Here is a 72,089-nt window from a genome sequence, read left to right as displayed (position 1 = left end):
AGCCATTTCTTTGTAAAAGTTTTTTAAAAATTTTTTTCAAGGTGAACGAGGAAGTAGTTTCTAATGTATATATCAGGCAAGTGTCTGAATCAGGATTTGAACTTGTCTCCCTGACTTCACATCCAGCATTCTGTCCATTGAGCCACCTTCTTGCTTCTTCTTAGAACTACCTTTCCTATTACGCACTTTCCCAGGGCCCTATTGGCTGAGTATTCTGTGACAGCAGCCTTGCTAAACGCATTAAGGTGTTAATGGATAGAAATGGTTGGATGTCTTAGAAAGACAGATTTGGGGCTGGGAGGGATCTGTCAGGTTGCTCAGCCCAACGTCCTCATATTTATGCTAGAAACGAGAGCACACATTTCCAAAGCTCTCTGGCCAGATGGCCTGGAGCTCGGCGGACACTCGATTGAGCAATGGCAAACAGCATTTCTGGAATGCCTGGCCTTCGTCCTCCTCTGGGTACTGTTTGGACCCGGGACAAGGCGTTGGGGTGAGTGAGTTCCAGGGGGTTTGTTTAGAAACATCAGTCCTTACAGCCCCACCTCCTCCAGCACCTCCCCGGGCCCTCTTGCAATGATTCTCTTTCCAATCAGAAAGGAGGGATTTTTCCTCAACCTGATCTGCCCCTGGATGCTGGAAACGGACATAAAGGGCACTTTGAAATGAGCACACAATGGATGCCTTGACTAGTCTCGGCTGGCTTTCCTTGCAGTTTTCCAGCCTGACCTCTAACATAATTTCTTCTGTAAAGGCCTTCACCTCTCCTTTCTTCCTAATTTTGAAAAATACATTTAGACCAAATAATACCCGGCTCTCCAACAGACAAAAAGTCCTTTTTCCTATAGCATACAATCTCTTAGAAATAGCGCTCTATCATGGGGCATATGGACCTCAAAACTATCTTTTCATTTATCTGTCCATCTACTTATCTGTCTAGCTAATTATATATGTCTATCAGTCTAATTATGTATCTGTCAGTCTGTCTGATATATCTATCTGTATATGTCTATCTGTCTGTCTGTCTATATATCCATGTCTGTTTAATTGTGTATGTCTATCTATGTATCTTTGTATCTATGTGTGTATCTATTTTTCTGTCTTTCCATCTATCTATGTATCTGTAAATATATCTGTCTATCTATCTATCTATCCATCCACATTCTATCTGTGTGTCTATTTATCTATCCATCTATCACTTTATTCATCCATCCAGTTATCTATCTATCTATCTATCTATCCATCCACATATCTATCTGTGTGTCTATTTATCTATCCATCTATCACTCTATCCATCCATCCAGTTATCTATCTATCTATCTATCTATCTATCCATCCACATATCTATCTGTGTGTCTATTTATCTATCCATCTATCACTCTATCCATCCATCCATTTATCCATCTAGCCATCGATCTCTCTTTCTATCTATCTCTCTATCCATTCATCTATCATCTTTCTACATATCTAGATCTATCTATCTGGGCAATTAGATGGGGCTCAGTCGATAGAGTTCCTGATTGAGAGTTAGGAACCCTGAAATTCCAATCTAGCCTTGGACATTTCCTAGTTGTGTGACCCCGTGCAAGTCACATAATCCTGTTTGCTTCAGTTTCCTCTTCTGTAAAATAAACTGGAGAAGGAAATGGCAAACCCCCTGTAATATCTTTGTCCAAAAAACCTAGATAAGGTCACCAAGAATTGGACACAACTAAAATCACTAAACAGCATTTATTTACTTGTCCACTTGTCTTGTCTATCAACTTATCTATACACACACACACATATACACACACATATACACACATCTGATTATGTAGTATATATGATTATGTAGAACTAAACACATACATATATGAAATATTATTTGTTCTCATTCCCTTGACCCCTTGGTCACTGAGTCACTTTTCTGGGCCCTGATTTCCTTACCCACAGAATGCTTAATTTAGAATCAGAGGTCCTGGATTGAATTCTGGGATCTGCTATGAGTGCCTTGATTAAAGTCAGATCTAGACTAAAATCTCAGCTCTGCCCCTCATTCTGTGGGTGAATCTGGGCAAGCCATGTCACCTCATGAGCCTCCGTTGCCTCATCTGTTAAACAAGAGAGTGAGGGGACTAGACCACACATCTGAAGTCCCTTCTGGTCTATATACTGTGACCTTTGTATGTTTTGGGGCAAAACTTTTCCAGGCCTCAACTCCCCTATTTGTAAAATATACATGCAAAATGTAAGGAAGTCAGTGATAGAGAGGGAGGAACTTTGTATATTGTTTAAAAAAAAAAAAACTATAACACTTTCCGAAGTAACAAAGAACTGGAAACAAAGCAGATGGCCACGGTCTGTGAAGTGGAGAAAAGAAATCATCATGTTTGGATCATAGCATTTGTACGTGTACGTAGAAAGCTGACATTTTCCAACACTGACATTTTCCTCAGATTTCAAAGTTTGGACACTGGCTAAGGACTTGCTTGTTTGTTTCTCAGTCCCATCTGACTCTTTGTGACCCCTTTGGAATTTTCTTGGCAAAGATATTGAGATGGTTTGCTATTTCTTGCTCCAGCTCATGATGAGGAAACTGAGGCAAACAGGGTTAAATAACTCGCCGAGGGTGACACAGCTAGTAAGACTCTAAGTTGGATTTGAACACAGTCTTCCTGACTCTAACTGCATGATAACACCTGGCTGCCCCAAGGACTTATATTTCAATGAATTCTAATAAATTCACTGAACATCTACAAAATTACTAGCATGATGTAGGACACAAAAGAGTAATAGCATTACAGAAACTTGAAACTGAATTGAAGAAACCAAACTAATTAATTTACATGTACCTGATAGATAAAACTATACCATCCATCATTACTGAACTATGACTACTTGTATCACAGGAATCCAAACAAAGGGGAAAGCGGTGGGGGCTAAAGAAGAACTGGCCCATGTGGGGTTTCTCTTCCCCAAGGTCAGCCCCTCGTGATCCTATCCACTTCTGGCTCTTCCATCAGACTGTCCCTACACTCTTCCGGCTAGGTGACATAGCAGATAGAGCACCAAACCTGGTGCTCTAAAAAACCTTAATTCAAGTATGGCTTCGGACACTGGACAAGTCATTTAATCCAGTTTCCTCATCTGTAAAAGGAAGCTAATACTAGTACCTACTTCTAGGTCGTGCTGATCGTGAGATAATAATTATAAAGGTCTTAATTCAGCACATAGTAAGTGCTTTATAAATGTTAGCTATTATTATTAAACAACCTCAGATCTCCATTCTTCACCCTACTATCCTAGCTATCATCCCATAGCTCTGCTCCCTTCATAACTACAGAGTCCAAGTGTATTCTTTGTGCTTCAATTTTCTCTCCTCTTAGCCTCTTAAAATCTGGCTTCCAACCTCATGAGCCAACAGAAATGGCTCTCTCCAAAGTTTCCAGTGATCTCTTAGGAGCCAGGTCCTATGAGCTCTTCTCAGGACTCCTCCTTCCGGACCTCTGAGCACTCAGAGCAGGTGAGCCTGTTACCTGCCCTCTCTTCTCTGGCTTTTCCTTACATTTGCTCTTCCCTCCTTCCTGTCTGGCCATCCCTTGACAGTCTCCATCATCTTCCATGTCCTATCCCTAATTCTGGATGTGCCCTAAGGCCCTGCCCCTTCTCTCTACTGTTTCTCTTTCATAAAGGGGGATCTTAATATTCCTATATGTCAGCTTACCCATTAGTTTTTTTTTTTTTTAAGCTGTGGGCAGATTATCACATTATATAAGCAACCATGAAGACAGAACAAACATGACCAAGTTGTAATTTAAAGCACAAATAGCAGAGCTCCTCTAAGTATCTAATGATATGCATAATCATCTCATCTAATCAGCTCCCATGGGTTTAATTATCATTTCTATGCAGATGATTCCCAGATCTCTCAGCCTCTTACAGAGCTCCGGCTTCTCTTCTGACCTCTAGTCCCACATCACCAACTAACTACCTAATAGACTCTCACACTCAATGTCCCAGAGGCCTCTCCATCTCCATCCAAACCCACTCCTCTTCTCACTGTCCCATTTTCAGTTGGGGACCTTACCAACTCGGTCATCCCCAGTCTCATAACCTTGGAGTTATCGGCAGTTCCTCTTCATAATAACAATAATGGTTAGCATTTAATAGATCACTTTACTTTGTAAAGTGCTTTACAATATTATCTCATTTAAGAGAATCTTTGTAATAATCTTTGATACTTGTAATCTCTTTACAAATATTATCTTATTTAAGAGAATCTTTGTAATAATCTTTGATATTTGTAATCTCTTTACAAATATGATCTTATTTAATCTTCAAAACAACCCTAGGAGGAAGGTATCATTATTATAATATTCATTTTACAGATGAGGAAACTGAAGCAGAAACTAAGGTTAAGGGGTTTGCTCAAGTCACATATAGCCAGGAAGTGTCCGAGACAGGATTTGAACTCACATTTTCCCAATTGCAAGTCAAATGCTCTACCTGCTGTGCCCCCAAGCTGCTCCCTCACAGGCTTTCACCTCCCCATATCCGATCAGTTGGCAAGTGTTGTCAAGTCTAGCTCCATTTCTCCCTTATCTGTCCCTTTGTCTCTTCTCATGGGTCCACCATTCTAACTCAGGTCCTTATCATTTCTTGCCAGGACTGTTGCAATAACTTCCCAATTAGCTTTCTTAACTCAGATCTCTCTTTTCTCTCTAATCTCCCTCCTTCCCACTGACTAAAGGAATATTCTTAAAGCAAAGTCAGATCCCGTCACTTCTTAACTCAACAAACTTCACTGGCTCATTATTATACACATGTGTTTGAACTTCTAAGCATATCAACTTATCAAGCAGTGTCTGCCAAGTGATAGCAAATCGGGACCAGGTCTCCTCAGCTTGGCCTGAATACAGGAGGAGACAGATTTTTATGCATTAAAAGAAAACAATGAACAGAATATAAAGCAGGATACAAGATTAGGTAATCTGATTCCTAAGTGAAGGAAGGATTAGGGGCTTTCTGGGTCAGGATGGGAAGGATAAAACTGGTGCAATTCCCTGAAATCAGAAAAAGAAGGTTCCCATTTTCCTCAATTGTCTGTATTCAATCAAAGGAACATGGAAAACTAACAGACTGACCACTGTGGAGCCAGTTTTCAGTTAAGACCTATGAGTTGCTTGAGATGTATAACTGTTTTTTTCTTTTAAAAATTATTTCATTATTTCCCTAATTACATGAAAGGGGAAAAATTAACAATTTTTTTAATTTAAGTTCCAAACTTTGAGATGTATAATTGTGAAAAAACTCCTTGCATCAATATTTGTACCTGACTAGATTTCTGGTCAGCATAATCTAGGTTTTTAGTTAAGAATCTCTAAGCAGGTAGAGGTGATCCAGCTTCCCAGCCATTTAGGGCTAGGTTCAAACAGTGCAACAAAATTTTCTCATCATTCCCATAATTGAATAAACTTTTCTTACAAGACAGAAATTGGACTAACCTCATAACTTATTAGAAAGGGACCTGAATGAGATCCAGAATTGAGTCACAGAATGGAGTCAGGGTGGTCCACTCAATTCCTCCAGGCATCAGTGAAGCCCATTTGCAAGCATTGGGGGGTTTGGGGCCCAAAATAAGATGTGAGGACTTTGAATGTTCCTATTTTTTTCTTGTTTTTTGGCATACAGAATGGATTTTAAAAATTGTTTGTAGATGACAATGTTACATGAGCAGCAGACATGGCCAGGTTCTTATTTCAAATATAAACAACAGTGGTACTTTAAGTATGTAATCATGTGCATAATCAGTTTGTTGTAATTAGCCATAAATGGAAAGGCATTCAATTAAATTAGACTCCTAAGTAGGGCATTTAAAAACACAGCCAAACTAAGTATTTTAAGGGTATGAGAGTATCCTAAAAAGAGCTTCTAGCACTCTTCCCCTATGTCCAGAAGAGCTGATCATTGCTCTTCTCACATCCCGGTGTGGAAGGGCAAATCTTGATCTTGTCTTCAATTAGTTGTAGGGTTATGGGGAATTTCATGGGAAAAGGCAACGTCTTTCTAACAGCCCCGAGTGCTTTCTCTTTTGGAAGATCCACCTACAGATGTGTATCCTAAGTCTGGGAGACTACATAGGACCTCAGAAAAAGTAAAGCTCACCAAAAGGACTCCTTTGGCTATCTAGCAACCTTGGAGGCCTGGTATGGGAAGAGGAAAACTATCTTGACTATTCATGGACTATTTCATTTTGTGTCCATTGGATGGAGGAGAGGAGTTTGTCCTTTATATGATTACGACTATGAGGTGAATTCACTGGTTCCAAAGGAAGACTCAGGGTAGGAACATGAGCAGAAAATAATTGTCTGAATAAGTCATAATTCTCCATCTGTAAATGAGCTCCAGTATCTTTGCCATAAAAACCCAAATGGGGTCACCAAGAGGTGGACATGATGGAAAAACAACAAAAGTCCTTCACCATTAAACCTGAACCTTTGGTGCTAGCCCATGAGTTTGAGAACTACAAACGCCCTGGGGGAGTGGAATTCTGGAATTTTAGTATTCTTTGGGAGACTGAAGTGAGGAGGAAGCTTTTCCTTCCTCTGATAAAAACAAGTGACAAGAGAAAAGCTGGATTTTTCACACTCAAAAATTGTAATTGCAGCTGGAAAAGGACCAAAAAAGCAGGGTGGCCAAGAGCAGGAGGAGCTTAAGCAGTGCAGTAGAAGAGTAGTCTTTTGGAGCTCAGTTTGTCAGATTGCTTATCTAATATCTAACCTGGAAGCAAGGGGAATTGGGGTGGGGAAATGGGGCAAAATGGGAGTGTAGGGTGGGACAAAGGACACGAACTCAAGGATTCTGGATAACCACAGGGCAGCAATCTTCCATCATTCAGATGTCTTCCCTCACTCTCTCCCTCAGTCAGAGAAGTAGCCCTTCTCCTAGGCAAGGCAAACTCCTCTCTACACATACTCTTGATCCTATTCTCTCTCCTTCCCTCCCTCTTCTTGATTATTTCTCTCTCTCTCTCCCTTCTTCCTTCCTTCCTTGTGCCTCTCTCTCTCTCTGTCTCTCTGTCTCTGTCTCTCTGTCTTTCTCTCTGTCACTCTCTCTGTCTCTCTGTCTCTCTCTCTCTCTGTGTCTCTTTCTCTCTCTGTCTCTGTCTTTCTGTCTCTCTCTCTGTCTCTTTCTCTCTCTGTCTCTCTCTCTCTGTCTCTGTCTTTGTCTCTCTCTCCCTCCTCTCTCTCCCTCTCTCTCTCTCCCTGTCTCTCTCTCTCTCTCTCCCTCCCTCCCCCCCCCCCCTCATTCTCTCTCTCTCTCTCTGTCTCGTTCTGAACTGTCTGACCACTTCTCCATCTCCTTTGCTGGTATTTCCCCACGTCACTCCTCCTAAGTGTGAGTGTTCCCCAAGACTTTCCTGGATCTTCTCTGTTTCCTTTCTACTATCTCCTTTGGGGAACTCATCAACTCCCATGAGTTCAATGATCATCTTTAAGCTAATAATTCTCAAATTATGACTAATCTCTTTCTTGACTTCCAGTCCTGCATCAGTAACTGCCTATAGACATGAACTGGGTTTTCCACACATACTTAAACCACATATGACCAAAATAGAGCTATCTGATTATCTCCTCTTTGTACCCCCAAACTAACTTCAAGTCATTCAGGCTTTATTTTCTCTCATTTTTGATGCCTCATTTTCCCTCACCTCACATATCTAATTTGTAACTAAATCTTATTCCCATCTTGACATCTCCTTTGTCTCTCTGTCTCTTTGTCTCTGTCTCTGTCTGTCTGTCTGTCTGTCTCTGTTTCTCTCTCTCTCTCTCTCTTTTTCTCTCTCTCCACATAGTCAACACTTCATGGCCAGACTACTGCAATTAGTTTCCTAGGTGGTCTCTCCAACTCAAGTTTCTTCCCACTCCAGTCCATCCTTCATTCATTTGCCAAACAGATCTTCCCAAAGCATAGATCTGACTCATGTCATCAACTATTGATTATCCCTCCCATGATCAAATGTAAAATCCTCTGTTTGGTTTTTAGAGCCCTTCATAATCTGGTCCCTTCCCTCCTTACCAGTCTTCTGGCACCTTATACCCCTCTATATAATCTTTAATTTAGGGACACTTCCACAAGACATTCCATTTCCTGATTTTCAGCACTTTCATTGGCTGAGCCTCCTTCCTGGAAAGTTCTCTCTCCTTATATCTCACTCTTGCCTTTCCCAAATTCCTTTGGGTCCCAGCTAAAATCCCATTTTCTACAAAAAAGCTTTTCTGATCTCCCTTAAGACCAGTGCCTTCCCTCTGAAGTTTCCTTAATTTTTTCCTGTCTATATCTTGTTTGTACATAGCTGTCCACTTGTTGGGTCCCCCACTGGACTGGGGTCTCCTTGGACTCAGGGACTGTTGTTTTGCTTTTCTTTATATCCTCCGGGACTCAGTATAATGCTGGATATATAGAGTAGGTGCTTAATAAATGCTCATTGACTTGAAACCTCTTCTGAAGAAATGACAAATTCTTACCATTCTACTTTCCTTTTCCAACATTTTAAGGAGCACTGACAGCCTCTGGAAGGGAGGAACCTCTTTCAATCTAGCTCTGTTAGTGAGAGACATCCTAATTGTCCCCAAACCCATACTTTTCAGTTTGGGGAGACCTGCCAGAACTTACTCCACTGATGAAGCCTTCACAAATTCACAGTCATACCCCATACCACAATGAGGCACTACAAGGGAATTTTAATACTTGTTCCAGGAGAAAAAAATCTGTTTATTGATTAAACTGACTTCAAAGGTGGTTGATCAGGATACCAATAATGAGAACTCCCAGTGTTCTTTTTTAGTGGATTATGCTTTTCAGTGATTCACAAACATGATCTCATTTGATCCTTCCGACCTGATCCATGAGATTAACAGGGATGATAGTGTCATATCTATTTTACAGGCGAGGAATAGAGAGATGGAAATGATTTGTCCAAGAGGTGCCATAGATAGTAAGAAGTACAGTTGATTTTAGAATCCAGATCTTCTGCCCTTAAATTTTGCCATTTTGTATGTGTATGTATGAGCACACAGACACACACACACACACACACACACACACACACACACACACACACCTTGTTATGCTTGAAAGACTCAGTGCTGAATTTACAGTAAATACTATATTTGGTAACAGCACCTTTTGAAAGGTTGCAGGTTACTGCACATTGTGGTTGCAAGATGACTGAGTCATTTTCCATTGTCATGAAGCATTACCATCTGTATAAGGAGGGGTAGTGGAGGCAGTGTAGTGTGGAGGAAAGGGACTGGAACACTTCTTACGCCTTTCCTAATTCACATCGCCTTACCCAGAACTGTTACTTTTATACCAGCTCATATTTTGAGGAAGTGAAAATCTCAAGGGTCAGGGAGGGAGGCAAGGGGCAACAGGGCACTAGGAGAAAAGGGAAGAGAGAAATATTTTTTTAAATTGCCAACAGTCAACTGAGACGCTTTTCTCTCTTCCTCCCACCCTTCCTTCACCCCCTTGTCTATAATGTCTAGTTTCGACCATTTTCTAGAGGCGAATCGGTGATCTTTCTCCTATAAATGAATTTATTCTTATCTATGTCCATGTTACACTTCTGGTCACACCTCAGGGTGGTATAGATGGTGTTTGCTTGGTACTTATATTTTTAATTTCCCATCTGACTAGCCGCGAGGCGGCTGGCCGTCTGCACAGAACTTTGGGCTGAAAGAACGTGGGTTGAGAAGGACTTGAGGATCAAAGTGATACCACCAGAGATTAATGTAACACTTTTCTCCGAAACCTCAAGTCTTTATCTGATTTGTCTTCCAAATATTCCCAACAGACCAGTCTGCGAAGGTGTTATTGCCTTTCCTAGAATAAGAGCAGCCCCTGAGAAGATGATTGGTCCAACTGCTACCAGCCAGCTGAATGACTGGGAAAAATTACCCCAAATCACCAAGCTCTGCGGTTTCTTCATAATAACAGTTGACATTTACTTAAATACCCTAAGTGTTCATAAAGCACAGTATACCTTATCTCACTGAACCCACACAACAACACACTCTCCCCCTCACATCCAACTACAGCTTTTATTATATTTATATTTTATCAGATGAGAAAGCTGAGGCAAAGTATTTTTGCTGGGAGTATTTGCCTGGAGTATATTAGCCTGGAAGCTAATAAGTGTCTGGCAGGATTTGAACTGGCCATTTCTGACTCCATGTCTGGTGTTTTTTCCAATATATTCAGTTTCTTTCCCATCTACCGTTTGTCCTTTGTTCTTGAAGACCATGACATCAACAAGGTGATATCACAACAGGCAGTGAGCTGGATTTAAGCGAGGAAGGGCTAAGTCCCCAGAGCCATTTGTAGATCAGGATGACTGGAGATAGCCCTCCTCTGCTCTACAAAGGAGAGATAAAACTAGAGAATGCAATGCAATTCAAGCATTGACAATAGTTGACATAGTGGGAGGAGGGGCAGAGTGATATATATTTGTAAATTTAGAAATCTATTTACAAACTACATCATGTACATACTTATAAGAGGTAATTTCTGAAGGGAGGACGCCATAGGTCTGCCATGAAGCCGGTATATTAAGAGTAGAATAGAGGTCCCAGAGGATAGGAAAGGAGAAAGACTCTGGAAACAGAACTGACACAGATGGGAATGCAGGAATAAAGGGAGGAGGTCAGGGAAAGAAAGTGTTTCCCTGGGCAGACTACAAATTAGAGGCACTGGGATTCTGAGTGAGTCAGGTGGTAGTTTGTTGGGATTTTAGAGCCACAAAGGTAACCATGATTTCATCATCAACCCCTGAGCAACTCAGTCAATAACCATTTATTAAGTACCTACTGTGTTAAATTCTTGGGCTACAGAAAAAGCTAAAAGTCAGTTGCCGCTCTCAAGGAGTTCATCTTTTTTTTTTTTTTTTTTTTTGTTTTTTTTAATTATAGCTTTTTATTTACAAGTTATATGCATGGGTAATTTTACAGCATTGACAATTGCCAAACTTTTTGTTCCAATTTTTCCTCTCCTTCCCCCCATCCCCTCCCCTAGATGGCAGGATGATCAATACATGTTAAATAAATTAAAGTATAAATTAAATACAATATAAGTATACATGTCCAAACCATTATTTTGCTGTACAAAAAGAATCAGACTCTGAAATATTGTACAATTAGCCTGTGAAGGAAATCAGAAATGCAGGCGGGCAAAAATATAGGGATTGGGAATTCAATGTAATGGTTCTTAGTCATCTCCCAGAGTTCTTTCACTGGTGTAGCTGCTCTATTGGAACTGATATGGTTTATCTCATTGTTGAAGATGGCCAGGTCCATCAGAATTGATCATCATATAATATTGTTGTTGAAGTATAAATGATCAAGAAGCTCACCTTTTAATGGGGGAGATAATAAGCAAAAATGAAGTACCAATAAACTCTTTATAGAATACATTGGAAAGAACACAAGTGAGAGGGAGGAGACCTTGAAACTTAGAAGAACTGGGTTCCAGTTCTCCTGTCTCGGTCCTGTATCGGCTGTGTGGCCCTGGCAGCCTCTTTTAAATTTTTCCGTGCCTCAGGCAGATCTCATTAGCTAGAAGATACATGGACAGAGGGAACTTCCTCCTGTGGGAATTCCCCAGACCAGTGAAATCACAAGCCTAAGTCTCTGTCCTTTCAGTGAACAAGGTGTGGATGGAGGCATGGTGAAGGTGTGTTGCTCATGTAGCAGCTGGACAGGCTGGACCTTTCTGATGGTCAACACGGGCTGGTGGAGCTTGAGAGAGGAGAGTTGTTCCTTTTCCTTCACATTGTCTGTGGGTCTATAACAACTTGAAAAATGGGGCAAAAAAAAGAGAGGTCTTGGCTTTCCACTACTAACAAATTCTTCTCTTATACTTGTCAAATCTTTATCACATAACAGATGGGAACTAGACCTGGACTCGTGATATCACAGGGAAATTACAGTGCAAAGCAGCACCAAAGTCTCTCCTGGGGCATCTCAGAGGATACCAAGATCCCAGATCTAGATTGGGAAGGGATCCCTAGCCAAGCCCCTTCATTTTATGGAAGAAGAAAGTGAATCCCAGAGAGGTGGACTGACTTTTGTAAGGTCACAGAGGCAATCAGTATTGAGGTGGGATTTGGCTCCAGCTCCCTGACCCCAGAGTCAATATTCTTTCTGCAGCACCATGCTAATAGGATTCTTCATTCCATTTGTAGGCTGCTCTAACTCTCTGAGGATTAGATCCAGTTTTCAATAGCCCAGATGAGCCATTGATTTTATTTCCTCACGTAAATAAAATCTTATCCAGTAGCTATTTGTGAGTACTTGATTGAATCATTTTGTTTCCACTGGGCAGGCTGTATTCACATGTTCTGGACAGATTTGCCCCACTCTTCCCCAAAGGTCTATCACATGGCACCTTGATCAAAAAATGAGCTTTCTATGAGCTGGCAGACAGAGCTCTGTTCCTTTCTGCTCTCAACTCCTCTGACTCCATGATTTAATTGCCTTTCTAATAGACTCTTACACAAAAGCCAGTCAGTATACTGAAGTGTTGACAGGAACCTGGAAAATCTAACTCTCATAGTGCTTTGCTGAACACCTGTACCCTTTTTTGGAAGGGGTCTACAACAATATGGTGGAGTGAATAAAAGTCAGAGGAACTGATTTCTAGTTATTTCTCTGCACTAGCTGGGTGACTTTCAGCAAATCACTTTATGCCTCCAGATCTTGATTTCTTTTTTCTTTCTTTCTTTCTTTCTTTCTTTCTTTCTTTCTTTCTTTCTTTCTTTCTTTCTTTCTTTCTTTCTTTCTTTCTTTCTTTCTTTCTTTCTTTCTTTCTTTCTTTCTTTCTTTTCTTTCTTTCTTTCTTCCTTCCTTCCTTCCTTCCTTCCTTCCTTCCTTCCTTTCTTCTTTCTTCTTTTCTTTTTTCCTTCCTTCCTTCCTTTCTCTCTATCCCTCTTCCTTCCTTCCTTCCTTCCTTTCTTTTCTTTTCTTTTTTTTTTTTTTGATTTGTTTATCTATAAAATAGGGAATTGGATCAGATCAGTGATTCATAACCTGGGATTTATGAACTTGGTTTTATTCATATTCTGATAACTATATTCCACTATAATTGATTTCCTTTGTATTTTATTCATATAAAAACACAGTTTTGAAAATGAGTCCATGGACTTCACCAGATCACCAAAGGTGTCCATTATACAAACAAGGGGAAGATTCCTAAGATGAAGTGACCTCTAAGGTCACATAAGGGCTCAAAGGGATTCTAAGGAATGAGGCTTTGGGTAACTCCAAGTAGCCATCTTTGCTGCCAGAAGGGAAAAAAGCAATGAGAGCAAAGGGAATAAGACCAAAGAGAGATCATTTGCATTTTTATCTGTCCTTACTTCAGAATGATTATTCTCTATCCTGGGTTAAAGTTAAGCCTCTGATACTTGAGGAACGTCAACATCTGGGGAAATAGGCAAGAATGACTGAGAATTTATTTTTCTGACTCCCAGGCTAAGCTCCTCTTTCCCTTTAACATCATATCTGTTCCACCTGATAAACTTGTCAAGAATTGTGCTGCCACATAATACATACATATATACAGACATACACACACATACACATACTTTTCCCTTTATTTCCTCATCCATAAAATTGGGACTCGAACTATGTGATCTTTGTGGTTTTCTTTAAATCCTTTGGTTCTATAGCAAGATGTCTGAACTTCCTGGGTTAATTTCCAATGCATTTGAGCAAGATTACCGAAGTGAAGAACTCCCCAATCGTCCCAACCCTAGAGCTTGCAGAAAAAATCTAGAGGGAAAACAATATTCTTGGGCATCCACCAAAAACTTTTCTCCCTAATGTGGAAAAGGATTGTCAGATTTCACAGTATGAATATCTGGCTCCCTGTTTCCCACTGTGGAAGAACTTCCTCGGGCTACAATAGCAGCCCTCCTTTCCTTGCTAACAGAGAAGCACGGAGAATGACTAGATAGCATTTCTCTCCTTCCCTTGAGAGCCCTCCGAAAGAGCATATATAGACTTTCACTATAAGCAGCGTGAGGGACCCAGTGACATAAGATGCAATCTCTAAGGGGTTGGGGGGCTTCAGGCCAACTTTCTGGGGCTTTGGGGAATATTCTGGTGGAGAGGGGAGGCCCGATGATTCTGATCAGATTGTTTAAAGAACTCCTAGTTGAGCTGTCTGCTCCCCCTACTACATTCCCTCCCTCTAATACATATCTCAAACTCTCTAAATTTAACTATGGCCTAGAATAATTTATTTTGCATAGTAGATGTTTAAAGAATGACATTTACTGGGGCAGCGAGGTGACACAGTGGATAGAGCACCAGTCCTGGAATCAGGAGGATTCAAATCCAGCCTCACACATTTAATGTTTATTAGCCCCTGGGCAAGTCACTTAACTCCAAATGCCTTGCAACCCTCCTCCCCCCCAAAAAAACAAAACAAACAAACAAAAAGAATGGCATTTATATGGTACTAAGACTTGTATTGCACATATATTGTCCCTATTTGGTCCCTACATACTTCTGTTTGGTAGGCAATTCAGATATTATTGTCTCCATGTCTCTGACATGAAAATGTTAGGCTTGGAGAGGTCCAATGTGTCCAAGGTAATTGAACCCCATCCCCAATGATCCAACTCTAGAGCATTTCCCATTATACAATACTGCTTCTAAAGCCCAATGTGAAATCAAGCACCATTGGGCTGCCAGCTTTTTTCTTTAGCTCGATATATAAAACACGGTGTAATTATTTTGAAATTTTAGGAGGTAGCACTCCTATTGTAGATCTTAAAGATCATGAATTAAACTGACGAGTTCACTGACCTCTAAAATCTTTTCTAACTTTAACCTCAAATGATCTTATCATCAATCCTGGGAACGAAAGACAAGAGAAAGGCAGGATGCCAAGAAACAGAAAATAGATGAAGTTTTAAATCAGCAGTTGAGCTATGTGAATTTAAGAACATGGAGAAAGAGTAGATTCCAACCAAGCAGAATTCATGAGTAAGCATCTTTCTCAATCTCCTACCAGGTGAAACAGCAAGGTCAAAGCCTTAGGCCAACCAAGTCAGCTCTATTATGGAGTCACCTTGCCTTTCATCCCGGGCACCACTCCCAGGTTTGAACCGTGGGAATCTGAAGTCCGACCTAATAGTGACTCACCTGCCAAATATTGACTAAGACAGATCTGTTGTCTTGCAGTTCCTAAGAATGTGTCATGTAAAGGCCCAAAGGGAATCACAGAGTCTGAGTGTGGAAAATGGAAAAATCACAAGTTGGTTTTTTAGCGAATATTGGCCCACCACGTGAACAGTAGTAAAACAAATGGAACCAGGTTAGACAAGCAAGGGAGGGAATCGCTGTACCTGGGAGCCAGGAGAACCCTATAGACATCAGCTAGTCCAAGATTTGCTTTCTACATGTTATTTATCCAAGGTCATCACCAGGACTCATCATTCTGTAAATTTAAATTTAACTTAAAAGCTTCACATATTTATTTTCAAAATGTTCATTTTCTAGATGCAAATGGCACAGAATTAATTAAAGTGCTTAAATGCCTACAAGAGGCAGGAACATTTAACTTACAAGCTTCACGTTTATTTTCAAAATGTTCATTTTTTAGATGCAAATGTCACAAGCATTAATTATGCTGCTTAATTACCTACAAGAGGTAGGAACATCTCTATTGGGATTGGAAGGAAGGTTCTATAAAGGAACAGGAGGAAGATTTGAGTTCAGATTTTATCTTTGAAATGCACACTGACTGTGTGACCCTGAGGAAGTCATTTAACATCTCCAACCTCATTTCCCCCCATAAAATGGGGACAATAATATCATTACTTACCTCACAGGGTTTGTTTCTATGAGACTTAAATGCGATAACATGGTTATGGAATATTATTGTTTTGTAAGGAATGACCAGCAGGATGAATATAGAGAGGACTGGTGAGACTTACATGAACTGATGCTAAGTGAAATGAGCAGAACCAGGAGATCATTATATACCTCAACAATGATACTGTGTGAGGATGTATTCTGATGGAAGTGGATCTCTTCGATAAAGAGAGCTAATTCAGTTTCAATTGATCAAGGATGGACAGAAGCAGCTACACCCAAAGAAAGAACACTGGGAAATGAATATAAACTGCTTGTATTTTTGTTTTTCTTCCCAGGTTATTTCTACCTTCTGAATCCAATTTTCCCTGTGCAACAAGAGAACTGTTCAGTTCTGCACACATATATTGTATCTAGAATATACTGTAACCTATTCAACATGTAAATGGGGTGGAGGAAGGGAGGGGAAAAATCGGAACAGAAGTGAGTGCAAGGGATAATGCTGTAAAAAATTACTCTGGCATGGGTTCTATCAATAAAAAGTTATTAAAAAGTTTTAAAAAAATAAAAAAATAAATGAGGTAACATGTATAAAGTACTTTGCAAATCTTAAAACTTGCAAAAAAAATCATGTAAAATTCAGTTCTTTAATCCCCACAGATATTAGAAAAGATGCTAATTTTAATTCAGCAGATACTTCCTCTAAGCACTTAGTTCATGGCGTCATTATGTTGTCCAACTTTTTATTTGTGTTTCTAAGAACATAGACTCTTAGGGGACTCAGGGTTTACCCTGAAATTATGTGAAAGGTTGTTGTTTGGAGGAGGGATGGTTCTCTGTGGCCTCAGAGGCAAAGCCAGAAGGAATGGGGATGGAGGTGCAAAGCCAGGCTTGTGTAAGGAGAACATTCAAAGCTTGGAGCTGTGCAAAAGTGGGACAGACTGTCACAGTGGGGAATGGGGACCCCAAACCTAGAAGTCTGCAAGTAGAAGGGACAAGACCAATTGTCAGAGAGGAATGCTGTCCTGCGCTGAGGTGATTCCTCTAGGAGCACAACTTAGACAGTATGACTTAGGCACTCCTTTCCAAATTGAGAACTTCTTAACCAGCCCCTGGGTGTTTTGAGACCAAGGCCAGTGTTCTGTCCATTACACATTCCCTTTTTATATATAACATAAGCTCCTTTCAGGCAGATGCTAGCTTTTCTCCCCCCTGATATCCCCAATACTTATCACAGTTTCTGGAAGACAGTAAATGCTTAATAAATGCTTATGGATTAACATGAAGAACAATTTCCTGCCAACAAGAATACTACCAATGTAAAATTTTACTTTTTTTTTTTTCCCTTGTCTCTCAAGACTGGATCTCCCAATTTCATTCAGACTTGGAGTGTGCAGTCACAAATCCAATCCTAGTCTGCCCCATTAAAAAAAAATTCATTTATTTATTTAGCATTATTTTAAAAGAATTTTGAGTTCCAAATTCTCTCCTTCCTTCCAGCTTCGTCTCCATTATTGAGAAGATAAGAAATGTGATGTCAATTATGCAGGTAGAGCCATACAAAACATATTTCCATATTAGCCATATTGCAAAAAAAAAAAATCAAAAAAATTAGTTAAGTGAAAAAAAATCTGCTTCAATCAATATGTTCTCTCTCTAGAGGTGGATCTGCTCCACGTTTCTGACCTGATATGGTTCATCCCTCCTTACTCTGACCAAAGACTCTGGAACTCAATCTGTCTCCTAGTCTCAGTTTACCCCACAACACAAACTCCAGGGGAGGACATCCCTTCCTAAAGCTAAGAATCAGATCCAGATCCACTAGGTAAATCTTAAACACTTTCCTAGTAAGTTGCTAAGCTAAAATGCATTGAAATTTCTGTGACCAAAGTCAACAGTGCAAAAATCTCTTCTACTTTCCTGATCCTTGTCAATACCCTACTCTCACCACGCCAAGGCTTATGGGAAATAAAATATAGCATTCCTTGAAAATAAGGGCTTTAAGAGAGCAGCTCTCTCTTTTTTGTCAGATGCTGTGGGGATAGCTCTACCAGAAGGCAGCAGTAAGACCTTAGGCAGTAGTCCTCAAAGTGTAGTCCAAAGAATTGTTGGGGTCTCTGAAACCCTTTCAGAGGGCCTACAAATTCAAAATTATTTTTTATTTCTAATATAGTAAATAGCTATAAATATAACCCATGTGAACAAAAACTCTTTGAACAGATCCTCTATAGTTTTTTTTAACATGAAGACACTGAGAACAAAAGTTTGAGAACCACTGCCTTAGAGCATTCCTGTCAAACATTTAAAATAAAAAGGGAGATGCTACTAATAGGGATCCCTGTGGACTGTCACATATCAAGGTAGAAGACCACATAAAATTATCTATTTATTTTAGTAAATATTTTCGAATTACGTAGAATTTATAATATGTCATTTATTTTGTATATAGTTAGGAATGCTATTATTGTTTGCCATATTTTATATAATTATTATATATATATCATATATGTATACGTAATATGCATATATGTGATTTATGATAGAAATTGGTATATATGTACATACATATATATGCATATATATATAATGTAGATGTATATTTACTATATGATAGAAATCTGGCAGTTTTGGGGCAATTATAGGCTGCATGCAGATTTGTGCTGAATATTTAACACCTCTGGCCTAAGGAACTTCTGAAAAGTCTCTACAAATTCTACAATTCCAGAGGGTTTTTTCCTTCCAGATATGGAACAGATAGTCTTATTCCCACATAAAAATATGTAATTTGAAGACCCATAGAATGATTACAATGGAATCCAGCTCCTATATTTCCCTAGTAGAACCATCAGTTGAGGGACTAATATTTTAGCTTTAGTGGGGCATATACAACACTAATTATTTTACATTTTACCTCTAATGGACATAATGATCAACAAGAAGTAATTTCTTTCTCGTGGTTTCTCCTACCGCTCGTTGGATGCTGAAGGAAGGTATAAACAGGAGGTGTCCCTATCCTGTACACTGGACTTCTGTAGAAATTCATGAGGTCATCGTTTGTAGACTATAGGAGTGGGGTGAGGGGTGGGGAAAGAAGCCCTACTCCACCCTACCTACCTTCACTTAATCCCCCAGAAAAGCTCAGTCATCCTTGTATTTGGAACAAATAATTAAAAAAACCCAAGTATAATGTACAAGTTATTCTTGTATTTGGAAATTGGTAAGAGAGCCCACAGTATTTCTTCCTACATGTGATTTTTATTTAATTATAACCTTGAACTAATCCAGGAAAGAGACAAATACAAGAAGCTGAAAATTTTCAAATCTATTTTTAACTTGATTTTTATTTTATTTTAACTTGATATGTATAGCAATGAGCCTCATTTTGTGGTCCACTTTCCTTTCAAATGAGGAATTACAGAGTTCTTTTAGGTGTAAAGTAATTGGTTTAGGAAAATCAAGGATAGCTAAATCGATGGAGTGTTAACACTCACTAACTTGAACTAGGTGACACAGGAAATAGATCCCCAAGCTGGGAATCAGGAAATCCTGACTTCAATCTGAGCTCAAACTTACCTGGGTGCTCCTGGGCAAGTCACTTAACCCATTTGCCTCAATTTCCTCATCTGTAAAATGGGGATAATAATATCACCTACCTTCCAGTGTAGTTGTGAGGATCAAGTGAGATAACAATTGCAAAGTGCCACATAGGAGTTACTCTGTAAATGTTTGTTAGTTACAATTTATTGTTGTTGGACAGTTAGGTGATACAGTGGATAGAATTCTTTTGAGTGTAGTGAAAAGAGCACTGAGAACTGGACATGGAATCAAGAAGAGTCATCTTCATGAGTTCAAGTCTGGCCTCTGACAGTTATTAGCCATGTGAACTTGGGCCGTCATTGAACCCTGTTTGCCTCAGTTTCCCCATCTGTAAATAGAAGGAAATGGCAAAATTACTCTAGTAATTTTTCACAAAGAAAGCCCCCAATGGAGTGGTACATCCTCGCTCTGCCACCGATTAATTGAGTGATCTGTGGCAAATTAAATTAACCCTAAATTAAATTAATTTAATTGGGCCTATGATTCATGTAAAATGAGGAGAGCAGATGATCTCGAAGGAAGTAGTCTCCTAACTTTTGATCCTATTCATTTCTGAGCATGTATCTCCAATGTGTGTACTTATTTACCAATCATATATATTTAAAAATTATGTATTATATAAAATATAGCATATATAATCATAATATTCATAATATATATGTGATTGTTAATAATAATGCATATTATAAAGTTTACATCAAAATTACAATTTTCTCCAAGATGGGAGGTTGAAGATAGTGGCCCTACCTCAAGGGTGTGAGGAGATACGGAGATAGGGAGGAGATAAATAGTAAATAATATTTGATGTTGGTCAGTAAGGAGCCACTGGAGTTTCTGCCAACAAGGCATTGGCTGGCAGCTCAGGAGTCTCACTGCAGCAGCAGGATATGGAGAATGAAGTGGAGGGGAGCTTTGAGGGAGGAGGACCCATCGGCACACTGCTGCAGTGTAGGATGAGAGCTCAAGGTGGGGCGATAGGTACAAGAGCATCAAGGTGATGGACAAAAGATGTGGGGGAGGGGGAACAAAGAATAGGCAACTGACTGGATAGATCGGGTGTCAGGGGATGAGAGTGGACGATGACACAGATATTGGGTTAAAATGGACAATTAGGAGGCTCGCCTTAAAGCGCCATGGGGAAGTTTAGACAATGGACAGGTCTGAGGAAATAGACTGGGCTAAGACTTACTGCAGCCCCCCTCTCTCCTTATCCCTGGGACTGTACTCGGTAGCACTCTCATTGAAAAGGGGAGGCTGGGGGAAGGGCATTCCTGCATTCTGGGTATCCCAGGAGTCAGTCTGCCTTCCAGGGGACCTGAACAGGGGGAAGGACAGAAGGGGAGGGAAGTCCATTTCTCAGTGGCCCCAGGGAGCTGCTGTCGGGAGTGCCGGGGTATAATAACCATAATAGTATGTTAACACTTACATAGCCCCTGATAGGTAGCAGGAGTTCTTTATCATTATCACATTTGATCCTCCCAAGCACCCTGGGAGATAGATACTGTTATTATCTCTATTTGTATTGATGAGAAAACTGAAACAGAGATTAAGCTACTGCTCAGGAAGGCAGAGAAAAAAGGGAAAGGGAATAAGCATTATGTAGCATCTACTACAATGCTGTGCTATGCACTTTACAAATATTATCTCATTTTATTTTATTTTTATTTTTGCTGAGGCAATTGGGGTTAAGTGACTTGCCCAGGGTCACACAGCCAGGCAGTGTTAAGTGCCTGAGGCCAGATTTGAACTCAGGTCTCCTGACTTCAGGGCTGGGGCTCTATCCACTGCACCAACTAGCTGCCCCTATCTCATTTGATCTTAAGCATAACTCTTTGAGGTGGGTGCTCATCATCTTCATTTGACAGTTGAAGAAATTGAGACAGGGGTTAAGTCACTTATCCAGGGTCACACAGCTGGTGTTGAAGGTTAGATTTGAATTCAAGTCTTCTGGACCCCAGGTCCGGTGCTCTATCCATTCAGCTAGCTAGCTGTCTGTAATTTTCCAGAGGGGCTAATTAAGGGACACAAGGGAGTCAGGAGTTTGCAGAGTGGAGGAAATGGCAGAATTAGGGAGTCTTGGAGAGAAGCCCTTTGATGTTTGGTGAATCACACACCCTTGAGGTAAGGCCCCTGCTGCTCAGGAGCCCCTAATCCCCCATTTTGGAGACAACTCCCCTCAAGTTGTCTCTAAATCTATTATCCTCTGAGCTGATTTTAAAAAATGATCTTTTTTCTTTCTTTTTTTCTTTTTTTTTGGAAGTAGTGCTTTTATTATTCTCATTTTACAGATCAGGAAATTAGAGATTTGCCCATGATCATACAATTAGTATTTGAACTCCAAGTATTTTTGCCTCCAGAACCAGCACTGGACTATCTTGTTTCATTTGGGTTTTCTTGGGAAAGACAGTGAGATTGTTTGCCTAAATGATCCTTTTTCAAAAGTTGCTTTTACAAAAAACAAAATGTTAACAATGATTTAAAAACAATGGCTATTAATTGTATAGAGCACAATTCTCTGTTTCATATCCCTCTAACTATAACTAGCTGAATTAAGCCACTTCCTAGGACAGACCCTAGCCCATGAGATAAATGACCCGCCTGCTGAGGGCTTTAACGTAGGTGAAGTATTTTACATGGACAGGATGACTCAGTGCAGGTTTTGAGCTTTAATACATATCATTATCATAGTTATGCCTTCTAACAACCTTATGGAGGCTAAATTGTACAGGCAGTAGCCCATTTTGAAGACTGGGAAATTGAATTAAGTTAAGTGACTTGCCCATCATCACACAGCTAGCCGGCAGGATCTGAATTCAGTTCTTGGCTCTCTGTCCAATGTTCCATTCTACTAACACCATAACCCAAATACACATTGAGTTATTCAGAATCGGGCTTTGATCCTCCCTTAAGGTTTGGTCTCAAGTTTCTGCCTGAAGGTTTGACATTCACAGCTTCTGACATACTGAGACCATTTGGCCGAGTGCCATCCTCCATGTTTTAATAGCAACATATGGGATACATGAAAAAGACTTTCCTCTTGGAATCATATAGACTACTGTGCTGTGTCTGAAAGGGACCCTAAAGCTCATCTAGTCCAATGTCCCATTTTAGAGAGAGAGGAGGTGAAGTCATTTGCCTATGGTCACCAAGACAGCAAGAAATAGCACAAGGTCTTGGATTCACTTCCTTTGCCTCCCAATCCAATGCTCTCCAGAAGAAAGAACCCCCCAAGAAAGCAAAAACCCTCCAAAGTAAGAAAGCAAATATTTCAAATGAGAAGAAAAAAAAACCTAACATGGAAGTTTCTGCAAAACATTTATTAGAAAACTAAAGTGAATATGGCAACAAAACTTAAATAGCAAGAAACGATTACAATATCAAATCGAGTATGTCTCCAAGGGAAAGAAGCCACGTGGAAATTGTCTAGACTAGGGTGTGATCAACAGCTAATCCTGGGCCAACAAAGAAAAGATTAGTGCCGGTTCTTTCTGCATTCTAGGGCAGCTACCTCACAGCACCAAGGGGTTCAAAGCTTCAATGTGCATTTTGTCTTTCGTTTAAACTTAGGGGATAAAACAACTTAACCGGGAGTCAATTTGAAGCAGGTTGAAAAAAGATTCGGATCCCTTTCCATGATTAAAACTTGAAATGATTTCCCCTTCTTCCCTAAAGGACAAATGGAGAACAAATTGGAGGAATCTCTTGAGAACAACTCTTGGCTCCTGTTAAAACTGATAAACACTCAAGGAGGAGAGGCAAGAGACTCTCTTATCCCAAGGGGAGGAGGAGATGGAGAGTGAGAGGAAGAGAAAGAGGAGCCAATGAGAAGAGAGAAGGGGGAGGGAAGGAGAAGAAAGAAAATAGAGAAAGGAAGGAGAAGGGTAAAGAAGAGGGAAGAAAGGGGAATAGCAAGAGCATGAGAGAAAAAAGGAGGAGGTGAGAAAGAAAGGAAAGAGGAAAAACAAAGAAGGGAAGGGAGAGATGGAGATTTAAGCAGAGGCAGAAAAGAATCAAAAACTTGCCAAAAAGGCTTTCAAGAATTAAATAAATGCAAGCTTTCTTCATTCTTTTTTTTTACTTTCTCCTCAAGCTCTTCCACTTGGGAACAGCTCAGCCTGACGCATCCCGGGTTCTCTGAGTTAAGTGTTTGGGTTCAGGTTGACTCCTAAGAGGATGTAAGCTGGGGAAGGGGCAGAAGGACAAGGAGGGAGGGGGGAGCTGGGCAGTTAAGAGACAATATTATAAAACATCAGTAAATCTTCGATTCTGATACATGAAGACATATTTGAGTACAACTTTTAAAACAACAACAACATTTTATTAAAGTGTAAAAGTACGGCGTCCTGACAACTCTACGGCCTGCTAACGCTACAAAAACACGTCACGGACAACAGGTTGAAATCGTCACGTTGATTCCGAGGTTTCCGTTGTCGGCAAAGAGATGTGCTATGGCTGTATCAAAAACAAGGCAGTCGCTGTTCAAGATGGCGGCAGCCACCCCGTCGTGGATGGAGCGGGGGGTGGCTTCCCAGGTCAGTCTCCGCCGGTTGCCGTTGAGCTCCAGTCTGTAGGCAAAGTTCTCGGCTTGCTTCCGGGTCCCGATGAGCAGCACGATGGCGAAGAACTGCTGGTGGCCCTCGTACTTCTCCTGCTTCTCCAGCACCAGCATGAAGTGGTGCCCGAAGCAGGACTGCATCATCACCCAGTCGACGGCCCCCGGCAGGTTAATGTCCGTGGCGAGGAAGACGATGTCCTCCCCCTGGAGGGTGGTGATGCTCTTGTGCGCGTGCATGAGGTGGGACATGACGGCTTCCAGCGAGCCCTGCCACTTGCAGGAGGCCCCGGGGCAGGGGCAGGAGTAGGGGCGGTACTCGCAGATGTCTTCATGTTCCGGCTTCTCCGTGTGGTGAAGGGTCAGAGAACATCCCGTGGTGGCGTACTAGAGAGAGAGAGACACAGGGACAAGCCAGTCAGCGTCCTCGCTCGTGCACTTTGGGCTGCGAGGTGGGAGGGGGCTGGGGACGAGGGGCTCGAGTCTGGGGCGTGACAGACGGGTGGTCGTGAGCAAGCCCCCAGACGGCTAGCCAGCCCCCCGGCAAGCAGAGACGGGCTCACCTAGCACAGCTACTTGTGGTTGGATGTAAGGGCATCCCTGTGGTCTGGTGGAAAGAGTACTGAATTTATAAACAGAAGGCCTGAGTCTGAATCTTGACCCTAATCATTTCTCTCTATGTGACTTTGAATAAATCACTTAATTTTAGATCCCTTTTGAAAAAGGATATATTTTTTAAAGGATGTTAAATCCTTAGCTGTAAAATGAGTTTCAGAGGCCTGTTTCAGCTCTAAATCTGTGGTCCTAAGATACTTAATTACAGGCAAGCTGCCATTTACACCAGCAGTGGAGCTAGATTCAAATCCCGACTATGCTGTTTATCTGGTCACTTTCTTAAGGGGAAAAAGGGGAGACTTTGAAAATGCATATATCAATTTTATTAAATATTTTTCCCAATTAAGAAATATTCATTTTTTTTTAGATCCCACTTCCATGGACATAAAAAAGAGAAACACAGATTCTGTCTATCATAGGGGAGACCAGTCAAGCAAAACACGTCTAGCCACATCAAAAAATGCCTTTATCTTACTCTGCATGTTGGTCCCCCACCTCTTGGTGCTTCTTTAGCGTGGCTGTTTATTGAGCTGATCAGAACTCTCAAATCTTTCACAGCATTGAAATTATGCTAACAAATTGTTTTTCAGTAAATCATCTAACCTCTTTGAGCTTAGGTTTCCTTATCTGCAAAAGGATGGGGGTGACCTTTAATGCATTCTCTACATCTATGACACCGGGACTGGATGGCTCCCGAGAACACCTTGGGATCGAAATCTATAATCTTGCGAGTGCCTCCCTCCTTCACTTAAATCCAATTCACTCTCATGTCATGGTATCACCTCCCCGATGTCATGGTCCTCTTCGAGAACGAAGGACAAACAACATTGATGAAATCAGTTCCTTACCTGCCCACTCCACCCCCAAGAACTCTCCAAAATGGACAATTGCAGTAAGAAATCTCAATTCTCTTCCTCTGCTACAGGTAAGGCAATCTGCAAGCTTTCAGATAAATGATCTAAAGATGTTAGGAAATATGATCTGAAATAAGCGTATTATTGTCAACTCTTTTTTGATGTGTCAAAGCACCAGAGATTTAAAATTAGGAGAAAATAATTAGTTCTTATTCACTCGTTTTCATGTTGTGATGCTTATCTCTACACTTTGAAGACTATAAAAAGATATGGCAGAGCTGGATAGGAAGGGAGAGGGAAAGATAGAAGAAAGGGAAAGTGATAAGGAAGGACAGAGGGAAGGGGAGGAGGGAGACAGAGGTGAAGGAGTGAAAGAGAGAGGAAAAGAGAAGAGAGAGAGGAGAGAGAAAGAGAAGTAAAGAGAGAAAGAGAAAGGGAGAGAGGGAAGGAGGGAAAAAGTGAGAGAGGCAGAGCAACAGAGACAGACAGAGACAAAGAGATAGGGAGGAAGGAAAGGAGAGAGAAGGAGGTATAGAGAAAGGAAGGAAGGAAGGAAAAAGAGAGAGAGTCAGAGCAAGAAAGAGACAGAGAGATGGAGTCAGAGAGACAGGAAGGGAGAAAGATCATCATTATCCCAAGCTCTGATCAAAAATGTCAGTAGTTCCTGCTCTTGACAATCTTAAATTAATGGTGAATGCTAGAAAAATGAATTTGGATAGCAGTATCAAGTGCAAGTGATCAAAAAATTTGTTAATGTACTGCAGATATAGAAGGACACTAGGCTGATGAAACCCCAGAGGAATCTAATGACCTGTCTTGGCTCCAGGAGGCCAAAGATAAAATACCCTCTCTCTCTTTTTGGTGGCCTACAGGTGTAGAACGAGGAATATGCTTTTTGTTATGGCAAGATTTGTTTTGCTTAACTATTCTTTTTTGTTCTGTGATAGTGACAAATAAGAGCAATTTTGGGGGGAAGCATCAGTATCTAAACCCATCTAAAATGCTACTATTAATCCTTATTATTTATAAATACGAAGCAAATACTTTAAAAAATTCAATTCAACAAACACTTATCAGATATGCAAGGTACTGTTAATAACCAAAGGAGAGACGAGGACGAAAAGACCAGCTATCTGCCCTTAAGAAACTCGTGCTCTAAACTTCTACTATGTCTACCGTATATTGGATCACTTGCCATCTACAGGAGGGGATAAAGAGATAGGGAGGAAGGAAAGGAGAGAGAAGGAGGCAAGGGGAGGGAAAACTGCAACACAAGGTTTTGCAAGGGTCAATGCTGACAAATTATCCATGCATTTGTTTTGAAAATAAAAAACTTTAATAAAAAAGAAACTTATGCTCTAGTGAGAGTGGGGTGGATAATGCATACTCATAAATAACCCTAAGACAAAACAGATGTGTCAGGTGTAAAGGAATTGGAGGGGGGAGGTTCCAAACAGTTATGAGAAATCTGAGGTGGGGAAATTTAACAAGAATCCTTTTAAGTGCTTTGGGATTACAAGAATATTCAACAACCTGGTCCCTTTTCATTTAAAAGTAGGTTTTGAACACTCAGCTCCGTGATCATGAAGAAGAAAAATGGCCTGATGACCCTTCCTGGAACCGTGTCTCTATGGTAGTCTAAGAGACCCTCAAACACACTTTAGAATATTACTTCTTCTCGCTCACTCACAGTCCTCCAGTGTCCCCACCAAAAGCTCCCGATTGGAAAAGGGCAGAGCTGCTTTTAGAGAATGTCAATAGCTCGTGTACACACACACACACACACACACACACACACACACACACACACTCTCTCTCTCTCTCTCTCACTCACTCACTCTCTCTCTCCCTCCCTCCTTCTCTCTCTCTCTTTCTCTCTCTCAGGAAACACTTATTAAGCGCCTACTATGGGAGACAGAGAGGCACTGTGTTAAGGAACAGAAACACAAAGACAAAAGGGAATTGGTCCCCTCCCTTCGAGGTGATATCCTAATGCGACAGGCAGAAAGACACACACAAGGTAATGGGGAAAGCAAAAAAGTTTCAAATGGAAGATGGACATCTATGGATCCTCAGAGGGAATATCGCAGGGGACGGGAGCTGGCTGGGCTTTGGCTGCCATAATCTAAGGCCAGAACTACTTCACGCACAAGTCCAGACAACACCCCATGATGTCATCACTCCTCCATGAAAACAGGAGCCGTCTAATGCAGGCCTGCAATCAGTCAGGGCAAGCAGCATTAATGAAGTGCTGACTGTGTGCCAGGTACTGTGCCGAGCACTGGGAATACAAAGAAGGGCAAAACCCACTTCTGACCACAAGGACCTTCTGTTCTTTTTAAAAAAATTTCTTTGGGTTCCTTTATTTGTCTGATATTGTCTTGTTACAAAATATAATTCACAAAGCCCCCCAAAATTATAAAAATAGGTGAAGTGATCCCTGATGAAGACTTGGTGGTCAATCACCACGAGACAGATATTACCAGTCCTATCAGCCAACGGGGCCTAGAATAGAAGAGATCCTTAGTAATGACTTCTAGTGAGTGAGGACTTTCCGTTTTAATGGGGGAGAGAGCATGGAATTACTGGGTTAACCTTTACATACACTGTCGAGTGGATGGAAGACAAGCTCGGTGGGAAGATATCTGGGGCCGAGTTATTAAGACCTCTATGGTCCCCCAGTGAAAGATCCCACCCACAGCAGCAGCTAAAGGAAGGGAGGGAAAAATGAAAGGCCTCCAGAAGTAAGGAAGGAGACCACCCCAGACATGGAGAAGAACCTGCCCTGAAGCTGTGACATGGATGACTCGGAGATGAGACCCTGGGATTGAGGAATCACTGAGACGAGACGTGGACAGCTGTCTTTGTCTTTTTTTCCCTGAGGAGGGTCTTTAAGGAATTCCCAATGTGCAATTCTCTCCTCTTTCTGAGGAGAGAAAGGGAAACAGAAGGGAGAGGGAGAGTGTGTTAAATGGGAGTCTCCCTCTCTGTCCATCTGTCTGTCTCTGTGTGTTTGTGTCTTTTTGTGTGCATTTGTCTTCTGTCTCTGTGTGTATCTCTGTCTCTTTCTGTGTGTCTTTGTCTCTTTCTCTCTCTCTAACCTTCAAATAGTTAAAAACAACAACAAAAATTCACACCAGCATCTAGTTTAAAAGGGCACATGATTCAGAACATTGCGTGGCAGGTTCTTTGGCTGACATAATCACTCCAGTTTCATTGGAAAGATTTTTCTAAATAGCCTGTTTATTTCCAACCAACCAGGAAGAATCACAGGAAGGAGTTGTCCTTTGGCTGATGATTTAGAAAGAAGGGTGCTTCCCCCCACTTCATTCTCCCTCTCCCTGTCCCAAACCTACAAATACTGTGAACTTGTTTTAAAAAACATGTCTTTTATTAACACCAAACCCAGAACTTCCTCTTATGCAAGCCTGAGTATGTGTATGAGTACATCTATACATAGATTGTGGTTCACTTTTAAAAAAAAAATCAATGGAAGGAGTTCATGACACCTAGCCCAACAACTCCCAAAACAAAACAGAAAAAAGCCCACTACTCAAATAAAAAATCAGCTAAACAACTCCTCCCATGTATATTTAATAAAATTAAATACCAGAGCCATACCTTTTTGGATTTGCTGTTCATTTTTTTAGATGAACTTTTAAATTTTCGTTTCTTTGACATAATTTGGGGGCCTTTCTTGAGAGGGAGAGGAACTATCCCTTTCCAGGGTCAAGGTCTCTTTCTTTTTGGTCCAAGTTCCTTCTTCCTCTTAACCCCAAACAGCTGGAAAGAGTTTGCCCTTAACAATGGCCTAAAGGCTGCTGGATAACATTTTAAGATGCCAGGTGCTAGAAAAGACACTTTGTGAAGCTGAAATCTAAGTAGGCTGATGAAAGGTCTAGAAAGAAGCCATAGCACCTCAAGAGCAGCTGACAGGATGGAGGAGGTGCTTGTCTGAAGAAAAGACACAGTGGTCTCCAAATAACTGGAGGACCCTCTGAGAGAGGGCAGTGTGACAGAGTGAAAACAACACTGGCTCTGGAGTCAGGGGTCCTGGGTTCAAATCCCACCTGTAGGATCTTAGGCAAATCATTTCATTTTCCTGAACCGCCTGTGCTCATTTGTAAAAGGGGGCTCAATGAGATGGTCTCTTAGAAAGGCAAATTTCACTTCCATGTATGGTAAAAGCTTCCTAACAATCCAGATCTGTTATAATAACTTCATCAGGTGCATGAAAGAGCATTGGGCCTGGAGTTAGAAGACCTCAGATACTTTCTAGTTGTGTCATCCTGGGCAAGTCATTTAGCCTGTTTGCCTCAGTTTGCTCAACTGTAAAATGAGAGGATAATAATATCACCTACTTCAGAGGGTTGTTGTGAAGATCAAATGAGATGATAATTACAAAACTCTTAGTATAGTGGCTGGCACAGAGTGACTAATAAATACTTATTGGCTTCCTCCCTTCATTACTTAGAGTTGAGGGGCAACAGATAAAAAGCCAGCATTGAAGTCAGGAAAACCTGGATTCCAGTTCTACCTTTGGCCCAACTGGACTCAGTTAAACCCTCAGAGTTCTAGGCAATTTTTTACAAGAATTAGAAAGGGCAGAGGGGACTCCATGGGTCCATTAAATCATGGGCCTCCAGCCTGTCATGATCAGAACTGTGTCTGAAATGGATGGGGGAGACCAGAATTTGTTAAGGATGCTTATGATCTGAGTAAAGATTGGGTCAGATGGTCTCTCAATTCTTTCCAATTCTGAATCTATTAACTGGATTTGGTGTTGGACACCAAGGCCCAAATTCTGTTTCTGCCACTTGCTACCAATGTGACTTTGTACAATGTACAAGCCCCCGTGAGACTCAGAAATGAGAGGGTTAGAGCATTTGGCCACACGGGCTCTCAGCGATCCTATCTAACTTCAGATTCTTACTACCAACTAACAGTCGTTCAGGAGCCCATTAAAAAAAGACAAGAAGCATTTATATACTCTACTACAAAAATTCTTGGTTCTCTTACGTTAACAGTTAACTAGGGCTCCTAATCGTCTAGGTCTTCTTTCTTCCTGTTGTCCAGGTGAGGGGATTTATTTAGATATGGAGGTTAGGAGAATCTGGCTTCCAGGAAACCCTGACGACCGCACAATAGAAAGGCCTTCCTTTACCTGAGATCAGGCACAATGGAAGGTAAGACATGTTTGGCAGGCTTGGTGAATTATGTTTGCAGGGAAGGCCCTTCCAGAGCCTCCTGGCCTAACTGGGACTTTCTGTCATAGGCTTTTTGGTATTACCTGGTCTATTTTTTAATTGGCTGGCAAGGAGACTAATAAGGAGCATCTGGGTGGCAACAACATCCTGTAAAATGCTCACATCCAGTATCTTATTTCATCCTACCTACCGGAGGTGGGACTGATATTACTCACTAGTCTTATGTATGCAGAAACTGAGGCTGGGTGAGAGGATAAGCGTCTGGCCCCCATTACACAACTATCAAGTGGCGACTCCATGAATAAAATTCAGATCTCTGACCTTCTCCAATGCTCTCTCCAGTCCCTCCATTGCTTCTCCACGATCACAGTAATGTTTTTGAAATATTTTAAATTTGGGAGAAAGTTTTAAAAAAAGGTTTTAATTCTGATTGAGTTCTAGCTCAAGTGAAACATAACCAGGAAGGTTTGAAATTACAACTGGCACACCTGGTCTTTCCCCCCTTCTAGCCTGTACAAAACTAAAAACAACCTCACGTTTTGTTTGTTTTGTTTTTTCTGTTGGCTTAGGATGGAAGGAGGTGAAAATTCAAGTCATAGCAGCTAGGATTTTTGTTCAAGTTTTTTGGATAATTTCATTAGGACAGGGAGCAAATTTACTCTCAGTGCCAATTAGCATCTTTCCTGCAATTTAGGGAGCTGTCTGATATCCTAGCCTAAAGTTAGCAGGAAATTTGTTCAGCATTACCCAAGTTAGTATATATATCATAGGTCACCCAATTCTGAGATCAGCCTCCTTTTCATTCAACAACATGACCTCTCATAGGTCATTGGTACAAAACCAACATACTTAAATCCAAGCCTTTACTGAGAACCTAGTGTTAGATGATGAATAAACAGATAAAAAGAAGGAAAACATGTCTACTCTGGAGGAGCAGAGTTCAGGCAGTGAAGCCACAGAAAGAATCTAAGAGTTGCCTGCAGAGAGTCTGAATTCTACCTCTGATAATTGACTTCTCTATGTCTCAGTTTAATTTTATGTACAAGAGAGATACTAATATCTCTCAGGGTTGTTGTGGGACTCAAATGACTTGTAAAGTATGTTACAAACCCTAAAGTGCCATATAAATCTGGCTTTTGACACTTCTATTTTAGGCAGTCACTGTTCTTCTGGACTAAATGTCCTTGTCTGTAAAATGGGGGAGTTGTTCTAGATCAGAAATGGTCACATGCCCCCACAACATTTCCAAGTGTTACCAGAACCAGATTAAAATGTAAATTCTGTGGGTTTAGTGGATCCCATTTCTAGTGGAATTTGACCCCAATATGTTAGAGCAGGACTTCTTAAACTTTTTCCACTCACAATCTCTTTTCATTGAAGAAATTTTTATATGATCCCTTGTACATATAAGTATATAAAATAGGTAGACGGATCAAACATTAACTGATAATAATTTCATCACCCCCCCACCCCATATTCAGGTAGAGGGCCCATAAAAGGTCTTAAACCACAGTGTAAGACTCTGGGTAGATTACCTTTCAAGATGCCTTCTAACTCTATCATCCTGAATGCTTGAGGTTTGGGTAAAACAAAGCTTAAAGCATTTTTTTTTTTTAAAGAAAAAAGGACCAGATTAAAATTAAGCCGACTCCCTCATTCCCCTTCCAAATCCCAAATTCATACCTTCTATCCTTTGTCTTAAGCAAGACTAGTTCACATTAATAGCATGGTATCCAGGAAAGAACCCTCTGATACGGCCGTGAGGATCCACCTACATTCATATATTCCAGTTTCCATGTGTCCCCGGGTAAGCCTCTTCACCTACCTGCCTCTCACTTCCTCTTCTGTAAAGTGAGAATGGTTGGTCTGGATGGCCTCAAAGGCCCCTTTCCAGCTCAAGACCCGTGTGAGCATATGATTTCCTCCCTTAGCATATGGAGCTTCCTAGAGGGAGTCATGTATGGGGAGCTTCCATCTGGAGAGACAACTCTCCTCATCTCCCCAGACGGAAGAGAAAAGCCAGATTTCTAAGATTCTGGGTTATACTAACTTCTGTCCAATCTCTTGGATATCATGAAATAAGAACTGTTTGTTTTAAAGCAATCTCCACTGAGGGTCTGGGACAGCTTCAGGAGAACAAATGACAAATAGTTCAATTGTAAACTCTTTGAGAGCAGGGACTGATGTTTTCCTCGCCTAATTTTGTATCTCCTGTATTTAGCAAAGAGGCTGGCACACAGCAGGCATCTAATAAATGTTTGTTGATACAGAAAAAAGGAATTTCAGGGACTAAAAACACACAAAAAAGTGTTATTTCCTAGGGAAGAATATTTATATGCCCTGACCTTTACATGACGAAAAAGCCAGGAGAAACAGCGGGGCAGTGGTCATGTCAAAATGCCACTTTTTACTCCTCTTTAGAAACTCTGCATGTCGCAATGGCACAGGGAGTTTTGCACAAACAGTCATTCTTCCTTGAAAATAGATCCTGCCCTACTGCCCCGTACGTTTCAAGGCCTTTGACCAATATAAGAACTGACCCAGTTTCTTTCACTACTGTAGGTTGAAATCTAAGCTTTGAAATCACTGCACCCTATGCTATGGGGACAGGAAGTAAATAAGGTGAATTGTAAACATTTTTGTGGTAAATATACCTATTAGCTACCCAGTCAACAGAAGGATTCCTCGTAGTCCGGTAATTAAATGGAGAAGGGAATATCTTAAGAGAATGCTTTCTGTAGGGGGGGAGGGGAGGAATACCAACTATGGAGTAAGAGGATTTGGATTCAAATCCTAACTGACATTGGAGAAGTCACTTAATCTCAACGGGTCTCAGTTTTATTACCTGTATAATAATATTTCACCTTTATATATCACCTACTGTGTTCCAAGCACTCTGCTAATACCTTTTACAGTTATGATCTCATTTGATTCTCCTAACAACCTTGGGAAGTGAATGTTATCATTCCCCATTTTACAGTTGAAGAAACTAAGGCAGAGAAAGGTAAAGTAGTTTTCCCTGGCTCATACAATTAATAAGTTTCTGAAACTGGATTTGAACTCAGGTCTTTTTGACTCTAGTCCCAATGCACCATCTACTATACCTCTTGGCTGCCTGTAAAGAGAAGAGAGAGCTTCTGAGAACCTTTACATCTCTAACTGAAACTGGGAGTCAGGGGTACTGTCATGGACTGTGGTCAACTCATGTCCTCTCTCTTTCCCTCAATTTCTCGGCTTGCAATTAAGAAATTGTCTTACTGCTTATTTACTAGAAGAAAAAAACATACTGTCTGCTTACTTGTAGGAAAATAAAGGAGGTTTAGTAACTCACAGTTTATAAAGTAGCTGTGTGAAATCCTCAAATGAAAAGGGCTTCTGAAATACAAAGTAAAATCATCAATTCTGCAATGGCATTTGTTAATTTATTTTAAATTTTAAAAAAGAAATGAACTCCTCTCCAGTGTAATGCTATTCTCAATCAGAACAAAACACATCAAAGAATCTGATGGTTGGCTCACTGTGGATTTTCTCCTTTACTCCCCTCCAAATACCCACAGACTAACGTCCAGACTTGTTGGCTTAATTTCTAAGGTGTCCCCTCCAACACACACACTAGCACCCCTTCTCCACTTTACAATATGGTCCTTCATTATATTAGATATACATACACACACACACGCATAAATAAATATATATGCATATACAACCTCCTCAAATCCTCAAGCAGAAATTCCTGCTCATTCCATTTACTGGTTTAACTAGACCCTTGCTACCTGTCATAAATGGTGAAACAAGGAGGATACATTTCAATATCAATTGCTATCTAGCTGTCCCAGATTAAATTTCTTATTGTGGAATTAATTTTTTCATAGCCATTTAAGTATTACCTTTTCAAAACTTGTGAGGAAGGCTTTAAGAAAATTATCAAACAAAGGGTTTTATAAATCTTGGATTAAGATTTTTCCTATAGACTAAATCCTTTTCAAGACTAAACTCACTTTAAGGTATTCTCTCCCTCCTCCTTACGGTATCTTCCCACTATTGGTGTCTTTCTCCTTAGTAGAGCTATCTCTGATTACAGATTTTATATCCATTCCTTCAATGCCTTCTTCCAAACTCCTTTCCTTGGTCCTTTCCTCAATAATCCTATTGCTCTCCCAAATCTATTTCATATTTGCCATTTCCATCTCCCTCTTATTTTGCAAATAACCTTTTCTCCTAAATAAATCTACCTTTTGGCAAAAAGAAAAAAAAAAGATTTTTCCTATCATTTAATTTTTGGTTTAGACTTATCATTTCATCAGGGTAAGGGATTCCTGGTGAGGAATTCCCTCTCCCAATGCATACCTGTCACTGCTCTGCCAATTCTAGCTTTTGATGGCTGCTGGTTAGCAGAGTAGAAAGCAGCCTGCGCAGGGCTGTACAGCCAGACCTAGCAAAGGCTCCACTTCAACCCAAATCTTCTTAGGAAACTCTAAGGCCAGCTCTCAATCTACTGGACCACGCTGCCTCTGGTCACTTATTTACTATGGGGAAAAAACAAACAAGTGAAATTGTAGAGAGTTCCAGCTTTTCGGAATTTCTAGTTAGAAAAAGAAACAAACCTGTTATCCTATGAGAAGAAAAATGGATCTCCAGTGTAAAAAGTGGATCTAGGGATGGAATATTGATTTTGCAAGTGTCGCTCTCGCTTCTTCTGATCAGCTAACGGATGGACTCTGGGAAAATCACCTAAACTCCAAGTCTTCCAGTCACCTCCTCTGAGCCTGTAACATTTATTTGTAGCTCACTGCCTCTAAATACAGGAGGGGCTTGGCTGTAGCTACACTTTCATGACTCCTGGAAAACCAGAATCCTCCTTGGGACAAGTGTAACAAAAAGTATTCATTTATCTCCTGTACTTCCTCTGAGGAATACAAAGTATTTTTATACATCTTGATAATGGGATGCCCAACTGATAACTTCTCCATCCCATGGCTTTCAGAGGCTGGGTGAGAACATATGTGAGATAACAGACAACAACGAAGTAACAATTTTACAGAAGATGAAGTGAGAATGTTGCTGAAGAAAGCAGAATGTTCTTCTAACAGGGAGGACAAGTTTGGGGGAAAAAAACAAATTGTTACATGATTATCCAGGCCCTTCAACATAGTTTCTCTGACCTGCTTCCAGTATCCCCCTTCTCCAAGCCATCTAGCACATAACCAAAATAATCTTTCAAAGCCATAAGGATGACTTGCCTGCTCAAGGATCATCTATGGCTCCCTACTGTCTGTTAGGATAAAACAAACTCTTTCGTAGCGACATTTTCAGCCCTTCACAGCTAACGCCAATCTACTTTACTTTATTCCCCTTCACACATCCTTCATTCTGCCAAATTGACCTACCAGCTGGTACTTGAAACTTTGCAGTCGTTTTACCAGTTCTGCTTTTTTATAGATCACAGCTAATACTTCCTCTCTCCAATGTCATCTCTTAGAATCCTGATTTTCTCAAGGCTCAGTTCAAAGATCAACCTCTATAGGAACCTCTTGATTGCCTGCCCTATTTGTTAATGTTTACTCCTTCCCTTATATTTCTTTATCCCCAAATAAAGTGTATCCATAATAGAACAGAAGCTCCTGAAGATTTGCTTTCATCATTTTCCTTTGTATCCTGGGCGTTTTGAACAATGCATCTTTCTTATATCAGGCATTTAGGGAAGGGAAATCTGTATTTATGTAGTGCCCACTATATGCCTGGCATTATACTAAGTGATACACAAATATTCTCTCTTTTGAGCCTTTAATAAAAGCTTGTTAAATTGCATTGAATTGAACTAGACTTTCTCAAGACACTTCTGGTGAGATAATTCCTTTTAAGAGCCCCCAGAAGACTGAAACTGAATGCTGGGAATGCCATTCCATCCTCTCTATCCAACTGGTCAGAATCAGAAAGAAAGCTGAGAATCAGCACATTACAGAAGCTGCCTCCTGACTGGACCTGCTTTCCCTCTGCCGCCAGCCGGAGGAGCCAGTGATCGAGCGGCCATCCCACATCATCCTGAAGAACCAGTTCTGTAAGATATCTTCTGAGCAATGTTTAAGACAACAAAACCACCTGGAAAAAGCTGGCGTGAATAATGGCTCTTAGAGGCAGGGCCAAACCACCTTAACCTCTCAATTTCTCAAGTAATATAAGAGAAAGGGAAGAATGAGAACTGGAACTCCCTGGTGAGGCAACTCCTTCTGCCCAAAGCAGATGGGGATCTTCTCTGCAGCTTTCTGTCTTAGCTGCCTGGAGAACAGAAGCTTGCCGAGGACCACACAACTGGTACACATCAAAGGGAGGGTGTAAACTCATGTTTTCCTGGATTCAAAGCCGCCTCTCTATCCACCATGCTACATTGACAGCCCATAGAATAAAAGCTGACAATGACATGATTTTAAAGTGGTAAATGCTATTATTATCATCTCCATTTTACAGGTGAAGAAACTGAGGCACAGAGAGATCAAGTGACTTCCCAAAGATCATATAGTATATAATTCCTGTAGAAGGTAGGATTCAATGCCTGGGGTACCACAGGAAAAGTTCATGGATCAAATAATACCATGTTATCATCTTAGTTCAGATGATATAGTATTTTTCCTTTACTGTGTAAGTAAATACTTTCATTATATCAGTCCATCACCTACACAACAAATCAAATATCCTATTTAGCTCCAAAGACTCCATTCCCATTTTCACCTTTCTGCCACTTTTGATTCAGGATGGTGACATCAGATAAGACACTCCCAAACCAAAACATACACACACTCATTTTAAGTCTATCCAAGGAATTACAAAGAAGCAGCAAAATAAAGGTGTCAACAAAGAAATGTACATTAAAAAAGGAAGAAATGGAGGGGATGTCATGAAAGGAGGAAAGGGTGGATAATCAATGGCCATCCTCCATATTGCACCTGCTTTCTTGGGATGTCAGCAGAAGTGGAAAAAAATCCTCGACACATTGGATGTGACAGATATAAAGGAGAACATAGACAAGAGTTCTATAGTTTGAACAGGTATAGAAGGGGATTCCTCCTTGGAGGGAATATCTATCCTCATGAGACTGAAAATCTATTATGTGATTACCATAAAGTCTATGGTTAGAACAAAACTGTCTGAAGAACCAACCTTCTTTTTGTTCCATAATTCCCTGGTCTCCCCAGATCATTCAGATAGTGGACTGATTTGCCTTGTAGTCTTAAGCTAGAGGTTGGAATTCACAGCCCTCCAGTTATTCATTTTCATTCTCTCTCTCTCTCCTTTTTTTCCCACCTTCCTTCTCCTTTCCTTCAATTCTGTTCCCTTCTTTTTTGCCTTCCTTTCTTTGTCTCTGGCTGTTTCTTTCTCTCTCCCTCAGGTCCTCTCCTAGAATGCTAAGGCTGGTAGCAAGATGAGGAGGGGAGAGGGTTTCCTATCTGTCTAGGGAAGATTGACCAGGAAGAAAGCAGTTAAGATCGAAGCATTAAGGAAGCAATCAGACTAGAGATTGTGTTTTACTATTATTTTTCTTTTTGAAAGACTAATAAAATATGAAAAAAAAAGATGAGAAAAATGAATGTAAAGTTTAAGTGACAGGCTCTTTTTCTTCAAGTCCAGAGTCTGACTTCTGACAGAGACCTGTCTTTTTATTTGCTGGTTTACAGCTTCTCCCTGCCAAAAATCCTCATTTTTCGAGCCGAGGCCAGAGTTAGATGAATGCCAACAACTTCCTCTTTCTCCTCCTCCCAATCCAAAAGTCAAAGTCCTAGCCACTCAATTTAAACACTTAGTGTTCAAGTGTCAAGTAAAAGGCAGGGCAACAAGCATTTATTTAATACTATGTGTTAGGCTCTGTAATAAGCGTAACAGAGGCAAGCCTAAAAATGGAATTCTCTTCCATCTTTGGCTCAAGGCCAGCTCCTGGGACAAGGGTATAGCTTTTCATCTCATAAAGAAATGATTCCCCATTTAAAGATCACTTGATAAACTCTTCATTAATAGGGAGAGAGTAGATATTAGTTTTGATCCCACTTGGGGTTATGGAGAAGGTAATAAAGGCAATGAGAACAAAGCTGATAAAATTTTGCCAGTGGATTTCTAGCTACTCCCATACATGGTTTTCAGAGAAGTACATTCTGATCTCCTCAAAGAGATACATGTAGGTGGGGGAAACTTTCTTAGGTTTATTCTCACACCAGTCTTAAAAGCAGAACCATATTATGAAGACTGATGTCAGGGGGTGGAAGAGTGAGAAAATACACTATTATTAACTAGGTAAATCAATCTGACCAGACATATAAGCTCTTACTGTATTTATAGGCATATATTTATGTTGTATATAATAATGGTGATAATAATAGTTAAGATCAATAAAATACCTACTGTATGTCAGGCACTGTGCTCAGCACCTTACATTTATCATCTCATTTTACCTCCCAACGACCCTGGGAACAGGGAATAACAAAAGTATTCCCATTTTACAGCTGAGGAAATTGAGGCAACGGGTGATTTTTTTCCAGAGTCATACAGCTAGCGAGTGCCTGAATGACTAGATTTTTATTTGTAAAGTATCTTTTAAGAAATGATCCTTCTGATGTTCCTAACTCCAACCTCCCTCCCCTTGCATTGGGGCTCTTCTCCACGCCTGGTGTGATCCCCTCCTCCTATTTTTGTTGGCATTCTCTGGCTTCATACAGGCTCAACTCCAATCTCACCTTCTGCAGGAGACCTTTTTCTGTTTCACTTAGGTTAAGATGAGACAGTTATTTGCATACCCCTGACATAGATACGGGGCAGCTAGGTGGTTCAGTGCATAGTGTCCCAGGCCTGGAGTCAGGAAGACTGATCTTCGTAAGTCCAAATGTGACCTGAGACACTTACTGGCTATACGACCCTAGGCAAGTCACTTAATCCTATTTGCCTCAGCTACTTCAATTGTAAAATGAATTGGAGAAGGAAAAAATGACTTACCTAGAGTTGTACAGATGGTAAGCAGCTGAGCAGGGATGTGAACCCAGGATGTGAACTGATTGCCAATCCAGTGTTCTTGGAATCAAGTTGGGGAATATCTAAACTAATCTCTACTGGTCATGAATAAACTACCCTCTTGCAGATTCTTGGAGATTTTTAATGTTGGCTGCACTAAGATTTTTTTTTCCTGCTGAGGCTAGTTGTCCTTCCTACTAACTTTAAAATAACAAATGTTTCCTTTGGTTTCGGATCACAAGGAACTGTGGCCAACTAGTTACAAATAATCATTTTCTTCAAGGCTCGCCCTTGTACCTCCTCTCTGCTTTCTGATTGCTGGGGAACGGCACTCAATGCCAATCAAAAACCCTGATTGCTTGTGGAGTTCAAGGAGGATGACCCTCTCTCCCTTTTGACTGAAAAAGGGAGAGAAATAGATTGACAGGAAGGGAGGAGGAGAGAGGGGAGGAGAAGAAGAGAGAGGAGGGAGAAGAGAAAAGAGTTTCTAGCTGGGTAAAATTCCATCTCATCTTTTTGCCTTTTAAGCCTTTATCAGTGAACTTTGGCTGCCCAGGTAACCCATCTTGAATTTCTAACATTGTTCCCTCTGAACCAATAGCATTGTTTTGACTAACTTCATGTTTTTGTAGAACCAGTTGGCAAAGCTAGGCAAATCTCCAGATTTTAAAATTTCAATTAACTAGATAGAATTCAACTACCCAGAAACCCTGATAAACAAAAATCGACTTCTCTGTTTCACCATTTTTTTTTTAAAGGGGGGAAGGCAAATTACAAATACAGCTATTATTTCAGATTCTCTAGTCCAACTTGAATCTGTGCCCAAGGACACAAAGGTAGGAAGGTACAGAGTTGGGAATTAAACCCAGGTCTTCTGTCGATGTCAAATCCAGGGCATCCTCTAGATGCCAAATCTACTGTATCACCTTTTGATCCTTCAAATCAAGAAAGCAGACACTTTCAAAAAATCAGTGTGCTTCGGTCAACATAGCTGGAAGGCAATCTCTCACACTTCTGCACCTACAATTATATCAAGGGTGGGAGCAGGGCTCCAGGCCTGTGTTAGCTAAGCTTCTTGAAAGCTTGTCATTATTAACAAAGGATTGTGGGTAAGCTAGACATTGCTACCCGAGAGATTCTGATAATTTAACACTCCCTTCACCCCATGGGAAACCTTGCTGTTACTCAGAACGGAAAAGCATCTGCTCAACTTGTAATCAATTATCCATTAATATTTTAACTTTCTCAGAATATTTCAAAACAGTCACTACCACAGAGCTTAACTTACTTTTCCAGCATCATATACCCTCATCAATCTCCTCACATTTTGTACTATATTGATTTGATTCCATAAAATATCATAAACTGTTCTGCAATACTCATCTCAGAGGAAGAGTTTGTCTGGGATACCCAGTTAGCTTTGGGCTTTTTCTTTCTGCAAGAAATAAAAATGCCTCAACTAAGTGGAAATCAAGAGCTCAGAGTGAATTCTTACTATGGGAAAGCATATTCCACGTCCCTGGCCCAGAACATTCATTTCCCATCTCTGTGGCTTAACTGGTTGGCCCTCACGCCTGGGATGATCTCCCTTCTCACTTTTTCATGTCTGGCTTCCTGAGAGACTTATTATCTCAATGCCCACCTTGTGGAGAAGGCCAGTCTCCCAGCACCCAAAGCTCTCTCCTCAAAAGTTATCTTTTCATCTCCTTTGTACCTTTTATGCATCTTTGATGCACCTGGGGAAACCATGTTGTCCCTTTCACAGTAATTTCCTGAAGGGACAGAACTGTTTGTGCCTTTCTTTGATCTCCAGGGCTCTGTTCAGAACCTGGAATCAGTACCAAGTACTTAATAAATGTGTGTTGATGGACTGATGACCCCAAAATGCTGCAATTTACAGGGTCATCTGATCACTCATACAGTCCTATTTAGCGTATTCACTCTCCTTACAAGTGAAGAAAAATATCTTCAAAAGATTTTTTAATAGTAAGGCTCAGTGAAAGGGTTTGAGGGTCAGAAATAATTAAAATGTCTTATTCCCCAAGCTTCAATTGGATTGATGTTTCTTCTGGAACTGAGTAGAAACTGGAAACCTGGGTGATCTCCCCCTTTATCCCCCCTTCAAAGTACTCTCTATGAAAGAAGTGACCTGGGGAAGTTAGCCCAAAAATACAGGATTCAGATCTAAAACACAGGGTCTGAATGATGGGATTTCCAAAATTCTTTTCTGCTTAAAAAATGATTTAGGATTAATCCATTCAACTTAATCCAACATGCAGCTTATTATGGAACCACTGTATAAAGTGAAGATAGAAAAACAAAATAAAATATAATCATCCTTCCCTTCTAGAAGCTTATACTCTATTGGGGAAAACAGAGTTATGGAGGCAGGGGAAGAGAAGAGGGAAAAAGAAGATGCTATTTTAGATGTCATCATTGAGAGTGCTGGGTTATTTGTTTTTCTTTTTTAAAAAAATATGCTTTCTTTTGGGCCAGAATCCTCCTAATGTAAGAAGCTACAACTCAGGTGTAGTGACAACTTAAACTTATAATTGTTTTTTACTTCAATATGTCCCAAATACTGTGCTGTGAGAAGAAAAAAAAAGTTTGAGAACCACTAGGTTAAATATTCATTTTTAACCTGGTTTCAATTTTTTAAAAGTTGATTATAATAATCGTTATCTTATTGTTCCTGAATCGGTAGGTATTTTCATGCTATTATAGCTCCACAAGGTAATTTAGAGTCAAGAATATTAATGTAATTATGATAGTGTAAAACTGTAAATCATATTTTGTTCTACTAAATTCAGTGAAGAAGCATTAGGTACCTATATGCCAGACACTAAGATGTTCAGCTCAGGCTACAAAAAGTAATTCCTGCCCTCAAGAAACTTACAATCTATTAAATGTCAAAGTTATTAGGTCTATGGCTCTCCCTTTCATTAACACTGAACTATAAATTCACTTTCTCACAGGAGACAACTTTGGCCCCTGAAATGCTCAGCTACATCCCCTGCGAGGTTCCAATCAATGCCTGCCTTAGGACCAAAGTAGGTCCTTTTTTGGTTCATGAAGGATGGTTTGAAGGACAGACTTTTCAAGTCCACATAATGATGAGCCATGTTCTAATGGGATTCTATTCTATTTTATAAACATCAATGCATTTCCCCTTTATAAAGGATGCATCCCTCCTGCCCTAATCAAGAAAAAGCCTAAACCTAAAAATCTGTGTGGAAGATAGGCCCTGGGAGTAATGCTCAGCAAAGCTCCTTGGGATTTCTTGACAAGAGAGCAACTGTTGTAAAAATATTCGAGAACTCTTTCAATAGGATTACAAAGGAAACAAATTTTATGTGTTTTATGATTCAAAAAGCTTGTTCTGATAAAGAATTCATTCAAATCCAAAGACGCCCATGACAAAAAAGTTGAAGAACCATTAAGATTAAGAGGTCATATTCCTTTGCCATTGTATATAAAGCTGCTAGCTGGTTGGCTGGCTAGTCAGTCCTTTGCCACAAGCTTTATGCCAGATGTATCTGTAGATTTGTTTTAATTAGATCACAAACTCAAGAACGAGGACTGTTGTTTTTCAACCAGTAAAATGTTAACTAATTAAGGCCCTGGGCTGTTCTTTCATTTTTGACTTTGTACGATAACTCCAGTACCTAAGTACGATGTCAGCACACAGAATGAGTTTGATAAATACCCAATCAATCAAGTAGTTGCCTGTCAGGAAGACGCCGGAAAAGAAAAGGGGGGGAAAAAAGGGCCAACCACAAGTTGACCTGACAAAATAATCTGTAATTATGATACAATTCTCTTTTACATTTTACACGGGCTTCAGTTTTACATTCATTACATATTATTTCATAGATTAAATGTTTGCTGAAATGAATATGCCAGTTTAACTTGCCATTAATATTTCAACTATTCTATTTTATCTGTAACTTTTATTTTATATTATTCTCGGCCCAGTACCAGTCATCCCAACCAATTAACTCTTCTATGAATTTATGCAGTACCTCTCTCTCTCTCTGACCCCCCCTTCTACACCCTCCCCCCCACCCTCATCCCTTGCCTGGAATTTGCTTTCTTCACTCCAGTCAATCAGAATTAATTCCCAGATCCTTTGGAGGTTTGGCTAGGACACCTTTATTTGAACAGGTCATTCCCAATTGTTCAAACCTTCTCTTCTCAAATTATCTTGTACTACCTTATCTGGGTACATGCTTTACATATTCCTTACTCCCCTCCTTCAGTGGAATGGAAGTTCCTGGAGGGCAAGAACTGTTTCCTTTTATTAATCTCTATGATTCTACTTTAAAAGAGGGACTTCACAAATGTTTGTTCAAAGGAAGACTCCACCTCTAGAATTCAGCAAAGTCTACCCATTACTCCTATTTTTATCCTGAGGCCAAACCAAAAAAGTTCCCCAAACAGCCACAGATCTTTTCATTCAGGCTTATAACATATCCAAACTGAACTCATCTCCCCCTACCCCAAAATCTGCTTTTCTATCTTCTACCTTAAAACGATCAGGTCTTCTTTCACTTCTTCTCCAGAGGTCCACAGCTAATCGATGAATTCGCCACTCTATTTTTACCCTCATCTTTGCACTTAATACTCACTATTGTGTCATTTTCACCATTTATCTCTCAAGTCTACAAACCTCTCTCTCTTGGTCTTTCCATCCAGGCTTCCTTCCTGTTACAGCAAAAATCACGTGCTCCCAGAAGCATTTTCTGCCACCCTCCCATCCCATCTCTGTCTCTGTCTCTCTCTCTCTGAATACCTCCACAAAGGACCCCGAGTATAGCTTGTTGTTTGTATAATGTTTTTCCTATTAGAAAGTGAGCTTCCTAAGGACAGGGACTATTTTTGCCTTTCTTTGATATCCCCAGGGCTTAGCACAGTGCCTGACATATCATGGGCTCTTAATAAATGCATGTTGCTTTTCACACCCCTGCTCGTTTTCATCTTATGGCAGTCACCATAGTTCAGGCTCTCATTATTTTGTACTTAAATTACTGCAATCACTTCCATACTGGTATCTTTACCTCTGATTCGGGAGCTCTCAAACTGTGTGTGTGTGTGTGTGTGTGTGTGTGTGTGTGTGTGTGATCAAAGGGAAAGAGAAAATTAATGTTTTTATATAGTATTGGGTCGGGGTCCTCAAACTACGGTGGGCCGGATGAAGCAGCTGAGGACGATTATCCCCCTCACCCAGGGCTATGAAGTTTCTTTATTTAAAGGCCCACAAAACAAAGTTTTTGTTTTTATTATAGTCCGGCCCTCCAATAGTCTGAGGGACAGTGAACTGGCCCCCTATTTTAAAAGTCTGAGGACCCCTGTATTGGGTATTGTGCTAAGCACTTTAACAAATATTATCTCATTTGATCCTCATAACAATCCTGGGGAAAAGGTTCTATTACTATCCCCATTTTCAACTAGGAAAACTGAGAAAGAGAGATTAAATGACTTCCCAGAATCGAAAGCTAGTGAGAGTACCTAAGATCAAATCTGAACTCGGGGTCCATCCTGACTCCAGGCCCAGCATTCTATTTTCACTGAGCCACCAGTTGGATTCATTTGTATCCTGATGAAACCTAAGGACCCTCTCCTAGACTATTTTAAAATGACTTGAATAAGATGACTAGGTTTACAAAGGAAATCAATTCTATTTAAATACATTGATAAACCTATATCGATAAAATAACAAGATCAGATTCCCACTAAAAGCTTTGAAGTTCTGTGCTCCAGTCTCTCCCCACCTCCAGTCCAACCTACATACATGGTTCCCAGATGAATCATTATGATGGACAGTTCTTATGTGTCATAGACTTGCTCAGAAACTTTTGTGATTTGACACCCAGCTTTCGGTGCCAGTTCCTAGATGGGAATCGACCCTTCACCCCCGCCTCTATGCTCTCCACAGGTAGAAAGCAGTTCCTGGGGCTTTATTCTGCCTTCTCGCTTCTGCCATACTAAAAACAAAAGCTCTCATTTTGGCCAGGCGTTCAATTCCAGGATGGTCTGGTTCCAACCTACCTGTCCAGCTCACACCTCCTATACTCTATCCAAACTGTGCCATTTGTTGTTCCTCATACTTTCTCAACAACTTGAACATATTCATATTTGCCTGCCAGGCCCTCCCTCCTCTCATTGCTCCAACCTGTCCATTCACTTCATCTGTTGCTAACACAGGTTATCTCGGACTCCTCTCTCATCGCCGATCAGTTATATCATCCCATTAATTCTACCTCTGCAATAACTCTTCTGTATTTCCCCCATCACCATCCTTACCACCGTCTGCCTGGAATAATGCAATAGCCTCCTAAATGATTTACACATGGTGCCTTTGGAGTCCTCTCTGTGAGACTTTATTCATGCTTTTCTCTTAGGCCTGAAATTCTCTCCACTCTCCCTACTCTTCCAACTTCCCTTGCTAATTCTTATAATTCTTTAATGGCACCTCTTTCAGGAAATCTTCCCTGGTTTACCCTCAGTCTCTGTATCTCTTGAATTCTCTTAAGCATATCAGTTATCTACTTTGTATCTCCCCCAACAGTGGATAAATTGCTGGGCTTGGAATCATGAAGATTCTCTTCTAGAATTCAAAATCTACCCTCAGATACTTATTAGCTGTGTGACCCTGGGCAAGTCACTTAACCCTATTTGCCTCAGTTTCCTCATCTGTAAAATGAGCTGGAAAAGGAAATGAAAAAAAAATTCTAGTATCTTTGCCAAGAAATCCCCAAATGGGGTCACAGAGTAGGAAATAACTGAAATGAATGAACAACAATTAGTAGGACAAAAAAAAAAATGTAAGTTTATGAAGTTCTATCTTCCTTATTCCTACTCAAGTCCTCTGTGAAAAGTCATCTATTCTACGAAAGCTATCCAGATTACTGTTGGAAGATAATTCCTTCTTTCTTCCCTCCTATCACTTTCCCAGTTCCAAACAAAGTCCTTGGTCTTAACTCCTGTAGCAGACTTTTACATTATTAATAATTATATCTAGCATTTGTACTTCTATACAGTTTATCTCCTGAGTCCCCCAAATAGCTTAAAATTGAATTAAAGCTTGGGGGACTCTCTTTATCATTATTCTCATTGTTGCTTAGAACACACTGTCAACATCTAAGGACTGTGACTCCATCTTGTTCTCTGCATAACTTACACCAGTGATAGGAAACTCAAATATAAACCATGTATCAGGATCCCTATGGGCTGAATACACATTAACATTATAAATATAGTTTATCTCCAAGTCCCCCAAATAGTTTAAAACGGAACTAAGGCTTGAGAGACTCTATTAATTAAACTGGGAAAACATTTTTACAAAGGTTCTGATAAAGGCCTCATTTCCAAAATATATAGAGAATTGACTCTAATCTATAAGAAATCAAACCATTCTCCAATTGATAAATGGTCAAAGGATATGAACAGACAATTCTCAGTTGAAGAAATTGAAACTATAGACATATGAAAATATGCTCCAAATCATTATTAATCAGAGAAATGCAAATTAAGACAACTCTGAGATACCGCTACACACCTGTCAGATTGGCTAGAATGACAGGGAAAGATAATGGGGAATGTTGGAGGGGATGTGGGAAAACAGGGACACTGATCCATTGTTGGTGGAATTGTGAACACATCCAGCCATTCTGGAGAGCAATTTGGAACTATGCTCAAAAAGTTATCAAGCTGTGCATACCCTTTGATCCAGCAGTGTTTCTACTGGGCTTATACCCCAAAGAGATACTAAAGAAGGGAAAGGGACCTGTATGTGCCAAAATGTTTGTGGCAGCCTTGTTTGTAGTGGCTAGAAGCTGGAAAATGAATGGATGCCCATCAATTGGAGAATGGTTGAGTAAATTGTGGTATATGAATGTTATGGAATATTATTGTTCTGTAAGGAACGACCAGCAGGATGAATACAGAGAGGACTGGCGAGACTTACATGAACTGATGCTGAGTGAAATGAGCAGAACCAGATCATTATATACCTCAACAACGATACTGTTTGAGGATGTATTCTGATGGAAGTGGATCTCTTTGATAAAGAGAACCTTAATTGATCAAAGATGGACAGAAGCAGCTACACCCAGAGAAAGAACACTGAGAAATGAATATAAACTGCTTGCGTTTTTGTTTTTCTTCCCGGGTTATTTATACCTTCTGAATTCAATTCTCCCTGTGCAACAAGAAAACTGTTTGGTTCTGCACACATATATTGTATCTAGGATATACTGCAACATATCCAACATATAAAGGACTGCTTGCCATCTGGGGGAGGGGGTGGAGGGAGGGAGGGGAAAAATCGGAACAGAAGTGAATGCAAGGGATAATGCTGTAAAAAATTACCCTGGCATGCGTTCTATCAATAAAAAGTTATTAAAAAATTTAAAAAAAGAGACTCTATTATTATTATTCTAAGGACTGTGACTCCATCTTGTTCTTTGCATAACTTATGCAAACCCAAATATAAACCACATATAAGATTTGTATGTATGTATGTCCACATTAACATTATCTAAGTTTTACTGTGTTTTTATTTATTTAGTGAAATATTTCCCAATTAATTATATTTTAATCCTGTTTGGCCTTAGTTTGGAAGTGTTGTGAGCTGCACAGAGCAAGGGGTGTTTCTGACTTAGCAGCGTCTTGCACACAGTAGGCCCTCAATCAATATTTGTTGAAATAAAGCCTCTACACCCCACCACCTCTGCTTACAGAGGAGGAAACTTGAGTTTCAAAGCATGACTTGCCTAGTACCCCACAAGTCCCAGAACAAGCAGATGCTGTTTGTCCTTCATTCTAGAAGACGACAAGGAGGGGATCAGGGAACCGATACCATGATTGCAAGGGAACTGGATTGAAGGATGGGAAGTTGTACAAGGTCACCTGCCTCAGTTTCTCCCCAGAGTCATCTGGATCCAGTGGGCAGAGAGAAATCAGGAGGACCAAAGATGGCACTAGATGCATGGGAGATTTTGGCCTTTGTAAGCAGACTTAAATCAGAATTTAGGGACTCCATTTCTATGGTACTTTCTACAATATTCTAACAGAACTTTTTCCCAAAGAAAAATAATTTCACTGCAAAATTGCCTGATAAAAAGGAAGCATCCAGTCATGCTTAGAATCTAGTTCTCAACTTAAGATCCCCTGCTCTTTTCCCAACAACATGTGTCTAAAACATATTTTCTTAATAATTACTAGCCATATGACCCTAGACAAATCTCTCAGATTTTGTGTGCCTCAGTTTCCTCATCTGAAAAATCAGGATATGGTGCTAGATGGCCACTGAGGTCTCTTTCTACTAAGATTCAAAGTCCAGGAATAAAATCTTGCATTTCCATTCAGAAGCAGTAGAGTACAGTGGTTGGAGTACTCAGTTTGAAGGAAGAACAGCAGTCTAGACTTCCTGGCTGTGAGTCACTCAAGCGCTTTCTTAGTCTCCCTTTTCTCATCCATAAGATGAGGGACCTGAAAGATCTCCTTCAGCACCAAGTCTGTTTTCTTATATTATCCTATGATCTAGGTTGAATTTGGCTTTTCCTGATGAACATAAATAACAGCTCTATAAATAGCAACTACTGGTCACACAAACGATGGGCTCCTAGTGATTTTTGACCCAGTGATTTTGAAACCTGCAACCTCGAAAGGGAGGAAATTCCCTAGCAAAAACTATCACAGACAGTGTTGGGAGCTAACACTGTCCCCCAAACAACCCCCACCCAATTATGTGAGTCAAATTGTCCGTGGTTGATCTGAATTAAAAGGAGCACAGGATAGAAGTAATTTAAGGTAGAAGTAATTTTTTGGCCTACTCTAATCATACCCCAATCCCACCCCCAACACACACTGATTCCATATTCACAACTTTTCAACCACAGAGCAACTCTTGGCTTACACTAAAAATCCCTTTACAAATTCACTGTTCACTGATAAAAATCTCCCCCAATCCTCCCTAAGAGTAACTAGATGGGAATAAAGCTACTTCTCCAGGATCTTCAATCAAAGGGTCCCAATTTAACTACTTGCTAAATGATCCATGTGTCAGTTGGTTATTTGTCAATTTGTCTGTTTTACAGCAAGATTTAACAGAGAGAAATGATGGGAGCCTAAGAGACCACAGGAAAGTTCTGACACTAGGTTATTTTTAACATTCCTCTACAAAATTCTTCCCGACTAATTTTCTAGAAAATGATTTTCAACAACTTGGTGAAATTATTCAATCATTCAAAAGCACATTTCATACATAGTTTTCCCCTTTCTCCTAATTACCAGATGAGCTTTTGGAAGGCTAGTGTCAAATTCTTGTTTTATAAATCTCCCCTTTCTCAAGATCAGAGAATCATAGATTAAGAGACTTCTGGGACCATCTAGTTTTATGCCCCCATTTCACAGATTTGGATATTATGGTCAAATATAGTGATATTACAGAATGCATATTCAGTATAGTATGTTACCATATTGATTATCTACAATCCAAACCTCAAATCAGATCTAATGGAGAAGGAAAGAAGGGACCCAATCCTTTCAATTTACAAGAGGCCCAGAGAGATAAAGGTGATTTGCTATTAGAAAATAAATTCCTTAGGCGTATGATTATTTCATTCTGTATATTTGTATTAGTGATAAGCACAATACACAATTAAAAGCCTGTAGATTGATTTTTCGATGCCACACAGGAAGTAAAGGATTTAGCCTGAATTCAAACCCAGATTTTATTTTAATTGATTTTTTTTATTCCCAACTCAATATTCTTTTCACACATCATTCATTATTGGAAATTGAGTTCAAGAGAGATGAACTGACTGGACGAGGATCACAAGAGTTAATAGCAAAGTTGGGAACAGAGCTTAGTCTTGCAAAGAAAGCTACCTTTTTCCACTCAAAGTTTACATATTTATTATCTACAGTATCCTCCCCATCTCCCTACCCCACTCTCCATCACTCAGCTGACCAAACAGAGAGGGCATTAGAAACAACTGCAAAGCCTTCCTCTACCACCCATGCCCTTTGAGGATTAACTAGCTTCACTGAGGGCTTGGAAAGAAGAGAAGGAAGTTTCAATTTGGACCTCAGGACAATGAAAGCTGAGGAAAATGATACTAATTCCATCATTTCCAAAAGAAACAATGACGCCAAGTCAGATTCTACTAAAGCTTGGTATCTGACTACTGAGGTGAGCATCTTTTTGATTTGAAACAGCATTTTACTTTAGCTTGCAAAATGATACATTTGCTTATTGTAGCTCTTCCTACAACTTATTCCAAGAGACTGCCAAATCCTTAAATGGAAAGTTGATTTCCCCCATTCCTATCCTGATCCATCATTCAAAGACAACTTCACCTTGGAGACTTCTTTTGGCTGAATATGAAGTACCCTAAAGTGAAACTTATGATGTTAATTATATTACACCATAAATTTCACATATCTTTTTTTACCCTTCCCTTTCTCTGGGCAATCACAATAGTGTTTTGAAACCAAAGGAAATTTTTTTTGGGGGGGGGGGGGGGGCAGGGAAAGGAGAAAAGAAGTTGTGATCTCAAAAACCTGTAGGCAGGTCTCATAACTAGAGAACATTTCTCTTAAATTTTAGGTTTGCCAATTGATATTCATTCCTGTCTAATTTACATCTTTTCCATTTGCCATTTCAATGAATAGATGAAATCCACCTCTCACTTTCTTCCATCCAGCATGGAGTTTCACTATATTTAATACAGGCCAAAAGTTTTTCATCATATTCATCTCTACTTTTTATAGTGCTACATCATTCTCAAGAGCTTTATCATAAAAAAAAAAAAACTCCAGAAAAAATCCCCCCAATGTAATTTATAAGAGAAATTCAGAGTGAAGTGCTAGTATTAAAAAGTGAAGGATTAGTGGCTAACCTGAAAAAAGTGATATAATACTTTACAAAGTAAAAAAAGGTAGTCTCTGAAGCCTTGTGTGGGATCGTGTGATGGATAAAAAGCAATTTATTTTGGTGAATTAGGTTTCACAATTCAAGTGATACCGATTTGCTTCAAACCCTTACATAATACTTTATTTTAAGCTTGCTCTGTGACAGTATAACACCAAATTAAGTCACTCCTTTTCACCCGACTGCAATTCCCCAGCTGTAATTCCCCTGTGGATTTTCAATTTAAAAGAAGCACTTGTCCTACAAAATAAAAAACACCAAGGGACAAATGACTCCCTAAATGGCCTGTGATGATACCTAGTTTCTCCACTCTGACATTTAGAAGTATGAGACTGTTATTTAAGTTTCTAAATTTGGTGTCATTGTCACTAACCTTTTAAAGCTGAGTTTCCTATTCTCTAAAATGAGAAAACACCACCTGTAGTACCTCCTTCATGGGGCTGTAATTTATAGAAAGTGATTCCTAACCTGAAAGTGTTATTTGTCTTTTTTAATTATGTTGATGATGGGGTAAGTGTGGCAAAGTAATAAGATCCAGAGAAAGGGTTAATTCAGAGGTAATTCTAAAAATGTCAAAGTTATACCAAAAAGCACACTCTAGGCTCCTGTGTAAGATAATAAATAACTGCATGAAAATTTAATTTCGGAGCACTTCGCCTAATATATGTAACAACTTCTCCCTGATGGTCTCATCTTAAAGTTGGAAGAGAGAAGAATAGCGTTAGTGAATGCACCTGATGCTGGGGGAGTTAAGAATGCCCCGAGAAGCCCTCCACATATTATTAAGGAGGGCTCTCCCAAGAGTCAGCGAGCAAGGGAACAGAGGATGTTTTCAGGCCTACATTTGAACTCCAGATCAAGGAAGGAGAATTAACCACCTCCTGTCAAGCCAAGGGATCAGGGGACTATCTTCCCTTCCTGGTAAGCCTCTCTTTAAATATCTTCTCAATCCAGATTTTATTTTGGTAGCAGTCTCCAGAGTGCCAACATATCACCACGTGAAGCTCCCCAAAGAACCCAGCAGGGAACAGGAGTGGGATGGGAGGCCGGAGAGAGTGGGAGAGGAAGTTTGTAAGTTGGTATAGTAGTCTGTGTTGCAATGGAGAGGGTAAAGGAAAAAATGTACCAATCGCCGTGCCCTGCGGAGGGTGGGGGGAGTGTCGTACACTGGGCTTGGAATACAAAGTTTTGGGGGGAAAGCCATGGAAACATAAAAAGGATTCTCTGAGATCACAGATCTAGAATTTGAAGGGGCTTTAGAGGTCATCAGATTCAACTACTCCCTTTTACTGATGAGGAAACGGGCTCAGAAAGGTTAAGCGGCTGCAGAGTCACACAGTTAGTGGGGACATTTGAACCCAGAACTTCCAGACTCCGATTCCAGCGCTCCACCAAGGGGCCAGTGCTCACTGGCCTGCCACTTCTTAAGTCATCTGGAGCACTCGCGCCCCAGCTACCCGGCGGCGGAAGGCGAGGAGGAGTTCCCACGTTGCCCCTGGGGCTTACTTACCTTGCAGGGAAATAGCACAGCAGAGGCCACTTTTTCCATGGCCAGGTTCCTGATGCTAGGGGTCAGGGATCCCCGGCACGTCGGGCAGCAGCTCAGCTTCTGGCGGCATTGGTTACAGACCAAGTGCCCGGCCTGGCACTGCAGGATCGGGGGCAGGACATAGTCAAAACAGACCGGGCACTCGAAGAGCGAAGTCAGCTCGTGGTGCTGGGGAGAGACCGGCCCGCCGCCGCCGCCGCCTCCTCCGCCAGGGCCCGAGATCACTGCGGCCGCGGCGGCCACCGCGGACGAGCCAGGTCCGGCAGCCGAGATGGTGGCGGCGGCCGGGGGCGCAGCCTGGGACGGGGCGTGCTGCTGGGGCTGCTGCGGAGGCTGCTGCTGGGGCTGCTGCGGAGGCTGCTGCTGCTTGCCACAGGGTTTGTTAGCACCGGGTCCGGTGGAGGACGGGCGGCTCATCGCGTTCCGAACCAACCATCGAACTGTGGGCGCCTGTCGGCCGGGGCACAGAAATAAACCCGCTCCCTTCCCGCTGGGGTGTCTCGGCGAGGAGCTGCAAGCGCGGCCGCCCCGGGACCGCCCACTGCTCCGGGGAAGCAAGCCGGGGCGAGCCAAGAGGCGGGGAGCTCCGGGGAGCCGTCTCTACCAGCCGCCGCCGCCGCCGATGGGCCGCCTCCAGCGTTCCTACGATGGCTCGGGGTCCCGGCGACGTCTCGGGGTCCCGGCGAGGGCTCGGCGCTCCCAAGGCGTCTCCCAAGGCAGCAGCTCCCGGTGGCCCGCGGAGCCGCGGGCGCGCCTTCCCCCAGCAGCCTGCTGCAGCCCGCCCGCGCTCCGCCTCGCCGCCGCGACCACTACCACCTGCCTGCCCCTTCCAGCCAGAGCCGGAGTCGGTGCCGTGCGTGGAGCCCCAGCCCACCCGCTTCTGGAAGAGCTGACGCAAGAGAGCGAGGCGCCGTGACGCCACGGACACGTGTGTGATTCCGCCCAGCCGCTTCGCGGCGGGGACTGGCAGGGGCAGGCTGCCCCCGGAGCTTGGCTCCGCCCGGCTTTCGCGGCGGGGCGTGGGCCGAGGGCGGGGCCCTGCTCGCCGAGCTGGCCAAGTTTCCTGGCTGCCCCTGGAAGCTGCCCTTGGCGTTGAGCCGCCTCCCGGCTGGGAGCCGCCGAGGAGTCGGTTGTCAGAGGAGGGAGTTCGCGTCTCCGGGTTTTAGCTGCTCCGAAGCTCGAGAGGGAGGGAGCGAGCGCCCGCCACAGCCCGGCGTAGGGCTACACCCCCACCCCCGGGATTCAGTCTCCCGAGACGACTGATCCTGTTTTCTGCCACGCCCGAGCACACTGGGTAGCAGCCCGGGCAGCGTCGTTCGGAAGCCAGAAAGGCCCCGTATTCTGTGCCAGCAGGGTCGGGGTTCTGCATCCCCACGGCATCTTTGTGGGCACAGAGACCGCTTCCGAGCGTCCTTATCTTTGGCTGTGCCTCGTGGGCTCCGCGGGGGCGAGGGCGGTGGGGGCCGGACGCCCTAACGTTAGGTCCGCCGCCGAGGGGCACCGACGGCAGTCAGGCGGCCCCGCGAAAGCTTTCTGGGAGGAGAGCCGCGTTTCTAATAGTCAGTTACCCGGGGGGACCTCGTTCTGTCGGCCCTGAGGAGATGAGCCAGCCGCTGGCAGCCGAACGGGGCGTGTGTGAGGAACAGGGTCACGAAGCTCCCTGACCCCGCTCCAGGCGTCTGCCCATCCACGGGGCACTGGCGGGGCTCTTCGCAAATTGGCCACTTTACCGAGCGCGGGCATTTTTGGAAGGAGGGGGCCGGAGAGAGCGGGGCTGGAACGGCAGCTCCACCCTCCGCTCCTTAAAGCTTTACCGGGTAAAGCTACTTCTGATCTGCGTTCAAAATGCTCTCTGAGGGCCTTGCGGAGAGACTTGCAGGACCCAGGAGTAAAGAAGGCTGGTATTTAGGGGCTAGTAAACATTCAACCACCAGCTCTTCAAAAAAAATAGTACTATTCACTATTGAAACCTTAATCTTCATTAACATTTTCTCCATTGTTTAAGTCTAGACAATTAACAAAACAATAAATGAAGTCATTCATACAAATCAATCATCGATAGCATTTGCGTATCTCGGAGCTGTAAATGCTCACGCTGCTCTCAGAGCCAGGCCCTAGCATAACCCCAGCTGACATTGCAAAACTTTGGGACCACAGTCAAGGCCCTTAACTCCTCTGAGACTCGGCTTCTTCGTCTGTGAAAGGGAGACAACACAGTCTGTGGTTCTTACCACCCAGTAGAAATGAGGATCCAATGAGATTCTGTATCCAGAGTGCTCTCCAAATTTTAAATCACTAGAAAAAGGTCAGGTATCAGTATATCACTGGGTGATATTATCCAAGCACAGATCTTCACTCTGTTAGCTCCTTGTTCAATAAACTTCTGTGGCTGTTGTTTCTGGACCTAAAACAAACCCTTCTGCTAAACGTTGATTTAAAGTACTTGGAAATCTGCTCCAAGCTTCCTTTCCAGCCTTATTATACATCATTACCCTTCACACAGTGGACAATTCAGCCAAAGAGCCCTTGATGATATTCCATCTTAGAGTTTATTACCCTTCACACACTGGACAGTTCAGCCAAACAGAGCTTGATGGTATTCCATCTCAGAGTTTCCTGATTTTGCAGTGACTGCCCCTACACTTGGAATGACTTCTCCTCCTGGCCTCTGCTTCATCGAATCCCTGCTTTCCTTCAAATTTCAGTTCATAGGTTGCATTTTAAATGAAGCCTGATTCCTCCCTTGCTAATACTTCTCTGCCCTTCCCCTAATTATCTTGTATTTATTACATGTATATCCCTTATTCCTTCCCCATTTCAACCGAAAGGGAGTCAACTTTTTTTTTCCCTGAGGCAGTTGGGGGTAAGTGACTTGCCCAGGGTCACACTACTAGGAAGTGTTAAATGTCTGAGAGCAGATTTGAACTCAGGTCCTCCTGACTTCGGTGCTTGTGTGCCACCTAGCTGCCCCAGAAGTCAACTTTTTTGGTATCATGGATTTTTCTGGCAGTCTGGTGAACCTTAGGGACCCCCCTTCTCAAAAGAACATTTTTAAATGCATAAAAGATACAGGATTAAAAAGGAAATATGTCTGTAAATATGAAGACTGGAATTATGTATGACCCAGAAGGTGGGTTTAATAACAATATCGAAGTAATGATGAACACGGATGATATTTTCAGGTAATTGTAGTATCTGTACTATATATGAAAAATCTGTGATTTCTATTAGTGACAAAGTCATAGCCTTGTTACTATTATTGTAGTTTGTTGCGTATATTTACTATCAAGGGAAATGCTAAAATTTAAGTCAAGGTTAGTGAAAAATAAATATATAATTTTTTTCCCATTCAAGTTCATCTGTCCATGACTCTTAAAAGTCCATGGACTCAGATTAAGAACACCTGCCATAGAATGTCAGCTTTTCCAAAGCAAGAATGCCTTGGATTTAAGTTGGTCCTAGTAGGCATTTGGTTGATTGACTAAATATTATAAGGAATAAGGAAAAAGGAGTTGACAGATTAATAGCTAATGTTTATTGTGCCAGACACTGTGCTAAGTCGTTTACAACTGTAATTTCATTTAATCCTCACAACAACTTTGGGAGATAGGTGCTATTGTTAGCCCATATTACAAATGAGGAAACTGAGGCACTGAGAGATTAAAATGACTTGTCTAAAGTCACAAAACTAGCAAGTGTCTGAGGCTGGATTTGAACTCAAGTCCTCTGAGTCTACCCAGTGTTCCTCAGAGCTGATTAAAAGAAGATATGCAAATTTTACATTCTTTGTACAGTATTCACGAGATCGGTCTTGGAGATCTCAAAAGATTGAGGGAAGGCTCTGGGAAAACATTTAGGGACAATTGCCTCTGAGAATAAAGCATTCCCATGCTCTTAGGGCTCTGATGTGGATAGCCAGTGGTTTAAATAGGGTGCTCTCTCAGTTAACTACATGACTCTGGAGAAGACATGGGGAAATATCACATGGTCAAGTAACTGGGAGCATGGTGTTGAAAGAAAACTGTATTTTCTTCTGAGAGCTAGGATACCTGAGTTCTAGTCTGGTTTTGTTAAACTGTATATAACTGTGACCCTTGCAGGCAGGACTGACTTATTTAAATTCCTATTCCAGTGTATACAGTAGGAGGTTTTTAAGTGTTTACTGAGTGGGATCCAGATGACTAGCACAATCAAGATCTTGTTCCTCTGGCCACTGCAGATGGAGGTCAGAGGGAATCGTTTTGGCCTTCTCATTCAGAGGAAGTATAGAGCTAATAAAGAAGCATATATTAAGTGCTTTTTATATACATTGTGAAATCCAAAGAGAAAAGTGAAATAATCTCTGCCCTCAAAGAGCTTACATTCTGGTGGGGGGAAATAGGAACAAAAATGCAAGAGAAAGGAACAACTGTGATGTTAAGTGAGTTTCCCCAGCAGAGGCTACAGAATGAATTTGGCTGTGCAGGTGGGCAGTAAGTGATCCACTATGCAATAAATATTCATCGAGCAACTGTGCTGAACACTGAAAATTGTCCTCCCTTTGCTCTCAGGAAGCTCACATGTGGGAAGGGGGTCTGTATCTGTTTACAAAGACAACTATATAACAGCTTGATCGGGATAAAATGGGGAACAACTGGCAAATCCAGTTGGAGTGGAAGGTAGTAGAAAAGGAGGCATTAAAGGTAAATTGGAATTAGATTGTGGAGATCTGAAAATACCAAACTGAGAGTTTGTATTGTATCCTGTTGGTAATTTTGAGCAGGGAGGGACCTCATCAGATTTATGATGCAACAGTGTGAAGGAGGGTATCTCATATATCATATGTCTCATTAATGTAGTGGAGGAAGGGGAGAAAAGTATATTATGACATATAGGTAAAAATATGATATATTCACAATATGCCTTTGCATAGGACCCTAGACCTATAGTCAAACTGTCTCATTTTCTAGATGAAGGAACTGGAGTCCACAGAAGGTGACACAAGGGTCTTGAGTGAGGTGGACTTGGGTCTTTTGACTACAAAGCCAGTATACTTTCAAGTGTCCCACATGGCTTCCTATAAGCAGGTATATGTTAGAACTGGATGGGACCTTAGCTTAATCTAACGGGTCATTTTTATTTTTTTTGGGGGGGGGGCAATATTTCCTTTTTTTAAAAAAAATTTTTATTATAGCTTTTTATTTACAAGTTATATGCATGGGTAATTTTACAGCATTGACAATTGCCACATCTTTTGTTCCAATTTTTCCCCTCCTTCCCCCCATCCCCTCCCCTCGATGGCAGGTTGACTAATACATGTTATGTATGTTAAAGCATACATGTCCATACAGTTATTTTGCTGTACAAAAAGAATCAGAGTTTGAAATAGTGTACAATTAGCCTGTGAAGGAAATCCAAAATGCAGGTGGACAAAAATAGAGGGATTGGGAATTCTATGTAATGGTTCATAGTCATCTCCCAGAGTTCTTTCCCTGGGTGTAGCTGGTTCGGTTCATTACTGCTCTTGTGGAAATGATTTGGTTTAACGGGTCATTTTTAGATGAGGATAATGTGACTGCCTTCAACTCACCCAAATGGTGTTGATTCATTTCAGTCTTGTTCAACTCTGTGATTCCATTTGGGATTTTCTTTGCAGAGATACTGGAGTGGTTTGTCATATCCTCCAGTTCATTTTACAGATGAAGAAACTGAGACACACGGTGTAGAGACTTGTGTCTGAGGCCAGGTTTGAATTCACAAAGATGAGTCTTCCAAGTCTTCCACTTCCAAGCCCAGAGTTCTATTCTCTGTGCTACCTCAAATAGGCTTCTAGTTAATGGCAGGGCTTGCATTTTTCTGTATGTTAGCTGGGTGAGAAATATGCATTCTAAGCCTTCTTTTGAACCATGGCAGTTTGTAATTAATAGTGCTGATGACCCTTGAAACCCACTGTGGTTCAGGGGATTGAATGGAGTACATTTAAAGTCCTCTGGGAATGAATTCTGGCTTTACTCCTTATTATCTGCATGCATGTAAATTACTGATTCTCTCTGGTTCTCAGTTTCTCATCTGTAAAATGAAGGAGTTGGACTGTGGTCCCACCCAGCTTGGAGACATTTATTTCCACAAACTCTTCAGAACATATTTAGAACATCCCTACCTGTGGATATCTGTAAGTGAAGCCTCTGCTCTCACAATAGCAACCTTTATGCAGATGGCTTCCAAATGGATATTCTATATCTAGCCCGATTTTCTGCTCTGAATTCAAGTCCTAAATCTCCAACTATTTGTTAGACTTCTCCACCAGGATGTCCTGCTGGTACCTCAAACTCAATGTGTCCCAAACAGAACTCATTTACACCCCATGCCCATCCTCCACCTATCTTTCCTGCACACTTCCCTGTTTCTGTTGATGGCACCACCTTATTCCCAAGCACTGGGTCTCAACACTTGTCTTTTTTTGCCTTTCCATTTTCTTTCCCATTCTCCACTCCTCCCCCCCAACCCAACAGTTATTGATTCTAATCTGACTGATTCTAATCTGGGACAACTAAATGGCCCAATGGATAGTGTGCCAGACCCAGAGGCAGGAAATCTAAATTCAAATCTGACTTTAAATATTTCCTAGCTATGTGACTCTGTGAAAGTCACTTAACGCTGTCTACTACCTCCGGTTTCTCTTTTGTAAAATGAGCTAGAGAAGATAATGACAAACCATACCAGCACCTTTGCCAAGAAGAACCCCAAATGGGGTCACAAAGGGTCTGGAAAAGGACAAAATTAATCTAATTTTAATCTAGTGTCTAATTTTAATCACAGTGTCTCTTGCAGTGCCAACATCCCAATTCAGGGGCTAATCTTCTCTTATTGGGATTATTGTAATAACCTTCTGAGTGATCCCTGCCTACAGCCTCTCCTTTCTCCAAATCACTCTTACATATTTACATAATAAATCTGATGAGATCCTTCTGCTCAAATTATTCCGTCATGTTCTAATCTTCATGATTTGCTGTTTCCTTCTCCAGCTCTTTTTACTGAGGAGGGAACTGAGACAAACATGATTAAGTGACTTACCCCCAATCACACAGTTAATAAATGCCTGGGGCCAGATTTGAACTCAGGAAAATGAGTCTTCCGAGTCCAGCACTCTGCAGCAGCATCTCACTGCCCCTAAGCCTTTGGTGGCTCCCTATTATCAACAGGATAAAATACAAATTCTCATTGCTATTGACAAAACTTCACAATCTATTTGGAACCTGCTTTTGGTACTAGATTTCTTAGACATATACTTTCCAGATCAACTGGATTTACTAGTTGCTCCAGATTTCATTCTGCTCTTAGTTACCTCTGGGCATTTAAACAGTGTTGGAATGCATTCTGTCCTAATCTTGCAGCCCTTGAAATTTTCTTCAGTGCTCCTCTAGAACCTCCCTTCCAGTTGAAAGTGGTATCTTTCTCATCCTACTCCTGTTTTGGTTCTCTTTGCTTATCTTAAACTACCTCTTATCACTTTTACTTACATTCAAGGCATAATTTTCTTATGTCTACCCTAAATTAAATTGTTGTTTTTTGAAAACTCCTTGAGGGCAGGACATGGCCAATTTTCAACCTTGTTTTCTTTAGCATAGTCCTCTGAAAACAGTGCACACTTATTAAATACTGTTGAATTACATTTCTGTTTTATATTTTGAAATTACATTAACTTTTATAGGTTGCACTGTGGTTAGAGCACTGGTTCTGGTCAAGAAGACCTTAGTTCAAATTTGATCTCAAACATTTGCTGTGTGATCCTGGGCAAGTCACATACACTCTGTTTTTCTCACTTTTCTCAACTTTAAATGAAGACAATAATAGTCACCTCAAAGAGGAGTTGTTAGGATTAAATGAGATAATATTTGTAAAGTGCTTAGCATTTTAGATGCTATATACATGTTTATTTCCTTCTCCTTTCTCTGCATATTTTGCCCTTTTTGTGGCAGCCTTTCACATAAGAGAGAAAAGAGAGTAACTCTTTCACATAAGAGTTACTCTCTTTTCTCTCTTATTTCTCCTTTTCATCCTTTTCCCCCATTTTCCTTCCCTTCCTTGGCCATGTGCAAATTAAGGTCTATTTTAAGATATTTGTTGTGCTTATGGAAAATAATTTTATGTTCTCTGTTCTTACTTTAAAAACCAAACTCAGCCTTATATTTTCCTTTCTTAAATAAACAAACAAAACACACCCCAAAAAACTAAATTTAGTTGTTGTTTTAACTTGTACCGTAGTGGTGATTTTTCCTTGGCCCAAGAGCAATGATTAGGGAAATACTATTAGTCTCTGTTTTGTCTTTTAGCAAAGAAAACCAATCCACCCACTGTTTCCCTGGGAGATATCCCTGCCTAATGAGAATGTATTTTTTTCTTATTTCTCTCCCTTGCTCCTTCATGCAGATCCAGAATGTGTATCCACAAAGGTCTCTGATTTCAAAATACAGATATTGTAGAAGTGTAGAAAAGAGACTTGAGATCAGGAAATCCAGTTAAGGAAGGAACCCTTAGAGATCATCTTGTCCAACCCAACCCATTTACTTTACAAATGAGGAAACTGAGGCTTAGGGAAAGAAAATGGCTTAGTCAAGGTCATATAAATGGTAAAGAAGCAAGACCCACTTCTCCAGGATTAATGACCTCATCAGCTTGCCTATAATAGGGCTTCTTAAACTTTTTCTATTCACAACTTTTGCCAGAGAAATAGTTGCATTACTCGGGTATATAAATATATACAATAGGCATACAAATCAAAAAATTATTGATAATAAATAATAATTTGGCAACCCCCATATTCAGTTACAAGACCCTACATTGGGGTTGTAAACTGCAGTTTAAAAACCTGGGGACTATGGGACAGTCTTCTCTGCCCTTCAGGCGGTTGTCTTTAGTACTGCCTCCTTATTATCCCTTTAGGTTTTAGTCTGGAGTAGGGTTCTTTAACAGGAAATGGCCTGAAAGCTCCCTACCTATTCCACATTGTTTCTTATGGCTTCCAATGGCAGCCATCTGGTTTAGCCAAGCTATCCTGGAAAAATACTATGCATTTACCTCCAAGTTTTTGCTTATGCATGCCAAAGAATCCCAACCACTTCCTTGGAGCCTCCACCCCTTCCTTCTTTTTCCCTCCCCCAATCTTTATCATCCTTTCCTTTTTCCATGACCAATGCAAAACCTGTCCATCCTCAAAGGTCCAATTCAGATTCCATTTCCAGGGGATCTTACCTTGAACTCCTGTAGCACGGGCCATCTGTTTCCCACATTTTGTCACTTAACAAGTGCAAAACAGTATGTAATAAATTATATTGGATGTGAATATCTTATCTCCCCAAGTAGACTCTAAACTCAGAAAGCAGAGATCACATTCCATCTCTCTTTTTGTATTCCCACCCCCTTCCCCCTCAGAACCTACCTTGGGGTTATAAGCACATGATATGTACTGAATACATATGACATGAAATGTTTGAGAAATTGTTGTGTGGAGAAGTTGGATGTGGAGGAAATTACCCAAAAAACATAAATATTTAAGTATTTTAGATAAAAAAGCCCATGACATGACAGGCAGGATGTCATACAGACATTTCTAAATTCCCCTAGAGCTTTCTCCAATCAGAAGTTTCACCTCACCAAGCTCGGGTGAATTACTGAGTCATCTTTAAACCAAAAGAAGGAAAAGCAGCGACATTTTGTTCTGTAAATATTCATAAATTTGCCTGCTTGGTTTGTCAGTGTACCATGGCAAGGACTTACTTGTTTCAAAAGGCAATAGCATCATCATTATTATCATTGTCATTAATAATGATTCTTAGGAGACAATTGCATTTCATCTCTCTTCTGTTAATGTAAAATTAGGTATTCATCTATGATTTTTTTTTAAGAGCTCATCTTGACATATAAAGAAAGAAGAAACAAAAAACCCTTTTACTGTAACTTCCAACCACACTTTAAAAAATTAGTCTGGAGGGGAAGACCCAGCTAAGGAAAGGTGTGTCATAAGGGGCAAGGTAGGGATGATTAAAAAGAAGTAAATCTCTAATGTACTAGAATCACAAAAATGAATTGCATGTCGTAAATGAACACAAAAATACTGCCCACTTGAGCTCTTGTAAGCCCTAAGGATTTTCTGAATTTGATTTTTTGGTTATAAACACTTTTTCCACCTGTGGGAAAGCACCTCTTTGAAAGAAAACTTCTCCAACCAAAGTGTACTAGAGCTTTATTGGTCCTTATGTCAGAATATTGGTATACTGGCAAGGACAGCCTGTGCTAGCTAAATGCTGGAAGACTAGGCAGGGTGGTAAATTGATGTTAAGAGCTCAAGCATTTATTAAGCAAATACTGTGATGTGCCAGCACACCAGTGCTAAATACTAGAAATACAAAAAAAAGGCAAAACACAGCTCCTTCTCTCAAGGAGTCATAGTCTAAAGGAGTCTAAAACTCACAAGCAATTATGTACAAACAAGATATATACAGGGGAATCTTAGAGGGAAGGTATCGGTGAAAAAGAGATCCAAGTAAAGTTTCTTGGAGAAAGTGGGACCTGAAAAAAAAAAAGCCAGAATAGCCAGGAGACAAAGGAAAGGAGGTAGAACCAACCAGCTAAAATGCCCATAGGTTGGAGGTACAGTGGCCTGTTCAGGGAAGCTGATGCCATCAGAAGGTAGGGATGTGCAGGAGGCAGCTTGAAATTGTAGAGAACTTCCAGGAAGCTTGAAACTTCAGTAACTGGGATGTTTCTCTCCTCCTAAGATTAATCAACAGTGCAGTTAAGCTTGAAATCATGAGAAAACATAAGGTCCTGGCACAATTACTGGGGCATTGTCAACTTTAAATATGATCCAGTCCCGAGAAACTAACAAATGTTTCAGAAAGTTAGATCATAGGGTTGGTTACAGAACAATGTTTTTCATAGTAACATTATTTTTAAGATATATAAGCAACATGATTTCTCTTATTAAATGGTTCTGTTGAATTATCAGCAACCCCCCCCCATCTCCTTATTTTCAACCACCAACAGTAACAGAACTCTAGAACTAATTATTAAATTTTCATTGTAAACATTTATATTTCAGAAATCAGCAGATACTACAAATCAGGCTTGGCTTTTTGTTTGTTTTTCAGACTTAAAAAATGAGGGAGAGAGTTAATAACCCAAATTAAATTTAAAAGGATGTCTCCTGCATACATTTTTTCTTGATAATCCCTTAGAAAAGATTTACCAGCAGGGGTAAGAAGGGAACTAAGGCATAAGAAGACTGCAAAGGGAGGAGGGGACCAGGTTGTGAAGGATCTTAAAAGTCAAACAGAGGATTTTATATATAATTCTAGCAGTGGTAGGGAACCATTAGGGTTGCTTGAATAGGAAAAAGGGACAACATGCCCTTTAGGAAGATGAATGAAAAGTGCTAGATTTGGAATCATGGGACCTTAGCTCTGACATTCTCTGGGAGCTCTTAAGCAAATTACTTTATATCTTTAGGCCTCATTTTTTTTTTTTTTTCATTTGTAGAATTCATTAGTGATCCTTAAGGTCCCTCTCCCTCCCCAGCTCTGACTTTATTGAGTCAAACAGGAAAAAACAGGCAGCTTAGACTATTTTATAATGAGAAGCATTTGTCACCAAATAAACAATCAGTTCAATGAGTGATAAAAACAAAGATAATAAAGAGTCTTGGCAAAAATTTGCAAGGATCTGGAAACTATAGAGCAGCTTGGATATTTACTGAAGTATTGTAGCCTGTATTTACAAAAAGAACCATTGGAGGCTTTTTCACCCAGAGAATAATATGACTATATGAGTATTAGAGAGAGAGAGAAAAAAAGGAAGTACGATGGATTTAATGCCATTACATTTGGTGTTGGCAAAACTGAGTTTCATTTTGAGATCTGTTCCTACCTAGATGACCTCACTAATCTCCCTGAACCTCTTTTTGTCATCTATAAATCAAAAGAATTGGATTACATGATCTTTGAGGCCTCTTCCCATTTAGATCTCTGGTTCTATGATCAGGAGCTCAATTTGGCTAAGGTGTTCAGCTTGGATTAGATCAGAAAAGGTCGGAAGTGGGGGAAGACCCATTGAGAGATGGTTCTATGTTTTCTAAAAATGAGGCAAATGAAGGAGTTTCACAAAAGAAGGAGGTCGGTTTCATACTAAGGATGCAAAAGTCAAGGACAATAAGGATTGAGAAAAGGTCCTAGGAATTGTAGATTGGGTCAATGTATAGGCATCAGAGTGCATTTTCAATATGGTTGGGTAAAATTGCAGGGGTTTCATTTTTAATTCCTCCTCTCCCCCCTTTATGGAATCAAATCTCAATCCCTACAGGGGTCCTCAAACTTTTTAAATAGGGGGCCAGTTCACTGTCCCTCAGACTGTTGGAGGGCCGGACTATAGTAAAAACAAAAACTTTGCTTTGTGAGTCTTTAAATAAAGAAACTTCATAGCCCTGGGTGAGGGGGATAAACTTCTTCAGCTGCCGCATCTGGCCCACGGGCAGTAGTTTAAGGACCCCTGCTAGGCTATGGAAGCATTAATTAAACCAGTCAATTCCTCTAGTTTTTTCCAGACCCAAAGTTCATTAGCTATTATTAGAAATGCTAATAAGTAAGGCAAGGGATTAATTTGCATGTCCTATTTCAAGTTTTTAAGTGCTAACTTTGAACCAAGGACTCTGCTAAATTCAGAGAATACAAAAATAAACACAGTCCCTGACCTCAAACAGCTTACTTTCTAATTGGGAAACTCTACATATATGAGGGAGTGGTGGTCCAGAAGGGGGCCTTTTGATTTACAAAGTTTCAGGGATGAAAGGGAGTATTTGAGGAGTGAGTGATTGGAATTGTTTGGGGCAATTGCACCTACCCAAACTGACTACTCAGGAGTCGTTCCAAATGATGCAAAGAATTTATTAGAATCTCCAGAAGCAGACCGTCCTGGCCTGTGGGCCCAAAAGGACAGCAAAGATACCCACAGGAGGAGAGTCATTCACTTGAAGATGCTGACAGCTTTTATACATTTCAGACAAAGAACCCCCCAAATCCCACCCTTTACAAGCTGTGATTGGTTACATAAACCTTTATCTCCCTATTTGATCAGTGGAATGCAGTGAAAAAGATGATATACAGCTTTGGCCACTTAATTCCTTCTTTGGACAATGGAATGCAGTCCAGGTCTCATCTAAAATCAAGTGACTAGGGCTTATAGGCCTGATCTACTTTAGTTAACAGTCTCTGATCAATATGTGCTTAATCTGTAAGTTCTTCACCTTTCCACACAGAATGGAGGAAATTGGGAAGCAAAGGATGGATAAGAAGGGAAGATTGATGGTAGCTGAAGGGAGATACCCAGAATCTAGATAATCTTTTCCAATTTAGCTCTGCTCCCTGACTTTTCTAATTTATATAAAGAAAGGGAAGGGAATAAGAATTTATATAGTGCTTATTGTGCTAATTGCCTTTTAAAAAAAGTATTATCTTATTTCATCCTCAAACCAATTCTGGGACGTTACCGGATTTTGCAGAGAAGGAAAAGAGGCAACCAGAAATTAAGTGATTTACTCAAGGTCATAGGGATAATCAGTATCTAAGACTACATTTGAACTGGGATCTTCCTGACTCCAGACCCTATCTACTGCACTGCCAACTAAGTGCCTCTAAGTGTGATAATCATCCTTTTTTCCAGGTTGGAAATCTTATCCTCTTCTATATCCAATTATTTAACAAATATAGTCTACTTTTCCTTCAAGGTTTCTCCTTTCCTTTTGTTTTCACCATGAATGAGATACCAGATCAATCCAGGGCCTCATTCCTTCTTCCTTTAGTAGCTTTTTACCAAATATTCCTGCTTTCAGCATCCCTTCTTTAACCATCCTGTGCCATTGTCCCTATTTGCTTCTTTGGGTTTGGGCCTGTCCTTGTATTGGTGTAAAGACTAATTACTGTGATATGCAGAACTTGTTTTCCCATTGAAGATCAGCAATTTTTCGTGCTGGAACACTGAAATTTATTCAGGTTCAATTCAACAAACATTTATTAAGTGCCAAGTCACTATGGTATCCCAAAACAAAACTGAAAATGGTTCCTGCCCTCAAGGAGTTTTTATTCTCCTGGGAAAAACTAACTCATAGAAGGATTAAGTGAATAATAAGTAACTGTGCGTGGGTTGGAGGGAAGGAGTCTACTATCTGAGGCAATTAGGAGCGGCTTTATTTAGAAGGTGGCACTTAGGTATACAGAGAGGCTTGGAGAGACTTACATGAACTGATGCAAAGTGAAATAAGCAGAACCAGGAGATCATTATATACTTCAACAGCAATACAGTATGAGGATGTATTCTGATAGAAGTGGATCTCTTCGGCAATGAGAAGATCCAATTCAGTTCCAATTGATCAGTAATGAACAGAACCAGCTACACCCAGCGAAAGAACACTGGGAAACAAGTGTGAACAGCTTCCATTTTTGTTTTTCTTCCCAGGTTATTTTTATCTCCTGAATCCGATTTTTCTTGTGCAACAAGAGAACTATATAAATATGTACACATATATTGTATTTAAGATATACTTTAATATGTTTAACATGTATGAGACTGTCTCCATCTGGGGAGAGGGTGGAGGGAGGGAAGGGAAAAGTTGGAACAGAAGTGTTTGCAAGGGTCAAAGATGAAAAATTATCTATGCATATGTTTTATCAATAAAAAGCTATAATAAAAAATAAAAATAAATTAGCTCTTATTAAAACAGTTTTACCAAATGGTAAAAGAGGCACAAAATCCAGTGAAGAGAAATATGACCTGAAAAGCATAATTGACTAAATGAAAAGAAATAGATAAAAATTTACTGAAATAAATAATTCCTTAAAAGTTAAAATTGGGCAAGTAGAAACTAATGATTTTATAAGACACCAAAACAAAACTAACTAAATCAAAAGAATTTTAAAAATTGAAGAAAATATTACGTATCTCATTGGAAAAGGAAATAACCTAAAAAAATAGATCCAAGAGAAATAATTTAAGAATTATTGGACTTACCATGATTTAAAAAAAAAAAAGGAGTCTAGATGTCATATTTCAAAAAAATCAAGGATTATTGCCTTAATATCCTGGAACCAGAGGGTAAAACATAAATCAAAAGAAGCCATTGTGTGGAAAGGTGAAGAACTTAGAGATTAAGCACATATTGATCAGAGACTGTTAGTTAAAATAGATCAGGCTATAAGGCCCCAGTCATGGGATTTTAGATAAGATGTTGTGCCACAGTTCTCTTTAACTGTCCTGACTCAGTTTCCCTGTACTAGTTTCCCTGCACTAGTCATGACTGAGCTCTATCTCAGTTTCCTTAATTGTTCTGCCTCATGCCCTTAGTTGTAAAACCCCCCGTCCATTAAGGCTGAGGATCATTTGCTTTAAGGTAATAAATTGTCAATGTAAGCAAGATAAGGGGGTGATCAGATTTCCTGGTTCCTGGTTCCTCCTGTCCTCAAGAATTTATGACACTAGCCTTCTAACATATTCCAAAAGATATCCTGGTTACCTGACATCTTTATTTCTGTTTATTCAGACATCCTGACTCTGGATTTTAGTAAGAATTTATAGCCTCTCCCCATCCTGACAGAGCCAAATGGATCTGTGAAGAAGTTTCCCCGCTTCTTTTCCCCTTTTCTTTGTTTGTAAAAGGTATTTAAGGCGTGGGGATTCTCTTGTTGATCGCTGGATTCTTTGAGATGACAGTCTCATCCAGCTCTGGGACCAATAGGGATCCATTGGTCCCAGTATATCTCTCCATTTAATAAACCATTGAATTGGTCTCTAATCTCTGTCTGACTGGATACTTTGAGACAAGAGTCCTATCCAGTCAATTAAGCTCTCCAATTAATAAAATATTTAAAACCCTTTAATCTCTCCTGCCTCAGTTTCTCCAGCATTACAAAGGCCTGGACTGCATTCCATTGTCCAGAGAAGGGATTTTGGACAGAAGCTGTATATCACCTTGTCTACTGCATTCCATTGACCAAATAGGGAATAAAGGTTTATGTGACCAATCACAACATATAGAGGATGGGATTTTAGAGGTTCTTTGTTTGAAATGTATAAAAGCTGTGAAGATTTTCAAGGGAGTGGCTCCCTCCTGCTGTGAATTTGGCTCATAGACCAGGATGGAGTCCACTTCTAGAGATTCTAATAAATAATTCTGCTTTTTTTTTATTTTAATTTTTAATAGCTTTTTATTTACAAGTTATATACATGGGTAATTTTACATCATTGACAATAGCCAAACCTTTTGTTCCAATTTTTCCCCTCCTTCCTCCCCACCCCCTCCCTTAGATGGCAGGATGACCAATACTGTCAAATATATTAAGTTATAAATTAAATACAAAATAAGTATACATGTCCAAACAGTTATTTTGCTGTACAAAAAGAATCAGAGTCTGAAATATTGTACAATTAGCCTGTGAAGGAAATCAAAAATGCAGGTGGGCAAAAATACAGGGATTGGGAATTCTATTTAGTGGTTCTTGGTCATCTCCCAGAGTTCTTTCGCTGGGTATAGCTGGCTCAGTTCATTACTACTCCATTGGAACTGATTTGGTTCATCTCATTGCTGAAGATGGCCAATATTTCTGCTTTCTATGAATGTTTTCTGAGTAGTCAATTTGTGTATGTCTTTTTGTCCCAAACATCATCAATCACCTCCTAAAAGAAATATCAAAATGAAAACTCCCAGGAATATTATAGCCAGATTCCAAACCTACCAGATCAAGAAAAAAATACTATAAGTAGCCAAAAAAGAAATATTGTGTAGCCACAGTCAGGATAACACAAGAATCAGAAGGTTTGGAATATGATATTTCAGAGGGCAAAAGAGTTAGGATTCTAACCAAAAATCACCTCCACAGAAAAACTGAGTATAATCATTCAGAAGGAGGGTTTTTTCAATGAAATAGAGAATTTTCAAACATTCCCGATGAAAAGATCAGAGGTGAATGGAAAATCTGACTTTCAAATACAAGAGGCAAAGATAAAAGAAAAGAGAAATCATAAAGAATTTGATAAGGTTAAACTATATTGCTACATAGGAAATACTATTTGTATGATGATCTACTATGAATAACTTAACTATTCTCAGCAATACAATGATTCAGATTGATTCTGTGGGCCTTATCATGAAAGGTACTGTTCATCTTTAGAGAAAGAATTGATAGAGCCTGACGGTACATCAAAGCTGTATTTTTAAAATTTTTCTTAGTTTTTTTTTTTTTTTTTTGATCTGTGTTTTTCTTTCATAGATTGATTTACATGGAAATGTGTTTTGCTTGACTATATATGTATAATTTATATCAAATTGCCTTTTCAATGGGAAAAGGGAAAGGAAGGAGAAAATTTGAAAAAAAATTATTTTTACATATAATTGGTAAAAATAAAATATTAAATAAGAAAGAAAAAAAGAACTTAAACACTAAATAAAATTAGTATTTTCAATATGCAGAGTAGAATAAAAAAAGAGGATTGTCTACAAAATTGGAAATCTCTATTATATACAGCTTTTCTTTTTAAATACATATCTAATTAAACATTTAACTTTCAAAACCCTCATTCTTATCTGATTCTTTCTAGACCTCTGTTTGTTCTTGTACATTTAAAAAATGTTTCCACGAAACTGAGTGGATGCCCATAAGTTGGAGAATGACTGAATAAATTATGGCATATGAATGTAACAGAATATTATTGTTCTATAAGAAACAATCAACAGGATGATTTCAGAAAGGCCTGGAGAGATTTACATGAATTGATGCTAAGTGAAGTGAATACAATCAAGAGAACATTGTACACAGCAGCAACAAGATTATGTGAAGGTCAACTTTGATGGATTTGGCTCTTTTCAACAATAAGGCTATTGGTGAAAATTCAGATCTATTATATAATTCCAATAGATTTTTGATAGATAGAGCCATCTATATTCAGAGAGAAGACTATGGGGACTGAATGTAGATCACAATATAGTATTTTCACCTTGGTCGTTATTTGCTTGTTTGTTTTTTTCTCACTTTTTCCCTTTAGATATGATTTTTCTTGTGCAGAAAAATTGCACGTTTAACCTACATTGGATCACTTGCTATCTAGGGGAGATGGGAAGTGGGGAAGGAGGGAGAAAGATTTGGGATATAAGTTTTGGCAACGATAAATGTTGAAAACTATCTTTGCATGTACTTTGAAAAATAAAAACCTATTTTTTATTTGAAAATGTTTCATAACCTTTTTCTCTTTCCCTTTTTTCCTTTTTTTTTTTTTTGACATAAATCTTATCCCTTCTTTTCTCTTACCCCCTTTCCCAATGAAAAGAAAGAAAAGAAAAACAAAATCCTTGTAACTTTATGCATAGTGAAGCCCCATTTATTCAGGTTGATTTTAGAAACAGCCTTTATTTGTATTCCCAGCTTAGCACAGTTCCTGACACATGATAGGTGCTTAAAAAATGCCATTTGACTGACTTACTTTCTGATGCTCTTAATCATCTGATGTATCATTGTGGCTGTCTGCACATCTCTTTTCTTTAGATGCTAAATTTTTTTCACATAACATATTTCAGAGTTTCTACCCTTTTCTTGTAGAATCTGCATCAATTTATAAATCTGGGCTCTGAAACTTTCTGCATTTTCTAGGGGGAATGACTAGATCATTGTTTGTTTCTTTGCTTGTTTTTTTTTTTTTTTTAGCATCATGGTAACAAAGTTTCTATAACAAATCCAAGTGATTCAGCCATTTGTTAACTTCTTTGTCAACATATTGTTGGTTGAGTTCATATGTATGTTTTCCATGAAGGATCTTTTGATGCCATTCTTGGAGCCCATGCATTTCAGTGACTCTCTTAATATTGTCATTACAAAGGAACCAAAGGAAAGCCGTTAATGTATCTA

General features: G+C 40.4%; 1 protein-coding gene across 1 annotated transcript; it reads right to left on the bottom strand.

Annotated features, from left to right (window-relative positions):
* Window positions 1-22,761: 22,761 nt before the first annotated feature.
* On the bottom strand, window positions 22,762-53,835 carry SIAH2 (siah E3 ubiquitin protein ligase 2). Its single transcript, XM_051983274.1, has 2 exons — window positions 53,131-53,835; window positions 22,762-24,402 (listed from the first exon to the last, which is right to left on the bottom strand). Exons 1-2 carry the CDS (start codon window positions 53,584-53,586, stop codon window positions 23,845-23,847), a joined length of 1,014 nt encoding a protein of 337 aa, XP_051839234.1. The 5' UTR covers window positions 53,587-53,835; the 3' UTR covers window positions 22,762-23,844.
* Window positions 53,836-72,089: the final 18,254 nt, after the last annotated feature.

Source organism: Antechinus flavipes, chromosome 3 (assembly GCF_016432865.1).
Source record: "Antechinus flavipes isolate AdamAnt ecotype Samford, QLD, Australia chromosome 3, AdamAnt_v2, whole genome shotgun sequence".
Classification (NCBI taxonomy): domain Eukaryota; kingdom Metazoa; phylum Chordata; class Mammalia; order Dasyuromorphia; family Dasyuridae; genus Antechinus; species Antechinus flavipes.
Note: the sequence above shows the minus strand (reverse complement) of the source record. Positions and strands in the feature narration are given on the sequence as shown.

Excerpts from the sequence above, each read along its gene's own strand:
- SIAH2 (XM_051983274.1), bottom strand. The coding sequence starts at position 53,586 with ATGAGCCGCCCGTCCTCCACCGGACCCGGTGCTAACAAACCCTGTGGC. Across the intron at positions 24,403-53,130 it reads CTGTGCTATTTCCCTGCAAG|TACGCCACCACGGGATGTTC; the intron begins GTAAGTAAGCCC and ends CTCTCTCTCTAG.